The following is a 59867-nucleotide window of genomic DNA, read 5'->3' on the forward strand; positions in this document are numbered from 1 at the left end:
AAAAGCCGATTATATCCCAGGAGCATCAGCAAATTGACGTAATTTCAGTGGCTCTGTACACAGTATGTAAAACTGAAAGGAGTAAAGTTCAATTTTAATTGTGCAGCTGATACTGGGAAGTAAACAGGTTCTTTCTTCAGAGGATCTTTAAAAGAGACTTCTAAACTTTTAAGAGAGCTGCCATAAGAACCAAATCTTGCTTTGAGTTACATGGGTATAAGTCTGCAGTAACTGATAATCTCAAAGCCAGCACCAAACTCACGTTTTCTTCTTCATTGACACTTTGAGATTGTGCAACAGAGGAAATGGCAACAATGGACTACCTCCATACTTTGAACGCAGCTAGTGGAACTAGTGCTTTGGCTGTGTGAACTGCCTCTTCTCCTGCAAGCTAGTAATGCAGTTAATCAACTACGACACAGAAGAATCCCACACTTTTCAACAGGATCCAGAAGCAGCAACATTCTAAAGCTGGTGCTTTCCAAAGCATAGTCTGCACACCTGATCTCAAATCAGTAAAACTTCCTAATGGCCCACAGTTTCAGTCTGAAGCAAAACTTCACAGCAAAGTAAACCCAGAGACTTATAATGTGTACGTTAACTAGTTTTCAACTGCAGGAGCACCTTACAGTGTCACGTTGTGTTCTGTATATCACCCATTGTCCAACTTTGTAAGTGCAGCTTTGACAGGCTCTAAGTTTTTGGAGCACCACTTGCTATTTAAAGACTTTCTTCCATTCATAAACTGTTAAAACCCACACGTGTTTCAAGGAAGAGGGAGACTCAGATGGGATCCACAGTTACTTAGCCTGATTTCTGGCACTAGCCACATGAACACAAATTAAGAGTTTAAATGCTCTTCTCCCCCACACAGGGATTTCTCAAGCTTATCAACAAACAAGATTCTAAAACCCTGTCTGTGAACAGCAGGGCAACCTGAAAACTAGCTCTGTATCTATTACTGCAAAATAAGACATCAAAAGGAAGGATCCATCTCACCCAATTTTAGCCATCTAAACTGAACAGTTGGCACCTTCTCTCAGCAAATAGCTGGACCTTTCTCTACAGCCAATGGCACAAAACTCCTACTAATTTTAGAGTGAAGAAAGAAACAACAAAGAAGGCATTGATAGCACTGTTTGGAGAGTACAGACCATTAGTTTATGACAGATGCCAAGGTCTGGAAGAATTCCACCATGACATATCCAACCATATGCATGGGATATAGCAGATCATAGAATCACAGAATGGTTTGGGCTGGAAAGTACCTTAAGACCACCCAGTTCCAACCCCCTGACGTGGGCAGGGACACCTTCCACCAGACCATGTCACCCAAGGCCCCATCCAGCTTGGCCTTGAACACTGCCAGGGGTGGAGCAGCCACAGCTTCCTTGGGGTTGCCTGTATGGAAAGCTGCAGGCTTCATTTCCACAGCAAAAAGGGTCAGCCAGTTGCAACACAGCCCTAGACCTGCAGGGTCTGGTCAGGAGGGGGCTGGTCCCCGGCTCCATCAAATGGGTGACTGGGGAATAAAGGAACCTGAAAAACAGCAAAAGGAAATAACAGCTCATAATGCAATCTGCAACTAGGAATGTCCAATCTATTTTACTATTTAAGTATGAGAAACCTTTATGAAATTTCAAGCATGCTGTAATGTTAAGGGATAAGGCTTATCCCTGGCTTTTATCCATTTGCCTTCAGCACAGCTTGACTCAACTGATCCTTTTTTTTCTTTCCCCAACCCAAAAAGTTTTATGAATTTGCTTCCCCTGACAACAAATTCTCCTCAAATGTTGCCTTTTTATCTTCCGTAACCCAAATAAAGAATTGAAGCTTTAGCGTTAATTTCAGACACCTAGCCAAAGTAAATTTAGGGAAAACATACCAGCTTTGCTAGAGACCTGTGTGTCACAGGTTCTTTCTGACGCTTCTGATATTTTTGAAGGTACCCTGTGTTTCATAGATGGGGTGACTTCTTCTAATTTATCAGTCTTGCATAATGAAATGCTTAGTACATAAAAAAAGACTTTCTCAAGGTGAGTGGATCATTGATGGCTTGATTCTGAATATGATTCTGAAGAAAAAGTCCTGCTGAACTACACCTGAAAATAAAGTCATCTGGGAGGCATTCAAAGGCTTATCAGATATAAGCAGCTTGCTCCAGAAAAACTGTAGCATCTCAAATCACCTATTTAGCATGGCTTTTAAGTGCTGACCATGCCAGTGGATACACAATTAACATGAACAGTCCTGAGCATTTGTTTCCCAATTTCCTACGGAAATGAGGTGTAATTGCATTGCCAATCCCTCTCATAACACTGAATCTATCAGTCAGCTCTCAGCAAAGTTGACAGAGGGAGAAAACTTCTCAAAAGTAATTAAGCTCCCTTAAGCTACCTTACCAGCTAGGGTAACAGCAGAAAAGACCTAAATTGAAACCTTCACAAGGGCAAAGGGGGCAGTATAGCATACACCCTGCTTGGCAGCAGCTAACCAGCCCATCACCACCACTTACTAACCTGGCCAAGAGCATCCTTGTCACCCTCAGCCTGTGCATCCCCTTGTTGCCCCTTGGGTGGACTTGGTTTTAGGGGAAGGGCTGGGAAGGACAGGGAAATTTTCAAGGAATATCTCAAATTCATAGGACACGAGGCTGTATCAGCTCTTCTGCACACAGAATTATTTTCTTTTTCTGTTATTTACTGGCTTCCAAAAGTTGGATGAAAGACCTTCATGGGCAGATACCAAACAAATGGAAAGTGAATGCCCTTTAGTCTTTCTCAAAATTGAATGCTTTCACAAGTTGATATTCCAGGAAATTACCTATTATCATTTTCATCACTTTAGGATTAAATTCTAGGAGGTTTAACTAGGAGAGCAAGATAAGGAAACAAATCCAAAAAAAGCACGCTTTAAAGAAGATTTAAATGCTTCCAAAAATCTGTGCTTGGTAAGTTCAATGTATTCAACCAAACAAAGCGGAACCCCGTGCAACCCTTTCATGTATGTGAGATCTGTATCTTAGTCTTCATTTCAGACAGTCCCAAATCAGACTGCTACCATCTGTAGCATTTGAGGCAATTATTATAAAAGAGATTTATTACATTTCTAACTCTGAACATTCATCATTCTGCCAACAGCATAATGGGAGATGACCTATACCTTTAACTTACACATTTTACACTGGTCTTCCTTTAAAACTGTCTGCCAATCATAACACTTAAATCCTGCAATGTTTACTTCGTATTTTAGAATCACAGACCAGTTTGGGTTGGAAGAAACCTTAAATATCATTCAGTTCCAACCCCGTACCATGGACAGGGACACCTTCCACTAGACCAGGCTGCTCAAAGCCCCATCCAGCCTGATTTTGAACACTGCCAGGGATCGGGCAACCATAACTTCTCTGGGCAACCTGTGCTAGTGCCTCACTAGCAACACAGTAAGAAATTTCTTCCTAATATCTTATCCAAATCTATAGAAGAGTGTTTTCTATACATTTGGATTAGAAATCCACACTGTATTTTGTTAATACAAAATTCACAGCTGAGAGTTCACAGCTAAAGTACAGGAAATTTAGTATGGGAAAAGCTGCTACCACAGCATTGCATTTCTCATATGTCATTCCATTGAACAGTATCACCCAAACAGCTGGGTTTCTGTCATCACAGGAATGGATGTTATTTTCTTCTAAAAAAAAATAAAAATAAAAGTGTAAATTCTACCAATACTAACCACATAAACATTTGCATTTGCCACTGAGGTAAACGAGCTGTACACAGAAGGTCTGACAAGCACAACAGTTGTGAGGGAATGCAGTGTGCTTCTTGACAGAGCAGCAGTTCATTTTAGCTTCTTCAGCACTACAACAAGGTACCACAGATGAGTAATTAATTTCCTTTTTTTCAGGGCTTTTGAAAAAAAGATGGCCCAATTTCTGTTATGCCTGGCAGCCACAGACTGGCAGCCACAGACTGGGTCAACCTGCAGTTTGAGTGAATCTGAATGTGAATTTTGAAAGCAGAATCCATTTCATGCTACAGAATTTAAGTTTTCTTTTATTAAATAGAGAAGGTGAGAAATAACAACAGTGAAACTGGAACTCAGGATGCATTCTGACACAGAAGAGCTGTGAAAAAGCAACAAAGTTGAACCAAAAGGATTACTTACCACTACAATAAACTATGTATTATCAATAAAAGAAATTATTACTTTATTCCCTATATATAGCAAGTAGATAACATAACCTGGATCATTTCAGAAACTTGTTATCAGCAAAATCCTACTCAAAGAAATTAAGTCTGTCCCATCTCTAACAGATCACCTGAGATCGTATTTGGGCAGGCAAAATCCATTTTTTCCCAAATATTATTTTAGCTGGGCTACCTAATTTCTGAACAGGATTTTGTCAGAGGAACTTAGGCAGAGGCTTTTTTTCAGTCAAGCCTACCTCCAGCAACTCTTGCAGCATAAAAATACAGGAAAGACGTAAGCAGTTGATGTCATAGAGCTCTTCTATGCTTCATACTCAAGTATTTTAAGATCTTCAAGTAGTTCTTTCGCAAGTGCTTGCAGATCTGCATTGCGGCTCTTCGACAGTGCAATGATACGCTGAAATGGCAAAGTATCACGCATCTCAGAGGCTGACTTGGCCAATACTTCTGGCTCCAGAATCACAGACTGGAGGAGCCGCAGCACATGAAGACAAACTTCTGTATCCGGGTCTAAAAGCGGGGGAAGAAAAAAATCCAGTGCTTACTAGAAGCGAGTCCAGAAAAGTAGCATTAAAGCTCTACAATGCCATTCATTATGATCCACCAGACAGGGAATAACTGAAGTTTCATAATTCACAGCTGCCATGTGGTGCTGGCTGGCTCTAGAAGGAAACTTAAAACAACATCTTTGCCCTTCTCCAGCAGCTTGTGCTCAGCAGTGCTTGGGAGGGAGAGATAACCAGGAACCTTTCTCTTGCTTCTCAAATGTTGGAAATGCTACAAATCAGGTAATTTATCAACCTGGATTTATCCAGTCAGTAGCCAAGAGGTACTGTTGGATGCAATCTGATTTAAGAGCGGAACAAGCTATGTTCCATGACTATTCAGAGTTAAAAAACAGACCAACTGATCAAATCTGCAGTCAGTCACCAGGCTTTTCCTTAATTTCTTTTTCTACAAGCCTTCAGATTTCTTCAAAGCTCAATAAAATATTAATCTTTTTAAAACTTTCTGGTAACCATGTATAACCTGAGTGTTTATCTACACAAAACTGAAATGGGCACTGCTGCTTAGGAATGCACCAGAGAAATGTAGCAAAGACCTTTGACTGACTTAAGCTAGGAAGACATAACTCTACTGTTAAGAACACAGGATGCATTTTTAATTACTGAAACATTAGGAGCATTATATTTTAATTGCTCACAACAGCCCATTTGCATTTAGTTGTTTATAGCTTAATCAAAAGCATCTGGTAGAAAGCCCCAGTTTTGAACTTCTCTATTCTGCATATTCCAAATGAAAACGTGTAATATATTTTTATGGCTCAAGTAGTAATTTGTTCCACGTGCCATGCGTTTTTAATATGTTTGTCATTAGCATACCTAGTCTCCAGTAAGCTTTTGGTAAAGCCTTATGCAGAAATGTTGCAAAAAATTAATCTGGATCACTTTGTGCACAAAATCACCACAGAGACCAAAGTCTCGCTGAAGGAACATAAATGCAGTGCAGCAATAAACCACACTGTACTGAGTTTGAAGGAAGCCTTTGGTGGGATGAGGCAAATTCTTTCTTATCTTATTTAATACCTAACACTGGTGACCTGAAAAAGGACTGAGCAGAATTACTCATTAAAGCATAAGGAGAAATATTGAGAGCACCCAGGAGAGAAAGCAGAATATCACGGACAGTGAAGAAAACTATGGCTTTAGGCATGAAACTAACTGTTGAGATGGGAATTTTTAAGTAATTCCCACTAGCACATGGCTGAAGTACAATATCAAAGATTGCGACATCTGAGCTACACCCACAAGCCAGGCATTCACTCCCTCTTCCTCCATTTTCCATGACAAGTGACAGATGTGTGTCTTTTCTATCATACCTTCTTCCCTGTTTGAAGTATAAACCTCTGAAGAAAGGAATTCTACTTCCGCCTGGGAAACCAGCAGAGTGGGGTATAGTCTTAGGACACAGGAATTGTCCAAAACCAAACAATAACACGCATTTTCTGGGCAATGCGAATTGTAGCTATTTGGAATACTAGACAAGTTTAGACATTCAAATCAGTATTTCAAAAACCAAATGATTAGTGCTGCACACACTGCAGAAGCAACCATATCCATAGATCAGCGACTTTTGCCACCTGGGCTAAAGGCTCTAAGGGGTCTCTTTCCATCATCATCTCCAGCAATACCCGCAGGTGCCATTTTGCCTCACAGCAAGGCTTTACATCCAATGTCTTGGACAGCAACCCTTCAGTGAATCTTTCTGAAAAAAAAAACTGGGTGCAAGTTTTGATTTTCAGACTTGTTCTAACCTAATCAAAATACGACTAAAAGCCTTGAATTCATCCTCCCATTCCTTTAATTTGTGTCTTCATGTCTGCCAGAGGTTGCCTACTTTCTATTGACCTGAAATAGCAGCAACAAACAATAGCCCAAATAGGTAAGAAGAAATAAGATTTTGGGAGTGAAATCTATGTAGTTCATTACCACCTTCCTCTGTGTGACATTATTCCTCCATGAAATAAACCCATTAATACTTCTAATGACTTGCAGTACTGCTGGGAAGCTTCACGTATGCATGATGTTTTAAATCCCTGGATAAAAAGTGCTTTGTTATTAATACTGTTATAGGCATTTCTGTTACTATTATCAGCAAGAGTTTAAAGGCTGTAGAAAGTAAAGAATTGATCAGGGAAGAAGTGTTAGCAGGGGAACTAACAAAATTAGGATCTGTAGGAGATCAAGAAATGATTTCCAGCTTGACAAGCAGGAACATTTTCCAGTAAGAGCAAAGAGGTTCTAGGAAGACTCTCCAGCAGCAGCCAGGGCAGCTCAAAGGCTTGACTCACTCAAATGAAGAACAGATTAGGCACTCAGGCATGTAGCAAAGGAAGGAAATGATCCAGCAGCAGAAGATGACTTAATATGCATTTAACCTCTGGTTGCCATTGTTCTGCATGTATTCTGAGACGCTTCAAGTTAAATAAATACATATGCCTTAAAATATATTCCCTTAGGATTACATGTGGTTTTGAGAATACTACTTATTATGGATAATCATGTTTCCTAAGAGGATTAAAAAAAAACAACCCAACAACCTAGAAGTCTTTCTCTTGTCTCTCCAATCTCATTAGAGATTTTTGCTAAAACCCCTGTCTTAGGAACACTCAGAAGACACGTAAGGAATCTTCATTATTCAGCATTATATTTATTTCAGTAGCTTCCAGATTTAGTCATTTCTGCACTAGCTGAGTAACATTTTGTTTGAGCAAGATCAAACAAATCCTTTAGCTGTAATCAAATCACTGCATCATATCCTCCCAACAACTAGCACACACATCTCTTCAACTAAAATTTCAAAACCATAATCATTATTTCTGGAGAACAGGGGAAGAAATCAAGCTGCTTGCCTCAGTCAGTGATCACAAGCGTCGCATAAGCCTACCACCACCATAAAACGCTGATGCAATTTTAACAAGGTGTTGAAACTGCTGGAGTTTGCTGACGTTCTGCTAGCTGCCAGCATTACAGTTTGATGTCACTGACCTTCAGTCACTGACAAAAGCAAGTGATAGCATGGACAGATTTTAGTCACATCTGTCATTAGCACCATGCTCTCAGATGAACTGCTCCCTACAGCAGGGTTTAAGTAATTGCCTTACATCAATGCTAAACAGCTTATCTACAATTGTCTCCGAGTTGTGTGAACTCAATTTACACGTGGCCATACTATTCCCTGGCCACCTGAATGCAAGATTTATTACCACTAACCTGTTTACAGCTACTTTATGTACAGAAGCAGTATTCCAAAAGCTTCCCACCACTGTCATAAAGGTCATTCAATTCAATTACTGTCAGGTTCTAGCACAAAGGGGCAACCTTCCACTCTCCTTTTCCTTTGTATGGACTTGTCAGACTACCTATGCTCACAGCATGCTCAGCACAGATAGGGCCATGGCTTACCCCATGTAAGATCTCTCTGCATTGCCAAAGCTGGCAGAGCTGAGCCAGTATCTGCAGCAACAGAGAGTTTTCCAGACATTTTTGTAATGCTGACAGGTCTGAGGAGACAAGAAGTGTTGCATTAAAGATACTACGTGGGGAAGAAGCAGGGAGAACAAGGCAAAAGGAAAACAGAGCTTTGCCACTGCAATTCCTATGGACACAAATACCCTTTCTCTTTGCATCATATTTGCCCCAGCTCCTGTGTAACAGCTGGGTTTGCTTCAGACTCCTCTCACCTGGCCAGGTGGCTGCTCTCACATGTGGTTCGGCTAACCAGAATTCTTCACTCTCCTACAGACCCACACTTGTTACACTTTCATTTGGGAAATCCTTGAGAGAGACTGCCAGGGTCCAGACTAAAGCAGCAGGTTGGTCCCAATTTGCCCAACTGTTACTTAGGGGCTGTGAGTGAAAAGGAGCTTGCACAGACACTGCTTTGCAGCAGGCAGGCTTGTGGGTGAGCTATTAGATACGTCATCCAGCTCCTATCAGTTCTAGCTTGGGCTTTTGAGGATTCCCACAGAATGGGTAAGAATGTAAGAAAAAACCCCAGTGTTTTACAGCAACAGATGCATTTACTAGAGTTAAGTTTTTCTTACACTCATTCACAAAAGAAGAAACACTCTACTTCACAGAAGAACACCAGCTTACACATGTCTGCTGCTAAGTACGGTAAGGACCTAGCCAAGCTCCAGCTCAGATGGCAAGAACAGCCACACTGTACACAGCCAGAGATCCATGTGGGCAAGTACAAGCAGCTGCTTAGAAAGGAGTATGGAAAAGGGCAAGCATCCAGCGATACTTCCACGAGCCACTCTTCCAGCCTCTCAGCTAACTCTGCTTCAGGGATTTTGTGCGTCAGAGCTGACATCTTTGCATTTAAGAATATGGATGTGGCCTTAAAGGGCAAGAAGGGCAATCCTCTTTTTAAGATTAGTTTCATAGTCTCCAGAGCATGAAACTGCTGAGCACTTGAAAGACTGGTTGAGGTTTTTATTTACGAACCAAGATTTGTCTTAATACAGACATCAGTTTATAAATAGGGAGGTTCTGTTTGTACAGATGGTTTTTAAATAACACACTGCCACGCAGATAACCTGAATTTAAAAACCTCTCACTGCCATAAGCAAGTCAGAAAGTAAAGCAAGGCATTAGAAACCTTCAGGGTTAGTCACAAAACGCAAATATTGAAGGCTGCAGGCAGCATTAACAAAATGAGAATGTGCTTCATACAGGCATTTATAATAGAGACTGCCTTTTGCAGAGAATTTGGATAAACAAAGTTAGATTTCCGTATGGAACTGTGGTGGAGGAAACTGAAGGGCAAGATCTAAAATTAGTCATGCTTCTCTTGTTGTCTTTTGGTTAATGAAGTACCTGGAGCAGTTTCTCAGCTATAGATGTGAAATGTCATTGCCACAGTCTCTCTGAATTCTACACTTTCTCATGTATCCATGGAAAGCAATCTTTTTCAACTTCACAGACTTTACTCATAGAAAAGTGAGGAAAATCAAAATAAAGATACAGAATAGTAAAAAACAGAAACAACCAAAACCAACACAAAAAAAGAGCCTAGGCCCTTTTTCTCCAGCACCCATTTGTTAGTAGATGTTCTGTATGATCAAAAATCAAAAACATAAAGCTGGTCTTTGTTATTACTACCCGAGCTGACTGTCTTCTTATTCTTTAACAGGTCCTTGGCAGAAAAAAGTCCCAGTCTACTTCTTTGGGAATTACAGAATGAGTCTTATTACATCTGGAGATGTAAAGCATCCAAAAAAATAACTGAGAAAACTCAGGTGAATTTCTAACCAAAATTTATAACTTTTTTCTATTGCTGAGAACAGGATTTTTTAAATCTGAAAGTTACGTAAAACCCTTAGCCAAGACATCAACACAGGGACAGCAGCTGATGGAAAAAACTAAAGCTGCCTATTTTCTGCAAGATGGGAACAGCTGCTCTGCAAACAAATGGTGCTCCACAAGAAGAGAACTCTAGTGATCCCACAAGCTGCTCCGTGGACAGAAGTCTGAGTCATCATTCACGTGTTTTCTGCTGGCACCAGCCTATGAAGATACAGGTAGGCATAGCTGATACCTAAGCAAAAATACAACAGCTGCGTAAGTTAGCTGAGAATATTAGTGCTGCTTATTAAAGTGCCCATCTTGTAGACAGTGTTTAAAACAGCAGAAAAAAAAGAAAATAGCCCACCTCAAAGTGCTAGAACTACAGAGATCTGCATTACCTTCAAAAAATACGTCAAACATTTTTCTCCTATTATCAGTATAGCCTACAGCAGAAAGAGCTATTAAGAATTCTTGTTAGCAAGTATGAAGTCATACCAACTCATACAAACTTTCCAAAGACAGTAGGACAGATGAACCCAGTTTACTGTTAACATTCTTACTCAACTAGAAATCTTCATTAGATTTTTTCCTCCTTTCTCTTCCAATCCATATATTCAGTGTCAAGGCATATTCCTGTCTCTTTAAAAGCCTGCTAGACAACCTGAATCAAATACCTCTTTGCTTCAGATACTACAAAGGGGAATAAAGAAAATAAAGGTAATTGTTTGCTTTCTTCACGTAATGTGAAGGACATTCTTTTTCAGGGGCAAGACCGAGCAGAGACTGGAATTCAAAGAAGGAATTTGAGGGATTTATCAGCTGCATACAGGCCAGTGGGAGGAAAATGGCCTTGATGTATAGACTCAAGTCACAGACACTTGTAGACTGACGATGGAAAAGCAAACAGGATGATTCTCTGAAAATAAAAGTCAGAGGATGATTTCTGGGGCCTTTCTTAGGGGGAATGCTGATAAAAGCTTACAGGACTATGGAAAGCTGAATCATCTCATAAGCCTTAATCAAAACACTCTTTGAAGAAGCTTCCTGCAGGAAGGCAGCATGTACAGGATACCCTGCCAGCAGAGTACAGTGCTCTATTCTCTTGCATGGATAGAACTTTTAAGACCTTACACTGTAGCAGCTCCAGGTGTTTACAAGCTGAATCACAGCTATCAGAAGCTGAAGATGGTGGCTACAGAAACAGAAGAGGAGCAGGAGTGGAAGGAAGCTACTAAGTTTTACAAGTCAAAACATTTAGAAATAGATTATATGTAGAGAAAACTACAGAGATATACAAAATGATTGGAACAAGGTTGAGTCTTGGATCTGAGCTCTCACCTGATACACAGGCTAGTCAGCCCTCTCCCCTGACAGTAAGCAGACTTCCTCCAAAGTCAGAAATCTGAACCAACAGATGCAGTTTATCTGAGAATCTTCCTCATTTGCTGTAACTGGAGAACTTTATTATTAAAAAGTGAAGGAATTAGCCATGCCTGTCCTTCCTTCTACAACCCAGCCATGCACAATTAACGCTTTCAAAGTGCACAGTAGCCTTCTCATTTCTTATTTTCATTATCAGCTGTGAATTAATTGTAAGTGTGCCCCATCTGATCCTCTCATGTAATCCAGGAGCCTTCTTGAAAGACCAGACTGCATCAAACAATTAGCTTCTTTGCTTTTTTTGCAATATTTAGAAGGGCATACTTGGGATTTTTAGGGTGTTTGGGTTTTTGTTTGGTTTATTTTGGGGTTTGGTGAAGGGGTTTTGTGGATTTTTGCTTTGTCTTTTTATATATACGAGCCAAACATAAAGGAGAATCTGGACTAGCATGTTAAATTTCTAAGCACAGCATAACAAAGGACCATTATTCAATGTTCTCTCAGAATGTAACTTTTCTCAAACTATACCAAAAGAACAAAACTGGTGTTTTCCAACAGTTTTACAAGGGTTACTTAATCCTCTGAGATCCCAGAAAAGAGAGCCTTTGGCACTGCAAAGCAAGAAATTACTTAGTGAAAAGCACAAGTACCTATATTTTCTGTAAAACAGTTGAGGGAACTGTGAGCAATGTCGGTAGCTTCCAGTTTACCAGCCCAAATCAAAGCTTTTCCAAAACGTCAATATCAAATGAATTCCTTGAAAAAGCAGACCCAGCCTCTCTCACTTCAGCTGCTGTTTGTAATTACTAGTTGTATTTTAGAAAAGCTTTGCATAGCAGCAAAGGATGCTGGGATGACCAAGCTGCCCCAGTCCTATGACCTGCCCACCAAAATTTTCTCTCAGACAAGCCACAAAACCTTGACAAAACCAAGACAGACCAGCTCTAGGAGCCATCCATAGTCAGGACAGTGTCACGGCTCTATCTTTACTGCTGTCCTCACTGTCCCTTATGAGCTGTGCACACAGCTGCAGGCCAAGTCCAACGTACATGGGAAACGTCAGTCTCTGCTGGCTCCTACACAGGGATTCAAAGCCTCCAAAAGAGCAGAGCCTTGATGTCACTCATGTACCTGAGAGTGGAAACAGAAGCCCCGGACATCCCTGAAGTTCTGCACTAGCCAAAGCCAGGAACACTACTCAAGCCCTGCAAGCCGAAATCCTATTAGCGCACAAGGACTCTCTTCAGCTGTAGAAAAAGCCACTTTTGTCACAAGTGAGCATGGTTACAGAGATCAGTTTCTCCCCAAAATGTGTTAGAGCAGAATTATACTTTCTTTTGCTAAATGGCAGTGAATTGATACACAGTTTCCCCTTAGATTTTATTTTAAAGTTGGTATGTGAAAATACAGGTGGCTTTCTTTAATCCACTTCATCGAGTTTCTCCATTCCATGTTTCTACTACTCATAAATTTTTTATTAATGGAGTATCACGTACAGTGCCAAATATGTTGTGTGATATGCACATCATCTCCCTCTAGCTATTTGCCCTTTTTGTTTACTTTTAATCTGACAAAAGCTATACATAATCAGATTACAGATACAAACTTCTGTTTCGTCTTCTGCAACGCCTACTGCCAGTCTACAACCCCAGAAGTCACAATTCACAAGGCTCTTTGAGCAACTTACCATTCAATAGCCACCAAAGCAAAGGAATAAAACCTGGACTTTCACTGATGTACTTCAAGCCTTTCAAGTTAATACTCACATTGTAAAGGGACATTAGCATTAGCCTAGAATTGAAAGAAAGAAAAGATGTCATGTCCTTTAATTTCTTTATGGTTTAGCATCTTTTGCTATTTATGCCAAGCATGTACTGATGCAAAAGTCTGTTCTAGTAATTTATGTTTTCATAAGAGAGACAAATCTCAAATCGTATATAAGCAATGTTGTGCAAACCCTTGTTTTCTACTTTAAGTAACTTTAAGTCTACTTTAAGTAACATATTTCAAACTCGTGGAAAAGTACCCCATGAGTAAGAAAGTCTTGTCAAACTCCGTAAGATTCATTACGAGATGTGCAAAACCAGGAATTTGGCTTCACATGACCACACAACCTATACAATAGAGCTTTTGTGGTGATGATCCCCACTGAGCAGACATCATCTCAAATAAGCTGTTTGCCTTGACAAATGAAAGGGCAACTAGGAAACACAGAAAGCAAGACTATATACTGAGTATAAGAAATGCCAAAGGAAGTCTCTGCTCCATGGGTTGTGCAACTCTGGCCTTTCTGTACATCAATCCTCCAGTCAGCGGAAACGCAGACACGCAGCTTATGTCATCCTCTTTCATGTACCTTCCTGTTCCTCCTGCAAATGGGAGCAGATGCACTACACAGCATACAGCAACCACAAATGTAGTCTCTCTCCACTGACAGAAGTAGTTACTATGCCTACAGAAGCATTTGGAAGGAGGGAAGAGGCCTGAAGGAGAAAGAAGGTAGACCCAGTTCAGCTTAGCAAACCCTAAGCTAGACTCACCCCTTCTGCAATGGGTGCAGTGGGTCATCAAGCGAGACCCTGCTGTGAAATAAACAACTGCTGGTATTTTAAAATGTCACTGACTTTCCTATTTACTCTGCCTTCAGGAATCCAAACTGATTACGTTCAATGTACAATGGGATGGTTTTAATCTTTTTTTTTAAGTCAGTAACACTGGAATTGAATTTGACTGTAAACTGTTCTCTTGTCTTAGCACAGACCAACAGAAGGATAACACAAGGCCAGATGGCATCACCTACACCTCTTCAAAACTATTTTCCAAATAACATTTGGGCCAAATCAGAGCCATATTTTTTTCCCCAGAAGGTGATTTCTTTTTGTCATTTATTATGGTCACTGATGTTGAAGGACAGAAGCCATACCCCGTCCTCCCGGTAACAGAGAAGATCTGTGGCTTGGCAGCTAAGAAACATTTCCTTAATTGTACATTGAAAAAAACCTAAGCTGACATGTCTGACAAAGCAAAACCAAGACTGTCCCTTGCACATCAGTGCGTAGATGACAAAATAAAAATACACATAGTAAGTATATGTTCACTTTGGCCACATTTTCGAAAGCTTCTAAACCCAGGATTTCCTAATTTGTCAGCCTCCTAAAGTAAGAATTTCATCAGTCATTTTAGGGCTGCATACATCACCGATTACAAATTAAACCAAAGTCTCAACTTTTCTACAGAGAGAAAACAAGGTAGGCTGGAAAAGGTTCTGCATTTTACAAGGACCGCTCTAGCCCGCCTATCCCACTGGCTTCTCCCACAGCTGCTCATACTTCCTGTCATAGAAAGGCGGCTTGGCTACTGGTAGCCCTCAGCCTTAGTCACAACAGAGCTGAGGAAATGTTGTAAGCTACAGAAAGCTGCATACAGAAATGGCAGCTTTGACTGTTTATGCAGATAAAGCTCCTGGGTCAAAATTTACATTTACCTCATTTACCTGCTTTGACTGTCAGACAAGTACAGTAACTTAGGGCTCAAAATGAGTCTCCCTTTCCAGAGCTATCCAGAACAATTGCTAATACTTGATGTAAAGCATTTTGTTAAATTTTTTGCAGTTTCCACTAAACTAAATTCTGCTTTCAAACATTTCATCTTGATGCTGTTACACCATCTTCCACATGGTTTTTATTGTTTTGGTGGATAAAACCTTTTCCAGCTAAGCACAGTCTCAGTGGGCTTAATGCAAATTATTTCCCTCTAACTTCCAGCAGGAATAGGACCCAATACTCAAAAGCAGAAAGCATCAAGACAAAAACCCCTGCCAACATTAGCAAGCCAAACTAATGCTCAGCTTCTTTCCAAATCAGATCACTGCTATACCATGAACTTCATGACAAGAGGCCCCTGATGTTGCCAAAAAAAGAGCCATGCTCTGGAGTCAGAAGTTGTCTTTGAAATTCTTCCACTTTTTAGCCATGTCCTTCTGTCCTGCCTTTCATGCAGATCATCTTTACAGCTGTGCAGTTTAGCTGGGGGGACAGTGCATTAATGCACTTCATGACATGTCATGATGGACACTATTACTTTTTATCTTATCTCTTTTCAAAGATGGTAACACACAAGTCAATCTTCTGGATAATGAAAAGCACAGACAAATGAGCAAGGCTTCTATAACACTGATGTAATGTGTCATCATGCCCACTCACAGCAGGGCACCAGGTTGCATACAAAACAATTACAGAGGCACAAGAATGAGCTGGAATGTTCTCTGTTCTGGGGCCAGCTTGGCTGTTGCTATCTCTCATGACTGTGATAAACCTGCATGTCACCACACTGTCACCATTTCCAAACAAAAGGGAAATAATGTTATTCTCAGTAGACTTAACACCTCACGCCCCATTCTCAAATCTGAATCTGAACTTCTCAAGATTAAGCTACTATGCCACCAGCAGACTTGCGGATGTTCTCCATGCACATACCTTCAGAAAGCAGGAAAGAAAGTAACCCACTGCAGGATATGCTGAGCTGTAAGAGGCATAACTTACACTGTGTGCTGCATCCCTGCGAGTTTGATCACCTAGGCTCTTAAGCAGTAAGTGAAAAACCAGATTATTAAATCTACTGCATCAGTGCCCACAGACAAGCGGTGAGGGGTGCTGTGGAACTGAAACTGCAGCTTGTAAAGCCCATACTCCGCTTTTCATACAGCCCCTGTACCTCTTACTTGGCTTCCAGAAGCCAAGCCCTGATGAAGGCGCATAGCCATAATTACCTATAATCAGCCAGAATGAAAATTATCAGTAGGACAGTATCTCATAATAGAAAGCATTGTTTCTTCACAGTGTCTTTCATCCTTAATCTGTTTGACATTGGCAGTTAGAAATAAAGTGACATAAAATGATACCGCTACTTTGCTTTGTGTAGAAAAAAGGGATGGGTGGCAGTGATCCAAGGAACTGCCTCGGTTTTGGAGTGTCAAAGGAAGACATAATCCACCCCATAAGCCAATGTAGTAGCATATTGCTGCTAATTAAGCACTCTCACCTGAGCACAACACAGAATTATTTCCAGACCCTTTACACCACCTTCACCTCTAGTACTTGCACATTCTAGTAAGTATTTTTTGCAAGACTTATTGCGAAAGTGCTTACTGAAGCAAACGTGACACACATAATTATTGGATAAATGATACTTTCTGGGTTTTTTTGATGTGGAAGGCTTTTCGATTATGTACTTCATAGTCTTCCTATTTAGACAAGACAAATTTAATTAACTTTGTGTACTACTTTATCTGTCAATGCATTGTTTAAAATCTAGAACTAAAAGCACAGCTAAAGCTAAAGCCCCTTCTCCTCTACTTAATATATGGGATTAGTACATAATATGCACTAAGATGTACTAAATTACATAATTTCACTGGCTACATTCAAGTGCTACATAAGCCAAGCTGACTATTCTTAATAATTTAATTACAGCTTTGAACAACTGTGTAAATGTTTATTGACTGCCTAACAATCACAAATGCTGAACAAACCCTACATCAATGTGAAGAAAACCTAAAGTTTTTCAAACTACTGCTATTTCAGAATGGCAAAGGCACCCTTGGGAAGTTCAGTCCCAGCACTCACGTAGATGTCTTGAATAAATCTATTACATACTCGTGGACTGGAACGGACACTGCAGCAGTGCTGGAATACATGACAACTTTCCCCTGTACATTTTTTATTTATCTACTGGTACAAGTAAAACACAGCACTGCTAAAACTAGAAGAGGAAAGAGAACTTCTCTCTGTCAGCTTACTTTGTTTGACAGCTGCTGTGTGTAGAATTAGACTCAGTTTCCCTGCATTTGTCACACAGTAAAGAAAAGTATTTTTGAAAATGAAAGCTAGAAGAGATTTGTAAATCTCAAAACGGGGCAAAGGACAAACAGATCTCTGAAAATAACAAGCCAGTGTTTTTGTTTAACAGATTAAATTTTAAGTTGATGATGGCCTTCCATGTAATAGCATGGTGACGTTTAGAGAAAAACACTGCATTTCCAATACAATGCACAGGCATTTTCATCCATGAGGTATAGTTTTAAAAGTGCGTCTGTCTGTGTGTATATGTATATAAACAGTGTGTGTGTAAACATCATTTATGATGACTCCAGAGTCCATCTATACATAACTTTGAAATTTCACTACAGTTTATGTTACCTATCGTACCCTTATCTCTTAATTGTCCTTCATTTTGTACTGCCTTATGTTCCTTACAGTAGGGAGAAAAGGGAGTTCTTCTGACACACTCGGCTCTGAAAGAGTTATTTAAGATTAACAAGCAGCTAAAAAGCCTTACATGAAGAGAACTTAAAAACCATCCAACCAATCCCAAAACCAATTCCCAGAACCCTTCTTTGCTGGGCTGGGAGAGTGTAAAAGCCCCAGAAAGCACAGGAAAGAGATCTAGCATAAGTAACGGGTTTTAAGGACTGAACAGTTACAAGACACATAGGAAGCTCACAAACAAAAAGGAACCTGACCACAGATACAGAAGACAAACACAGGGGAAACATTTTGCACTAGAACATCTGAGCAAATTAAGATCCCTTGTTCCATGACAAGACCATGAAGAAATCTGCTTTCTGGCATTTGCACTAATGTCACAATACAGCAAATTTTTTTTAACCAAATGGCAAGTTTAGAGCAAGGGAAAGAAAAAAAAAAAAAGAAGAAAAAAAGCTGGCTCTGTGGACCACCAGAAAACACTGAATTCAACCCATTATAACAAATGTTTAATGCTTCTCACTTATCAAATACTTCTTGCAACCTTTTTTTTTTTGTTAAGTTTCACTAAATTTGTAAGCCTAAGAGGCTGGCCCCTGTTGAATCTCTAGCCACTTCATGGGATTCTTGTATGTATATTTTATCAGTATTGCTATACATCAGCCAAGTTGATATCACTATGTGTAATTCTTATGCCAAGCAGGCACATTTTGAACTATAATTAAAAACACACCCAAAACATCAATTCAGTTCAAAAGGAAGGCCCTCAAATCCAATCGCTTTGTCCAATTGTACATGATTGTACATTAATATATTACTTAATACATTAATACAAGTATACTGATGGTACATTAATACAATCTGCAATGATAAAAAAATAATTAATCTGCACCCACAGATACATATTTGCTTGAAATTCAGAGTATGTGTGTGTTTAGGAACGTTTTCACTTCTCTCAAAATAAATATCTCTTGATTTTTTTTTTCATGTGCAGATTTTGAAACAGTACCGGTCCTCTTTTCATGTTTTCTTTTTGTTTTCTTTGTACCCATGAAGGCATAAACTACCTTTTCTTTCTTAAGCTGAAATTCTCATACAGTTCTTCAGGTGGGGCTTTACAAAAAAAAAGCCCACCACTGCTGCAAGAGTTAACTACCCTGTTCTGACTACTGACCTTCAAGGCCAGCACTTGGGAAAGAGTAAATGGCTGATATCAAAATATCCACTCACTACCAACAGCACAGGCTATTCAGCTTACCCCTCACTACCCAGTGTGAAAAAAAACAAGCACCTTCAGAGGGCAACTCATTCTCCCTAACACAGGTTGAGCAAGCAATCATCTGACAGCACCATCTCCTTCTATTGACTGTGGAAAGGAGCCCAGACAGTTAGCAGATACATGACATCTAGCTTTCTGATAGCTGAGGCTAGGCAAGGTAAATTCTATCCGAAGTTAAGATCAAGCCTGATTTCATGCCTATCACAAAACCTGCTTAAATGGGTGCACAGGCACAGTCCATTTTGGCTGACAGGGTTGCTGTTTGTCAGATGAACTGTGACAGCTGGCTTGGGTATGAATTCTTAGTGTGCGTTTGCCCCATTTATAAAAAAAAACAAACAAACAAACCCAAAACAAAAAAAAACACCACACTGGCTTAAGCCATCTTCATGAATAAACTAACCTGGTGTATGGGGCAAGTGCCCACTGCTTACAGATGAGCAAGAACTGATTTAGGCACGATAATCTGCTTGGTTCATGTATCGCCAGCTTGTAACAGCTCTGAGAAAAAGGCAAAGACAATAGTTCATTTAATCTCTCCATCAGCTGGAAAGTACAACTCTTCCAGCATCTGAATTGTGCAACATGGCCTTTTCTTTGCAATGCTGTATCATAATGTTCCTTTATATGCTTTGTTTTTTTGCAAACCTAAATACATGGTGCTGCCAGCTACTAAGTAGCATAAATTGATTTAATCGTTGCTCTTAGCGGATATATAAATCACTTTCCACACTAAGCACATGTAGCCTTTTATAACCTTCATATTGAAAGGGAATAAATTTCCAGCATCCTCTGTGTTTTATAACTTGACCTCACACCTTCCTTATCTGACCCTCAAATCATGAGCTTCTCCTAAGGTAGAACAGTACATCCCTGCTCATCTCTATAAACGATGGCGCTCAAGAGACTTCTGAAGAGACAAAAACCTGGCTGAAGCTAGCATTATAGCCAAGCCTAGTATAGCTGCAAGGAATGCTACTGTGAAAAGTTTCCAAAAATTATGTTTTCTCCCCAGGAAAGAAAATAATGGGAAAGTGGGAAAACTACTGTCATCACTGTGCCTTACACTCCGAAACAACGCATTTCATTTGAAAGGGACAAAAAGAAAAAAATCATCATACACTTTAAATTTAGTACAGAGTCCAGGCTTCATGTCTCCCAGGAGGTGCATCATTGTGTCCAGTAAGTCACGACTTGAATTAACCAAGAACTCACGGCCACATGCCAGCGCAGCCACATCTGTGAGAGAACATAAAACATCTCCATAAAAATCATGTTTCAAGCAAAGGTTTATGCTAATTACAGGGCCACTAAAAAGATCTGCCATCTGATGAATGAACTATCGTTTCAATATAAAATTCAAACGATATTCATCTTCATAGCAAATACTGAAGCAACAAATCATGCTGGTCAAATGCCTGCACATAATTCCACTTTGGTAATTAAAAATATTTTTTTCAGAACGGCCAATACTTTAATAGTAATGCTTTCCCAAATAACAGAGACAAAGAAACAAAGCTTGGTAATACCAAATTCACTGACAAAATTTATAGCATAATTTGTATATATTTCATAGATATTAATTTATATACCATTTACATATATATAATTTTTATTGCTTCACCAAAGCAAGATTTTATTCCACCATCCTGCTTCCTCCTCAGGCAGGACCCGACACTCTCCTTTCCCTGCCCCCAGCATCTAAACATTGTATTTGTTCAGACTTTATTTCTGCTTTTTTGAGTTTTGGGTTGGGTTTTTTTTTCAATGAAGCAATTAAAGAAAACTATTCTGCCTTGGTGAAATGACATAATGCTCCACATACTGGGTTTCATTACAATCTTTAATGGCACCACAATACCTAAAATCACACATTCAAATAAGCTGTTAATGCAAGAATCACTTATTTGTATCAATAGCCACTGCTTCATCTATCTTGCATCGTACCATTAGCGTCACTTTGACGGCTGCAGTTTCACAAAAATGCCATGACTTATCAACCCCATTTCTCAGTCTTTCAAGCCAGTGGCAGACATATTAAGGTAGATCTATGGGTTTCTACTTATTTCCTGACCCTGAAAAGAAACATTTAGTATGGAAGACAGGTTTATTACCTTTCACTTCTCTTAGCACTACAGACTCAAGACAGTGAAGGCGCAGTCCATCTGACAGCAACAAAATTCTTAAGCAGTTTCAGAATGCTGAGCACATACCTTAAGAAGAGGTTTATCTACTCACATCATCTGCAATTCATACATCTTGAAGATGTTAGTGCTATTGAGGATTCAGAAAGTAAATTACTTGACATTTACAAAGTAAAGTGATCATACTAGACTAGTAGAACAATCTTTGTTTTACTCCAGATTGAAGAGATGTGTTAGGGAATTTCAAAACTCAATGGGTCTTAGCCATCTAATCCTTAACTGTGTCACAGACTGTACAAGGCCCCACAGAAGTGTCAATGAGAAAATCTGCTAGAACTTTTAGGAAGTCATCCAAAATATCAACATGAACTAAATATCTGACTCTGAAAAGCCGTATTTACAACAGCATATACAAGGCAATACAGTACATGCGGAATGGTATTCTGAGAGATAATATTAACTTACTTGTTACAATCCCTGCCAAAGCTAACACAAACTGATTTTCATCAGAATCCAAATCCTGCTGTTTCATGTCTTCACCTAATGACTTGACAAAGCTTTCCATGGTCTGTGCAGTGATTGTGAAAAACTTCACTGCTTTACTCTGCAAGCACGGAACAGAAAAAATGATTATACACACTACAGCAACTATGATTATAAGATGCTGCAGTAGAACTGGACAATCTTCAAACTTACTAAAACATCCAGTTACTTAAAAGAACACCAACATAAAATAGCAGTATGCACTAAGTGACATGTTTGATCCCACAATACTTGAAACATTTACCTCAGAAGAAAATGGAAAAATATTCAGTTACATTTATTTATAAAACTAAACCATTGTGCATTTATCTCCTAAATCCACAATAACATACATGAACCATCAGAACTAAAGCTTATTTCAAAAGTCAGGATATTATATCTTTGCTTTGCAATAGCTGCATCAGGTGTTTCACATGTACCTGGGCTACTACGTCAGCTTTTGTCAAAATCCTATCCAGCTGGAGAGCAGCCTCACATAGTGACTTGAGACGAATTCCCCAAGAAACCCAGAAAGGAAAAAAAAGAAAAAGGAAAAAAAAAAAAAGTGGCAGAACTCCATCAGATCCTAACAATATCCATTAATCGCTCTATACAGGATGGAGAACAACAGGCTAGGTAGAAGTTCTTTAGAAAAGGAAATGGAAGTCTCTCCTGGGTCACAGGTTGAACTAAAGTCAGCAATGTCATGTGAGAAAGATGATCATCATACCAGAGTTTACAAACAGGAATTCAGCCCACGATTATGTTATGCTTCTTTTCCCCCCAGCTGTAATACTGCTCTATTTTGAGGCATCTCAGTTGAGGAAGGAACCACCTGGTACAAAGCTCAGGAAAGCTCAAAAAGCCTGGTCAGAGATCCAGGCAGAGCCCACAAAGAAGGATGGAAAGAACAGTTTGTTAATCATTCTGACCTGTAAAACATTGCTAGAACACTATTTAACACAGAGGATGCTGGGTTTCATAACAAAAATAGCATAGCAGAGAGCCTGCAATGGCAGGTTTCCCATTGTCTTTAATAATTTTGCCAGTTGTTTCACAAAACAGCTGAAATTCTCAGTCATTCCCAGAAGCAACTCAGTAGGACAGCCCAAGAAATGCCTTAACCTTTATGCATTTTGCAAAATGACTGAAAAATTCCATACTTCGTCAAAACTCCTGCTTTCACAGTATGCACAAAGCTACTGGTAACATTTATTATTCCTCCACCACTGTTCATTCACCAGCTAAAAAAAAATAAAAAAAAGATAAAATAAAAGGAGTTTCTGTGCAGTGACACCAGCAATGGGGCACCGAAACTCAGTATCTTCACAAATGATATTATGGTCCCAGAATACTGGGAATGAAAGGATCATGGGGAAAGAGAATGGACAAAAGTGCACTTCTGCATGTGCTGATGTACCTTTTACAGTTACACAGACACTGCACTTCAAAGGTGGCAATCTTAACATAAGCAGTGACTATTGTTCAAGAGGGCATGAGAGAAAATGGAGAGTCTACTACAGCAGACTAGCATAAGCTATTATTGTGAAAACCTGTATTCACGTGGAAACGTAACAGAGTACTAAGGACACCAAGTATGTTGCACAGAGAACAAGCAAAACCTTCTGTTTGCCAGTCTTTTGAGGTGTTGCTGATGTCCTTTCTGCTCAACCTTCTTTCTAAATAGCCATTAACTAGCACTCGGGTCTGAGGAGCTGAAGCAGAGACCAATCAGGTTTATAAATAGCAAACATTACATACTCTGTAGTCTCTTATTAGCCTGATGGTACTTTCATGGGACTGAAGAATGTCTCACCCACAGAGATAAGGACAATTCTGAGAGCAGCCATTAAAGTGCCTGAATTCAGATAGTGCCAACAGCCCTTTGCTATCCAAGTAACTCATGTGTTAAAACATCAACCAATGTGCAAAATTGCTGTCATAAAATATAATGCTATTCACCACCACAGCAGACAACTGAAGTAGCAGACCACCTTGTAGGATCCAAAATTTCTCAAGTTGAAGCAAGCCTTCATGTTGTTCTAAAATAAACCTGGAGTTCCTATGCGAGAGCCCCGTCACATGGGTGTCTGGCTGAAGTTTTCTGAATGACACCTAAAACAATCTCATGGAAATTAATTTACTTCTTTTTGTGGCACAAGCAGATAGGCATCCTTGAAAACTCTCTCTCATGCTTCTTCTCTGTATATTTCTTCAAGTTCTCTCTATAAATGTTAAACACTGGCAGAAACAGTAGGCATCTGTCCCCCACTGCCTTGACAACTATTTGTGTTACATTTCAAATTTTCTACTTGAGTTTTGACTTTTCTAACCTATATGGACACCAATAGTACACTGGTCCCAAACATTATTTCAGTATAGAACCGTCTGAAAACCCTATTCTGTATGTGTGCAAAGACTGAAGAAAGCTTCAGCATTGTTCCCCAAGGCATGAAATAATTTTGAATTGATGCCACCTTCCCCACATGCTTAAAATATGAGCAATTTTTGAAGCACTTTTGATGCTCTTACACATTTCTGTAGTTCATAGCACCTTCTCAGCGGAGGGGGTGGAATGCTACAAGCTGTACAACTTGTCCAAAAATAACCCAAAGCAAAAAAACCTTGTATGACCAATCTCCATCATCTTCTAATAACCTGACTCATTGCCAGCTGTAATGTGTGATTGATGAAACACCATACAACCCATTTATGTTTTTTCTAGTAGTCTTGTTGAAAACCACAACACGTTTCTTACTGTATTATGCATGCCATCACAAGAAAATTATGGCCAAAAATGTTGCTATGACCTTCACCAGAAGTCTAGCAGTTTAATGGACTCTAATGATTGCTGGGAATGACTATAATAGAAGCATTTTGCATTTCAAACAAACCCAGAAACAAAAGTATTCCATCCTCACAGTTAGGTTTTCATCCTTATACAAATCATGAGTTTTGGTTTTACCTAATCCTATTTAATTTACAAGTCTTGCTGAAAGCAAGTATCAACTAATTTTACTCTCATCTTTTATAAATACAGTAATTTTCATCACTGCTAGCATTTTGTTTGTAGAAAACATACAATTTCATACTGTTTCACAGTCAGATAAGGACTAGTCAGTAAATATTGTTAACTCTTACAGTTATAAACTGTTCAGAAAATACAGAATGTTATTTTACCCTGGTTTTGTTGCTATGTGGGGGCTCTGTAGTAGCCACCTGCCTTTCTTTCCCCTCTCACCCCTCTCTTTTTAACTGCTTTATACAGTTATACAGAACTTAGCTGAACTTAGCCTTTCAAAGGAGAACTTAGTGTTTTTACAGTGTTTTAGTGTTTTGTACAACATTTTGTACAGTTTTGTACAGTGTTTTACAGAACTTAAGTATTTTAGTCTGTTTTTACAGACTTTTTTTCCTTAGTTACTGCTGCTGCTTGGATCTTGAATCATCAGAAGTTACCAAAGGCATCACGGTACAGCTTTCTGATATCCAATTATAAAGTTGTAATTTTATTTTGTGGCACCCAAACTGGAAAACCTTACAAATACACCAGTTTACCACTTACTATAATGAACTAATCCTATTCACTCATCTGTTCATCATGATGCTGAAAAAAAAAAAAAGAAATCAAGCCAGAAAAAACTATGGCATCAGTTCACTTGGATTAAATACAATTCCTTTTCATGTTGGCTGCAACAACACTGAACATCAGATTTTTATCAGGCCCGTTCCTCTGATCCCTAATTCCATCGGCTGCACTTGGCAGTGAAACTGTGTTAACTGAAATATTACTGTCATTAACTGTTGTTTTGTGGTTTGGTGGTGGCTGTTGTTTGTTTTTAATAAGCTACCTGTCAACATTTAACACTGAAGTCTTAATAAGATTCACTAACAGCTAGACTCTCTAAATTTCCAAGAGTCACACAACTATTAAGGCAGCACAGAGATTTAAAGAAGTTGAGAACTGATGGATCTGCCACCTTTCCATGGCAATAGCTCCTCCAAGCTCCCTGCAAGCATAACTGCTGCATGTGCCCAAGAATCATTTTCTTCTTCTGTTAGCTGGCAAAAAATATTTATACTGTGCTAGCTGTAGACACAGTTTAGCTGTGTGTGGTGGAAAACAGATAATCCTTGTTTGGTAACATAAGAATTACTGCATTTATTTCCAGCCTGCTTCATAACACTTTATAGTTCCAACACCTCTTAAATGAGAATGGACGGTTCCCAAAGAATATATAATTCAGAAAATATTTTTGCTGTCCAATTAGTTTCTGAAATATATCCTTATATTACAGTGTATTATAGAGCAAACTCCTTACTTTAAAGGCCTAACAGCATTACCACCAGTAAGTATTCACCTGCCATACTTACTCCTCCTAGAATGGTTTTAACAGCTTCCTCATTGCTAGATACACCCCACAAGAGCGTGCACACCGCTGCACCCATTTCTGTGCAATACTCCGCTTGCTGCAGGAGCTGCTGCTTGGCCTCATTCAGCTGCTGGCGAAGGTCTAGTTTCTCCTGAAATAGTGTAAGGAAATTTTTGTTGCACTTCATATCAGCCAAAAGAAGTTTCTAGGCTAAGGGACAGAAGAAGAAACATCATCATGGCCATATATGAAACAGAGGGAAGGGAGGGTGTGGAGTGGCAAACTCACAGCAGCTGCAGATACATGCCTTCTCTCCTGAGCTATATCTAAGTAGTAACTGCATCGTGGAGGCTGACAGTAACCAGAAGCCTGTCCACAAGGTCAGACCAAATGACCCACTGAGACTGAGTGGCACCTAGAGAAGTCTGATAGGAGAGTCTACTCCTCCTAAGAAAACAGCTACTTGTCTGAGAGAGAAGGGGCTTCAGCATCAGAGGTCAACCTTTCCAGACACCTTACAAAAGACACTGGCAACAACTTATAGGAAGGGAGAGTTGTTTCATTTTTCAAAACAGACTTCTGCTTTAGCCAACGTGGCAGAGTTGATGTATATCTAACATAAATACTACTGTCTCTTCAAACTTTTTATTATTGGGATATTCCTGATCAGCAGTGGCACAGCAAGACAGAAGCCCTGGAAAAAACACAGCTATGGTTTGAAGCTTGGAGAGCACTTCATACCAAGAAAGCTCAGCACCATTATGCATCCATCACCTAACTAAGCTGCTCAATGGTCCTTGCCAAAAGGCTGAAGACAGAACAGAGCAATCCAACATGACCAGGACACAATTTCAGTTTGGCAGTACTTCTTTCCAATCACATGGGAAGTTGGCCAGAAAAGTATCATGAGATTAGGCACGATCCTAGGTCTCACTGGCTCCCTACCAATTGCCACAGGGGTAGCAAAGCTCCTGCACTTCTCAGTTTAGAGCCAACATTTCTGTTAATCATTTTGCATAGTGTTTTTCATTAGGTCGCTGTTCTGCTATAGGCATCCTTATGTGCAGTTTCCAAATTATTGTCTACATGTTCATCTTCTGAAGGAAAAGGGAATGATTTGCTCAGTGTGAATCAAGGCAGAGATACCACAGTCTGGTCTCTCAGGTTGGGTAGGGGCTCTCCACTAACTCTGACACGGGTGGTGCAAGACAGTGCTGCAGGGAAAGATAAAGGCCAGACAAGAAAAATAATGCTAACTCAAGTATTAACAGAGAGAGAGAGAGAGAGAGAGAGAGAAATCACAGATCACACAATGTAAAAAGAACAGAAGGATCTTGCTCTCCCCATTTTGTGGGCATGGGATTTTCAGATTCACCACAGAAAAGCACCCTCCTCAGCCCAGCCTCCCCCATGAGTTTATCAATCAGGACAAAGGATGGGAAAACAGGAAAGAATCCTTTATATGTCAATTCTGAAAGCAAGTAAACAGAACAAACATTTCAGCCATGTATTGCCATCTAGGTTTTAAAATACATATATTGTCATTTCATGGGTTCACCTCAATGCTTTGTGTTGAGGGTGTGGAAAGAACAGAAACAAACTCATTTGAGAATCTACACAACATGGTATCAGTCAGTACAAAGCTGCTTGTACTTCACTTGTCCATCAGTTACCCAGCTAGCCTCCGGTGTCACACCTGACAGCCTGATTTGCATTGCTTTATCATGCTGCTAATGGAACACACAGGCTACAATTTGTAAAGTTCAAATTAAATTTATCAAGCAGATCTCTGTGCATATTTACTCCCTGGAGTCTCTTTTACATTACAGTCCAATATATGCAAAAGACTGACGCTGCTGATGCCCTAGGCATAGAAGTCTCAGGAAAAGTCTCTTATTTCTAAATACCTTCACCATTTTTAAGCAAGTTAGCCAAATTTTATCTTTTACATTAACTCACTGCCAGACCTATCAGCTTTTCTGCCATGTATCAACAAAATGTCCAAAGGCATCTTCCTGTCTAATCCCTATATTGTCCCTGTATTTCTTTCCTTGACTTATGAAAACATATTTTTATCACATTTTATTTGCATTTTGCATTTAGATGCCAATACTGAACAGGAAGACCTAAAACTCTTAACACCAAAGCTAGGTCCCCCAACAAGAACGCAAAGCCAGTACAAGAAATGCCAGACTTTTTAACAGATCAAAAGCAACAACAGAACAAAGATATGAAGCAAGGCAAATAAAATAGTACACTCAAGAGCCAGGAAAATAAACAGCTCGCAAAAGCAAACAATCTAGCTGGAAGCAAAACTCCTGAGAGTTCATATCATGAAGCAACCACTGTGCTATGCAACACCACCATCTTGAGGAACAGGTCAAGGCACAAGAATACAGCAGTGCTTGACACAGACAAAGAAGGCATTAGCCAAGAATAACATGAGCACTTCTAGTTTTGCTCAAGTTCAGAAAGCACAACAATTCCCTAATCAGTGAAGCAGTGCTGCACAGAAATTTTGGAATGCAAAATATTGATTAATGATCCTCTAAGAAAAAGACACTTCTCAACTAGAAAATGCATTTATTTTATTTTTGAGTGAATCGTTCCCTTTTCTTTCAGAAGAGAAATATGTAGAAAATAATTCAGAAACTGCACACAAAGATGCCTATAGCAGAACAGCAACCTAATTAAAACCACCATACAAAGTGATTAACAGGAACAAAAATCACACATATATATACACCATCTTCTACCAGCCTGAAGAGCTAAAGACTTTCACAACACACATAAGCACAATCCACTCAAATACACCTTTGTGACACATAACAGAAGCCATTTAGACAACCACTGTATACTGCATGAGCAAATATAGGAAAATAAGAGCTTTGATCAGGAACATGAAGATAACTACGCCTAGTAAAACATCCACGCTTTAAGTAAAACTTTCACCCAAAAGAAATCACAAACCTAAACCAGCCACCATTTACTTTGTAATATTAACAAGAGTAAAGGGTAGAGCTGCTTCATTAATATCTAAAGCAGTAGCATTAAATCTTACTGGATGCTTATACAACTAAAGACCTGGGTGCACAGCAAAACTAACCATGTACATACAGCCAAACTGCAATAGCTATCCCAAAAGATACTTATTTTGAACTAAGAGACATCCAGATGGACAACTACTCCATCATGCTTTACATTAATACCAAACTTCAGTCCTGAATATCTTTCCTAAGCAGATATCCCCTAAAACCACATGCCTGAACTCTTCATTAATTTCAAAAACTGCATAGAAGAGGCTCTTAGTGATATGGTTTAGTGGTGGACTTGGCAGTCCTGGGGTAATGGTTGGACTTGATGCTCTTAAAGGTCTTTTCCAACACAAATGATTATATAATTCTATGACTACCTCTCAAAAATGAAATTGTTTCTGTAGATTCATCTTTGTGCAACCCCAAGGCAGGCAGATGCTAATTCTAGAGCCCAAAGTAAGCTGCTGCTGACTACTGAAGATACCATCAACTCCAAGAAAATGAGCTTTTGCAGCAAATAATAAAAATTGATTCTCACACCTCTTACAAATTAAGCCATCTGTGTAGCCCTACATGAAACCCAATGGCTTCACAGAAGACCCACAGTCTGAGATGTCACAGTCTCCACTATTCCTTCATTGTTCAGAATCTCCCCTCTCATAATCACTAACTACAATATTGACAGAGCAAAAGAAGACCTGTAATTGTTCTTAAACTCACAGCTATACATGACAATTGGATCAACAGGTACATTGGGAAAGACTATTAAAACTAAACAAAGCTACACTGCTTATAGCAAGCCAAAAGAGAGACTGTTTTCATTTTGTATATTGCATTGCTTACATTATCTTCTATTGTCTGCTTTGAAAATGTTATAGTGACATTTAATTCAAAACATGTGATTCTGCAAAGGACCTTCTGATGCAAGCTACACCATAATCTTCCTGAACACTCAATGGTTTACTCCAACATGCTAATATAAGCATACCACTAGCAGATGATTTTTAACTTTACATACACCAAAATGAACCCTGCCAAGAATGATGTAATGCAACCCCATACAACTGCACCTCACACAGTACGTAAGTTCAAGTGCAAGAATTATGTACCTAAGTGGGAGATAGACTGCCAGTACATACCTCTATTTGTACACACTGACTACTTTTTGGTACTCATCATACCATATTTTGCCTAGTTATAACATTGACCCCTTTGCTCTAGAAATATCAAGGGGAAAAAAACACCAGTTACAAACTGATCAGTAATTTACTCACCACCTGACTATCTGAATAGAAGGTCCAGATTGTTTTTCATACTGAGGATGTATTTTGTTACATGAACATGAAAAAGTGATCATTAGTCCTTTTGCTATTAAAACTCAAGCATACAAATACCAATATTCTGATAACAAATCTACCTTCTTTTCTTTCATGCAATCTGCCTGGGCTGCTTCCAGACGGGCTCTGAAGTGTTCACAATCCATTTTCAGCTCCTGTATTTCCTCCTCCTTTTTCTCCATGTCTATGACAGGATAAATTAGATACACGAAGTAGTAAGTTATGACCAATGGGCTTACACTAAGGAAAAAAGAATCCACAAGCTGCAACTTTAACGAGGTGCTTTAATTATTTGCTTGTGTTAGATCACCTCCTCGTGGCTAAATTGGTATATCTCAACTTACAACATTTCAACAGTTCTGACAAGGAACTGAAGGAACGTGGTGGCTCTGATTTAAAGCAAGGGAAGACTGAGAGAATCACATCTAGCTGTTAAACACTGTGTGCCGATAAGAAACCATTCTGGAACTGAGCTTCAGCTCCCCTGGGATTTTAAAAAAATTAACTCAATTTTCTACTTATTTTGTTGTTGTAGGTTTTCATGCTTGACATTGTTGAAATTCAATTGAGTTACCTCACTCAGCAAGGATATAACTAGCTGAGAATCTTGAACATATAATACAACTGGAAACAATCCCTGATGCGTTGCAACAGCATAAATGGAACACTTACAGATCCTACACTACTTCTTTTGATGCAAATGACATCTTGACTGGCAGCAGAAAAAGCAGTACAGTCTTCATTTCTGTTAGGATATGATGGCATGGAAGAATCTCCCCAAAGAGCGGTCAACTGAGGCAGCTGGAACCTCTGCCTTAATTACTTGGTACCACAGAAAGGCCTTGAGGCTCTGTCTTGCTCTTTTCTTAGCTAGCAGCTGCAAATTAATTTTCAACTAACCACACTCTAGAAGAGATGCACTCTTTAAAATTCTCAGTTGTGTCTCAGTGCTTGTCCCATGTCTTTTCAGTCAAAACCAGTTCCTAGGACAAGTCAATTGTACTGCTGCATGTACGCTACAGACTAGGGATGGAGCTTGACTCAGATTTGGTCTTGGTGGCATATTGGAAGCAGAGAAGTTGTTGAAAAAATGACGCACAGAGAATCAGAACACTGGAATACTGGGCTTTGGAGGCAGCACTAAAAAGACCTTTGCAACAGAGCATCTCCAACTTCTTTTATTATTAATATTTATAGCAACAGAAGCATACATGCAAAAAAAAAAAAACCCAACACAAAAAAACCCCCACAACCACATCCAACAGGTTAAATACAATATTATTTCTTCCTTTAAACTTAACTTTTTTATCCACAGCTGTTTACCACATTATTTTGCTAATGTGCATCTAAAAAACATTAGATTTCAAAGACATTTTGAAAACAGAATGCTTTCACCTTTTCTCAAAGAGGAATCACTTTTTTCTTCTTACAGCTTCCCTTAGTGCCTGAACTAAGTAATAATGCTTTTATCCACAGTTTAAAAGATTAATTTGACATTTCTAATGCGGTTTGTAGTTTTCTTCATTACAAATACTTAGTCATTGCACATAACACTTCAATCTGGAATACTTCCCTCAAACTCTACAACTATTTGTGAGGCATGAGAGTTTCTTGCAAACAGTTTTAGTAGAAACTGTAAGAGTTTGTAACATGGTACTACTCACTTGATTCAATAGCATCCAGTTTCTGGAATGTCCCCAGGATATCCCCGTTTATTATTTTGGGTAAGAAATCCCGCAATTGCATAACCTCAGTTGTCAGCCTTTCCAAATCCCTCCTTCTAATTTTAACAAATTCATCCTTGGTCTCAACCTTCTGAAATAAAAACAAAAAACAAAACACAGCAACAACAAAAAAAATACCACTCACACACAAACTCCACCACAACCACCAACCAAAGACACCGCTACAGCCTTGCGGTGTTCTTCTCCTTGAATCTCTTCTCTTGGGCAAAAACACTGCTATTACATCATTCCAGAAATTCATAACCTTTTAAGAGAAGACAGCTATCCAATAATAACTAAACCCAGAAGTCTCAGAGATGGACTCTTTGTAAGCTAATTTATTTTTTTTTCCACACTCTGGCCTAAAGCACATCGTATCACCTCTCTGTATTTGTTTCTTCAGCTAAAATGTGTACAGTGTACCTCAGAATGCTGTAAAAATTAGCATCCACATTTTTAAATGCATATGCCAAGCTACTGTTTCGAGACTGTTGTAAAGGATACAATAACTCAGTTTTTTAATTAACTCAAATATTTGCAAGATCTTCAATCACCTTACTAAATTACAACAGCTCTTTTAGAGGAAACTGTATTTTTTCAATAGTCATCTTTTGTGAAGAACAAAAAATATCTGCAACTATTTGCAAGCAATTCCATGTAAAAATAATTTAATCCTGAGTTAAAACAAAAAATATTTTACCAGTTTCCTCTTCTACCAAGCTATTGTTATAAAATAACTTTAATTCCATAGTCTAAGAGAACGTACATTAATTTTAAAATTATAAAGAAATTTCTGAACCAAAAACCTCCTAAACTCCAATTTCTAATGTATATGCACATGCACACTGCTGTGCCTTAATAAGGCTATCACATACATACAGACATAAAAAAAGGTTTCACATCCTTTGCCTAAAAAAACTTTAATCATCTGATATGCTTTCACAAAGCAAAATTGTAATATATCTTGGTACTGGTTTGCTCTGCACTGAGAAAAGTGCAGATAAAAATTAGATCCTTTATGTTTCCCACCTTATTCCAAATGGAAAAAGTACTACAGAACACAAGAAACTATCTCCTACAGGTAGAAAACATGCCATCCCCACATCCTTCTCACATTCAGCTGCACAAGACAAATAGAGGTCATTATCACTGGTGCAGACAACGCTACCCTTGTATTTCTGTCCTTTCCAATCATTTCCTGTGATTCTCTCTTCTTCCTTACTTCCTCAGGTTAAACATTTCTTTCTGAGTTTTGCTTTCTGCTCTGTTTTTCCCTAGCTGTCTTTCAAACCCAGTTTCAGCTTTCCTGGTTCAGAGGCATCAGAGCTGCAATAAAGGTGTGGACAAAAGATCTTGCTTTTAGCTTTGTTTGTTTGTACTTACCTGCATTTACGAAGTGCTTATGGCAAAGCTAGTACAGCCAAGTACCAGCACATTACATGATTCAAGAAAATAAAACTGATGTAGGTCTCATGGAAGTCTGCAATAAGCACATGGCAAGAGGACTCCTACACAGGAATACCGTGTGCATGTCAGCAAACTGGAAGGACAGAGACACAGTTCAATATGTGCTCAAACTCATGGAGCACAATTTAGTATGGGCATAAAAATAGCTCTGTTCACTAGTAGAAGCTAAATTCAAATAAAACACACTGCTGAAATACTGGGATTGAGACATAAAATATACAGTAAGGAGAAAATTCCCATTTATGGTTCCACTGTAAATGCAGATCTTTGCAACACTGCAGTTCCAGCAGCCAAGTTTCATTTTCCCTGCTTAAGCAGATACTCAACATCCCTCCCCACTATAATAGTATGTGAAAAGCAAATGCAGACCATGGAGAACAGTAGTTTTCTGTCTAGCTCCTTACAGTAACGGCATGTTGTAGGATCTCCTACACGTAGTAAATCTGACTTCAGTCCTCCTAGACCCCTTGCAGGTCAGGTTATGTACCTTAGCTCACAACCTGCATCATCTGCATCCCCCTGCCCTGCCTGGCAGGGGGCTGAACAGGGCAGAGGAGGGGACCTTAAAGCTCGTCTAGTTTCAACACCCCTGCCATGGGGGACACCTTCTGCTACACCAGGTTCCTCAAAGCCCCGTCCAACCTGGCCTTGAACACTGCCAGTGATGGGGCATCCACGACTGCCTGAGACAACCTGGGCCAGGGGTCTCACCACCTTCACAGTAAGGAATTTCATTATATTTAATCTAAATCTCCTTTCTTTCAACCTGAATTTTTTACTTCTTCTCCTGTCACTACATGCCCTTCTAAGAAGTCCTTCTCCAGGTTTCTTGTTGTCCCTTTTAGTTTTGGAAAACTGCTCTAAGGTCTTCCCAGCGCCATCTCTTCTCGAGGCTGTACCCCAAGTCTTTCAACACCCAGCAGAGAATCACAACCAGCCCAGGGTATCTCTGTCACTCTTCTACACAGTCCCATCACATTCCCCCCTTATTACAACGAGGGGAAGGTATTACAAGCCAACGCTGTGAGCAGGAGCCCACCCAAGCACCCACCGCAGCTCTCGACGGTGATTCCCAGAGACCGAGCTACTGCCTGCCTCGCAACACCAGCTCCACAGCACTGGCTCTGCCGGCCAGTGCACGTTCCCCTTCAGAACTCCACTGCGCAGTTCCCGCCGTCGTCCCGCACGGTCCACCAGGCCAGGCCGACCTCCGAGACAGGGCCTCCCCGCAACCCAACCCAACCCAACCCAACCCAACCCGACCCGACCCGACCCGACCCGACCCGACCCGACCCGACCCGACCCGACCCGACCCGACCCGACCCGACCCTGGGGCGGAACCAGGGAGGGATCCCTGCGGGAGCTACGCGCTCTACCTGCGCATCGCTCGCAAAGGCAGTGTAACGCCACATCCCGCCAACAGCTACCGGCTGCCTGGTGCGAAGAATGAAGGCGGGAAGGGCGCGGCCCTGACGGCACGCCGCGCCGCTGACCCCGCCCCTCGTCTTAGCCCCGCCCGCCCTCCCCGGTGTGAGAGGGGCGGGACCTGGGGTACGGTCCATCCTAACCCCGGGCACCGGGATCATTGGGGCAGTTTGTTGGAGATTGACCTGGCAGCATTGGTGGGTGACAAGTTGACTATGAGCCGGCAGTGTGCCCCTGCAGCCAGGAGGGACAATAGTATCCTTGGGTGCATCGGTAGGAGTGTTGCCAGGAGGTCGAGGGGGGTGATCCTCTGCCTTTACTCGACCCTGCTGAGGCCACATCTGGAGAACTGCGTTCAGTGCTGGGCTCCTCAGTACTGCTGCTGGAGCTACTGGTGAGGGTCCAGCGGAGGCCACAAGGATGATCAGGGGGCATCTGTCTTGTGAGGAGAGACTGTGGGAGCCTGGCCTGTTTAGTCTAGAGAAGAATAGACTAAGAGGGGATCTTATCTCAAAGGTGGGCGCCACGAGAATCGTGACAGACTCGTTTCAGTGGTGCCCAGTGACAGGACAAGGAGCAATGGACATAAACTAAAACAGAAGAAGTTTCACCTCAACACGAGGAAGAACTTATTTATGTTGAGGGTGGCAGAGCACTGGGACAGGTGCCAGGGAGTCGTGGAGTCTCCCTCTCTGGAGACATTCAGGGCCACCTGGACACGTTCCTGTGTCACCTGCTCTGGGTGGCCCTGCCTTGGCAGGGGGTGGACCAGATGATCTCCAGAGGTCCCTTACAACACTAGCCGTTCTGATTGGCGCCTGTGAGCCTGTCACGCCTCAGCTACGCGATGAAGCCGCCCCCGACAGCCGCGCGATGACGGCGCAAACGGGCGACGGGGGTATGGGTGACGCCATCAGACGGCTCCCTGCGCGGTTCTGCGCGGCGCGGACGGGACCGCCCGACTGGGACGGGGAGAGGGATTGGCCATGGCTCCCGCCGCCGTGCAGCCGCCCGAGATCCAGTTCGCTCAGCGGCTGGCAGCAAACGAGAAGCGCATCCGGGACCGCGCCCTGAAGAAGCTGCGGGGCTACATCAGCGTCCGGACCCAGCGCGCAGCCGGTAGGGCCCGGCGGGGTCGAGCGGCGCGGTTCGGCATGGCCCGGCCTGGGGGCGATGGGGCAGATGAGGGCCTCAGTGGCGGGGCCCGGGCGGGGCTGTGCCGGTGCCGTCAGGGGAGCGGCACGCGTGGAGCGGCTGCCCCGCAGGTTGGCGGGGGTGGGGAAGCACGTGGAGCGGAGAGCCGGTTTCCGCCGACTGTATCGCGACCTGAGCTCTCATTGACGGGCCGCCACCTGTGGGGTCTTCAGAGGATTTTTAGGGTTTGGTTTTGGTTTCGGGAACGGTAATTTTTAGGGATTTTTCATTAGAGGAAATATTTGTCTCAGTGACACCGCAGGCGCCGCGCGCTGCCAGCAGCCGTTAGGGCATCCAAGGGCTTTAAGGATACACACCCATAAAGTTTTCCCTTGGTGGCCGCGGACAGGCCGGGGCTCAACACCGGTTCAAGGGGCTGGAGGACTCGGGATGGGGTGGGTTTTGCTGGCAGCATTAACGTTGCCGGAAATCGATGCAGTTTAGCTCATGCATTCTGCTTCCCAGGAACAGAACCTAAATACACTGAGCTGATACAGACTGAACCCAGCCCAGTACATAGAGCATAGAGTGTTATTTTCTGCGATGCTTCTTGGTGAGGCGACGACTGCCTATTTCTGTGACTGATACTCAGGAGCATTGAAGGGAATTGAGAAAAGCCCAGGAGTGTTTCAGCATTTGCACGATTGCAGTTTGCTGTTACCTGTTCTGATTATCTGGGTAACCCATTACTTCCACATTCATGGTATGAAAAGGTTTTCTCTAACAAGGTTTATCCTACTTGGAGCTGTGTATTGTCACCTTAGAACCAAGAGTCCAGTGCATGGAGACTTCAGTGGTATACCTGGAGATAGCTAGTGTCTAGCTAGGCCTCTCTGAAGCTACCTGCACCAGAAGGTGCCTTGTGTGCACCCTCTCCTTATGGACGCTGGTTGTAGGAGACTTATGAATTGTAGCAATGTGTGAATGCATGGATCCAGTTCAGTAAACCTTCCTGTTGGAGTGATAAGGAGCACAGTACAGAGATGTCCAAGCGATTCTGTGATGTTTCTGGACTGCTTTTTGAGCATGCTATATTGCAAGCTGGACACAACAGGGGAGGAGAAACTGGTCATGAGCATTTGCAGGGCACTGTGACTGACCCAAGTAGACATTCCTGCAACATTTGAGAAATGTATGGAGGTTTATGCATACACACTCCTTTGGGATTGAAGAAGCCAGTCTAAACTTGGCGCCCCAAGAGCTAAACTGAAACTGGAATGCTGGTCAAGCCCGAGTTAATTCCTTGAAAAGATGCTGGGAAATAGATGTCTCTTCCCTTTACCCTCTTCCCTTTCCAAATAGTATTTAATCCATTAGCCACATCTGGCAGAAGGAAGAGCACACAAGAACAGGGTCAAGCCAGAGAGCCAAATAACCCATTACCCCATTTCTGACAGTCACTATAGAACTAAGGGTTATTTGGGGACTAATAAGAGCAAGTGAGTGCATGCTGTATTCTTCCCAGAATTTTCTGAGCCTCCAGCTACTTTTAGCTCTGGAGACTTCCTAAGCTGCATATGGCTTCTGTGTGTTCAGTAGTGCTCTGTGCTTCTCTCATTGCAAAGTGCAGATTCCTTTAGATTTGTGGAAGTAACCTACCAGATGGACAGGAGTGCGCTAACTGAGGGAAAGGGTTGCAGGTTAATCTGATGCCTTGAGTTAATAGAAAATAACCACAGGGAAATTGTCAGTTGGGATGTGAACCTTTTGCGTGTTGCATTCAGCCCACTATGAAGCACAAGTGAGTAGGAAAAAAAGGTGACTAATTTCCAGAGCTCTTAGATTTACTTACTGTTACATACTAGTCAAGCTAATAATATTAAAACAAAGGTTACCTTCTCTGGACTTGGAGAAAAAGCTGCATGAAAATACTTTGGTGGAAATGTGGGTTTGGTTTTGGTTTTCTTTTTAGTTTTCATTCTGACTTCTTTACTGTAGGTGGCTTCAGTCAGGAAGAACTGCTAAAAATATGGAAGGGCCTGTTCTATTGTATGTGGATGCAGGATAAACCTCTGCTACAGGTATAGTAACTGGTTTTATATTTACTTGAGCAGGCCTTTTCTAAAATACACATTGGGCAAATACTAATTGAGAATAGTGAAAATTACCTTAGTGAGTTTTACTCATATTTTTTTCCCTGCTGCCCTTAATTGGCATGTGCAGGAGAGGTGACTGTACATGCGTGATCCCCACCACACGGGCAGAATGAATGGCATCATGTTTGGAGTCACCCTCTGAATGGCTGGTGTAGTTTACCTTCCAAAACGAGAACTGAAATGTGTACCATTGTCAAGTACATTGATCTGGTGGAAATAAAATAGTGATGGCAGGTTGCCCTTATTTGCAACTACCGTGTATGTGCAACCTTTGGTTAGCCTAGTTTGGAAGTGTCATACGTCCTTTTCTTTGTTAGTTTGGTAGCACTTTCTCTCCACTATTCCAACTTTGTCTCCAAGACTGACTTTAGTCAACTACCAGCAGTTTTTCTCCCTGCTTTAAAAAATACCACTTTTGGAGTCCCAGACCTTAGTGACCTCACTTCACCAGTTTTCAAATCACTTGTCTGTTTGCATGAATGTGGTTTCTCTCACACACAGCACAAAGACCTCCACCTAGAATTATGCTATATAAAAAGAGTACCCTTGAAGTTTTACATTATTTGCTAATTCAAGCACATGGAGTTTTTCTCCTTCTAATTTAATTTTGTCTGCTGTCGAAAAGATGATTTATGCAGAGATGTGGCGAAATAAACAGGGTTTGGTACCCCTGAATCTTCACTTACAACTGACCTAATCTATGTGGGAGGATAGCTGCAGTACTAAAGTAGCCGTTAGGAGAATATTTTTCATTTTGAAGGATGTTTCATGATATTCATACCTCTTGATGGTTTCTGGTTGCATGTTTAGTGAGGCCAAGCTCTGAAATGTGCTACACTAAATGTATTTATTTACTTTAGGAGGAACTTGCAAACAATATCTCACAGCTTATCCACACAATTGAGAATACAGAGACTCGTAAGTACTATTTCATTATCTAATGCTTTTTAAAGAATTTTCATATTGGATGATTTTGAGGCTATTATCACAGTACCAGACTAGAGACAGAGAGATACAGGTGCCACTTTGGGGTTTTTTTCTTTGCTTTTTGTCCAGCTGGTGTGTGATTGCATTAAGAGAAGCATGAGATGCAATTTGTTTGTGGCTGTTGCAGGAGAAGAGTTATATCTCCAGGGTGATAAAGATGAGACTTTGCAGGGTGCGTAGCAAAGCAAACTTGTCCCCTTACTTTGACATTCTGCATAGACTTACTTGTTGTGCGTATTGTCTACTCAAACCCAACCATGTTTCGTGAGCTATTATGCACCTAGTGCGCAAAATGCACTTGAAATAGAGTGTTCAGTCAATACCAAAACTTGCATGGGTAGAAATGAGTGCAGAATGTATTTTTTTACTTGTGCATATATAACACAAAATAGATACAAAGCTAGCCCTGTGATTACGTATCTTTAAAAGTAGCTGTGTGCCTTTCCTTATGTGCTGAAGTTTGACTGACATGTCCTTGTACCTGTCTCAAGCATGGCTTTCCAGAACAATATCCTTGTCACTAGTCAGATCCCTTGGGAAATGCATCCCTTTCTCACATTGAAGTAATTTCTTGAGATTCTTTTAGGTTAGCAAAATAAACCATTGTGCCTGACATGCAGGGATTTTTTCTTACTCTCTCACAGGACGCCTGTTCATTCAGACATTTTGGCAAACTATGAACCGTGAATGGAATGGGATAGACAGTCTGCGTCTTGATAAGTACTATATGGTAATTCTCTCTTGTAGCTGTTTTCTGCTAGAAAAGGTGTAGCCGTGGTGTGCTGAAAGGCTGCTTTATGCACATGCATTTATGTATATTGGAAGAGAAGAAAAGTGATCATCTTCTTTATGCATTGCAAGAGATACTTGTTTTAAGGCTTTCACTCACCCCTGCATATCTAAAGCTGATAATGGTATATGTCATGCTGCAAGTGCTTTTATAGAATAACTTGTTTGCCTTTCTTTATAATATAGTGATGTTTCTCATTTATTTCTATACGGAATATCAGTACTGTCTCAGAGGATGATGCAGCCACATCAGCTATTTAGATCAGACTTTTTTATTACTGTTTATAAATTAGTTATCACTAGAACCCAAACTTTCTACCACCAAAGTATCCATTGTCGTACAGTCAGCTATCAGAATTCTTTCTATAGGAAACACTGTATTAAAAAAAAATACAGTAAAATCAGTGAGAGAAGAATCCTAAAATACCTACTTTTGTAAAGTAAAAAATCACATTAATTTCTTTGAAATAAGTTAACTGCAGGCACATTCACTGCTGGATTTTGTTTCTCAGTGGATTATTTTTGGCCCGGTGGGCCCATGACACTTCAGGCCATCGGGGCAGAAATGCAACATACAGATGGGCTTATGATCAAGGGGTGAACTTAACAATGGACACTATTGCCCAGGTTATTCATGACTGTGAAACATGTGCTGCAGTTAAGCAAGCCAAACAGTTAGAGCCTCTTTGGTATGGAGGACGATGGCTGAAGTATAAATATGGGGAGGCCTGCCAGCTTGATTATATTGCACTCCCACCAACCTGCCAAGGCAAGCCCCATGTGCTTACCACGGTGGAAGCAACCACCAGACGGCTAGAAACACGCTGTGCCCCACGCCACTGCCGGGAACACTATCCTGGGCCTTGAGAAACAGATTTTGTGGCAACACAGCACCCCAGAGAGAACTGACTCAGACCATGGGACTCATTTCCAGAACGGCTTTATAGACACTTGGGCTAAAGAGCATGGCATTGACTGGGTAATTGCATCCCCTACCATGTGTGGAAATCAGGTCTTTCAGTAAGTGAAGTGTTCTGAGCCAGTTCAATGTAGCTGTTCTCCATATGGCTATCTCTTAGTGCAAGTTTCAAGTAAATAAAATTATTCTTATCACCTGTCCCATATTATTATCTCCAGTTTAAGCTGTGGGGTTTTTTTTAGGTTTGGCAGCCCTTAATGAAGAAATCAGGGTGATGGTGCAAGAGAAAGCTGTATAGCAGAAAAGGTCATGAATTTTTCTGGACTTAGGGTATGAAAATAGTTTAATGTCTTTTGAGCTTCACAGCATTCTTCTGTTGCTTGACACGATAGACAAGCCTCTCAAAATGTTCATATCAGGAAGTTTTCCATCTTGTGCTACAAACAGGTTTACTAAGTAGTCTATTCGTGTTAGAGTAACTCCTTAATTTTCATGAACATACAACATATTTTGTACTTTGCAGCTAATGCGTAAGATTTTGAGGCAGTCCTTTGAAGTGCTGAAAAGAAATGAATGGGATGAAAGGTAAGCAGATTTCTGAATCTAGTTGTATCATAAATAAGTTGCCCAATTTACCTTTATCAAATATATTTTCATTTAATAGATCCTTTTTCTCCATAGATGGCATTGTTGTGAAGTCTTAGACTGAAGGCTTATTTGTTCTCCAGATAGTTATGATAGGTAGTTCAGAAACAAAATTAGGTGTTCTTCTTCATTAAGTTACGACAACTTCCTTCTACAAGTAATAGAGGAGCCAACAAGGAGAGGTGCCATACTTGACCTCATGCTCACCAACAGGAAAGGGCTGGTTAGAAATGTGATGCTCCAGGGCCGCCTTGGATGCAGCGATCATGAGATGGTCGAATTTGAGATCCGCAGGACAGTGAGAAGAGCGTGCAGCAAGCTCACTGCCCTAGACTTCAAAAAAGCAGACTTTGGCCTCTTCAGGAACCTGCTTAGCAAGATTCCATGGGATATACCCCGAGAGGGCAGGGGGTCCCAAGACTTTTGGTTGATCTTCAAGGATCACCTGCTACAAGCTCAGGAGTGTTGCATCCCAACTAGAAGGAAGTGCAGCAGGAGGGCCAGGAGACCTCCTTAGATGGATAAGGAGCTGCTGAGGAAACTTCAAATGAAAAAAGAGGCTTACAGAAAGTGGAAGCAAGGCCAGGCGGCCTGGGAAGAGTACAGGGATGTTGTCCAGGAAGCTAGGGACCAGCTTAGGAAAGCTAAGGCCCAGTTAGAATTCAACTTTGCTAAGGATATTAAGGATAACAGGAAGGGATTCTACAGGTACACAGCAAATAAAAAACAGACTAGGGAGAATGTAGGCCCCCTCAGGAAGCTCTTGGGAGAACTAGCTACACAGGATTTGGAGAAGGCTGAGGTTCTGAATGACTTCTTTACCTCGGTCTTCACTGGCAAAGTCTGCACAGTTAAAATGAGTTTGAGAAGGATCAGTGTTAAATTTAATCCTTAGGTGAGCATCAAAATGAATATCGTCTTCAAGAATGGAAGGTTACAAGATATAGCCCATTAGGGACGGATGAACTTGACAGCTGTCTCTTCAGAACACCATGCTCAAATAGCAGAATTCCATCCTCCTACCTATCAATCATACAGCATTTACACCTCAGTCCAAATTGGGTGTGAATTTTAAAACTGATTTTCACCAAACTGTGTTGAGTGGATTGTCTGATGCTACAAAATCATCTAGACTGTAAAGAGCTTTATTATGGATGGATTGTTTTTAAAAGTTTGCTTTAAGCTGTGAAAATTTGCCACTGGATTTCTTTTTTAAGAGTGTTGGATAATCATCCTAGAACTGATAAAACTAACTGAAGTTTGTTTTCAAAGCAAATAGGACGTGAGCAATTGAATATGAATATCATGTTCTTTTTCACTCTTTTTTATTTTTGCCCTTTTTTTCCCCTAGTCTAATTGAACTATTCCTGCAGCTACAAATGAAAGAAGTTATGGATCCTGACAGCAATGCTCCCACTGGGATAAAGTTACATTTCATTGATATCTATCTGGATGAATTGGCTAAAGTTGGTGCAAAGGAGGTTAGAAAATACATTGTCATTTCCTTTTTGATTAATGTTGACTATGGCATGCAACATTTTAGAAGAAACACAATTTTTAGATTCCATAGGTTTTTAAGTTTTAAATGTATCAAAGCAACGTTGAATAAGCGTGAAGAAGTGACTTATTACAATTTATGCATTTACTTTTATTCATAGTGTACAGTGTGAATATAGTTGTTTCTCGCAAGTTCCTGAGAACTCTCCTGAGTTCCTGTTACAGTGCTCCAAATTAAGGTCAGAAATAGCAATACAAAAGTCAGACCATTTTCATTTGTTTCAAGAGAAAGGATTTAACATTTTTTCCCTTATGTGACCATGTTTGGCAGTCTTTGCTTTTGCAAAAACTGACGTAAGGCCTGCTCTTGGCTGATTATGTAACACCTAATAGTGGAAAAAAGTGTGCTTTCAAAGTTGTCTAGTAATTTGCATATTGTCAGCTTCAAATCTTGTTGGCTGTGCATTGAGCAATTTGCCCTCTGTATCCAGTTGTTCATTTTGCTAATGACGACTGTCTTTCTCTGCTGTATACTGCAGTTTCAGTTGCCCTTAATTTTGATTGACGGTACTGTGATGCAGGGTTTTGCAGCAACTGAAAGCCTGTTAACGGCAGCTGTCGCTGCTGAGCTTCCTCCAGTTTCTCCTGTTACTCCACTAGGGCGAGCTACTGCTGCCCCACACTTCATTCCAGGCTTCTGCTCATTTACCTCCTCTTGTTTCTGGCATCTGATGCATCTCCTTGCAGTGGACGAAGCAGTTTGCAATTTTCCATGTGTATCCCTTGCAGTTAGTATTGAAAGAAGACCTGCCTGCAGCTTTTGTGGTTCTGGATTGTGGAGTGTGAGGGAGAAGATGTCTGCACAAGAGAAGTGCTTGCACTTGCAGCCCAAATAATGTATGCAGCTCCACAGGCACAAAATTGGGGTTGAGTCTGTCACGGAATGCATGGGGAATTAGTCCCTTGACTATTTGAAATCACAGCTAGTACTCATGAATTGAATTTAGGGAAGGACTTTTGTCTTTAGTGCTGCTGTAGCTGACAGTATTGTGGTGCACGCAGTCCAGTTAAGAGAAACCCAGATCTTATTCATGTCTGCTACAGGCATTCTTTGTGATAGCTCACAAAATTACTTAAGTTTTCTCTGCCTCATATTTCCATATCTAAAATAAGAAGCTTTGTTGTATTTCTGTGCTGAGTAGATTAAAGCCTGCAAAGAAGTCAACATTTTTATAATGGTTCCAGGGAATATCTGGAAGTTAGTGGTAGCAGTGTTAACAAGAACTTTCACTGGATACTTTTGTCAGTTGGAAGTAGATAGTATGCTGAAAGACTTTGACTTAACTTCTTAAAGAAGATCCCCCTACACCAAACATTCAAGGGATTTGGGTGTACACATACAATATTTACTATACTCTTTTTTTTTCTTTTGAATCATACAGCTCACAGCAGAGCAGAATCTCAAGTTCATTGAACCTTTCTGCAAAATTGCTGCCAAATCAAAGGAGTAAGTTTCATGAAAACATAAATATTTTTCTTAAGAATTGAGAAATTCTGTGTGTACACATGGTAATAAGTGGTAATCAAAAAGGAGTCATAGTATAACTTCAGAATGTGGAGAAAGAATTATATTTTAGTAACGTGCATAGTCATTTGAAGATAACTTGCGTTTAACAAAGCTATAAATAATCTTCATGGATTTATAAGAACTATATCGATCTGTCTTGGTTGGTTTTGTCTGGTAATTTTTATTAAACATGTATAAATCAGCAGAGCTGGTTAGATTCTTTGTTGTTGCAGTGTAATATAGCGCAGCATGTAGACACAGTGAAATTTGAGGGGGAAGCATCAGCAGGACACTGTTTGGATTAAAGGACTTATATTTAGGAAGTCACAGGCTCACTTTACTCATCTGGAGAGCTATATGCTCTTCCACTTTTTTTACCCATTTTCCCTGTGTCCCTCAAATTTCCTTTTCTTCATGTGAGATGGGAGGTTGTTTTGCCTTTCAACTCTCATTGCTGCTCTCTCGTAACGCAGTCGATGTGTGCTGCATGCTGTAGCCACTGGTATCTTTGAGATCATTGTGGATCAGTCCCCCTATGCCATCGAGGACCTGATGAAAGAACTGGCTAACAACAGTGGTGAGGAGGATGTGTCTGAAGAAGACAAAGAGGAAAATGAAGAGGTGCTTAAAACCAAAGGTGAGATGGATGTTCTAAATTGCCTTAGTAACACTTGCTAGGATTTAAATATCTGTTTCTTAAAAATACATTTATGCTCTGAACCAGTCAAGCACATTCAGAGTATTGGAGGAATAATTGTGTTTTCCATTCATATGTGCTTAAACAAAGTGGCTCCAAAAGAACATGGAATCATAGAATGGTTTAGTTAGAAGGGGCCTTAAAGATCATCCAGCTCCAACCCCCTGCCATGGGCACGGACACGTTCCACTAAACCAGGTGGAACATCTCACAAAAATCAGTGTTCTCTGTATTTCTGCAACAGTGCTAGATGATAACATAGTCTGACTTTTGGCTCTTGGTTATCCATAACATTTTTGAAGAAAATGAGATTTTGGTGCTCTGTGAAAGTTTTAAGTAAAAAAAAAAAAAAAATAATAAAAGAAGCTGAGCAGGAAGATTTTCAATTCAGATACACTCTGGTACAAAGGGAATTTTTTAAAAGGCGCTTAGATAATGCCACAGTTGTGTATTGCATAATGGTGACATAGAATAGTTGAATCAGTCCAGACTTCATAAGATCACATGAAGAAAAATGCACGTGCTATTCTGTCTGTTAGTGTATGCTGTCTTGGTTTGACAAAGTGATAATGAGTTCAACTGTTCTGTTAATGAAGCAGCCACCTCAAGCTATCTCAAACCACTAATACTCAATTTTGCTTTTTTTATAATAGCAGACAGATGTTTGTCAAGAAAATCAGCACAGAGCTCTGAAAAAACAGAGGATATTAATGAAAATACAGGTGGTGGTATTGGGACTGTTCTTCAGGTTTGTGGCTTATTTGCTCTGTTATGGATACTCCCCCTCTGTTTTCTTTTTTCCCACCCCTTTCAAGAGGTACAGAAGTAAAGGGTGTTAATCAGATAAACATGTTACAAAATTTTAATCTTCTTCTGCTTTAATGTAAGGTGGTGTTTATGTAACAGGTGTACTCTTGAATAGTTTATAAGAAAAAAAACCCATGTCTAAATTCTGAATTCTTCTTTCCTCTCTCCCACACCTTCTTCTTTCCAATTCTCCCATCCTGTTTCAAGAGTTCAGAAATGTATGGTAAAATCCAAGTCACTGTGGGTGTTGAAGGAGTCTACATAAATTTCATTGACTATAAGAGAGAGGGTAACATGGTGCAGTCGTGTTTTTTTTAGACCCATTTCCAGTGCAGTGTAATGTTTTTGACAGACCCACCCATCAAATACACATGCAGGTAGATACACTTCGTGCATCTGTGTCTTTCAAGCAAGATGACACATTTTAATTCTGATGTTTACCTAAATATTTGATGGAGTTCTGAAGTTGGTTGGCTTGTCTCATGTAAAAATGTAGGTTAGGATCATTGGAGAAAGTGACACACTGAGTTCAGCTGCTCTGTTAATGAAGCAACCATCTGTAAAAGTCAGTATACATGTGTGAAAGGGGTGTAAATATCAACAGAGAAAAAGTATTTGGGGTTTAAAGGAAGTGGCTGTTTAAAGGATGGGTAACACTACTTGAAGTGTTGATGAGTTGCCGTGGGTTGTCTTGCATGAGTAAGATACGAAAAGCTGTATCACACTTTCCTCCAACAGTTTGATTACAGAGCTGTTGCTGACAAACTCTTTGAATTGGCGAGCAAGAAAAATACACCTTCCCTTAACAGAAAGCGTCTTTACAAGCTGGTCAAAAAGTGAGTTCTGTTGAAATACAACTTGCATGTGCCACCTTGTCTTAAACAACTTTTACTTTGCTTTCTCTCCACCCTCACTTGTGTCTGTGACAGTATCACTAGAGCAGCCTTGTCTCACAGCCCTGAATAACATGTGTAAGGTGCCTGAAGCCTGTGCTGCTGTTACTCCATGGTACTAGACAGCTGCAGCTACCTGAGGTGTATCTACATTGGGTGGATTTGGACTGCAGGATTGTTTGTGATGGGAGAAGTATTACAGATAAGGGAGAAGTTACACTGCTGTTTTCTCAGTCCTTTCAGTGGTTTGGTTTAAGTTTGCAGATTTCTGAGGCGTATCTCTTCTGGGATGAGCTCTTTGTAACTTCCTGTGAAAAATATGTTGTTCCTCTTCTGACAAAACCATAATAAGTACAGTGACACTATGTTGCTTGTGTTGTTATTGGTACTAAACCAATAATGCTGATTTGATTTTCTTTCTCTCCTTTCCTCCCCACCTCCAGGTTCCAGGACTTAGCAGAAGGTAAGGACTTGAGCAGCATACAGAGACAGTAGTCTCTTTCCATTAAAGGATATATAATGAATCCTTTTTTTTTTCCTTTTTTTTTTTTTTTTTAATTTGTATTTCAAGAATATTGATTTTGGAGGCTTTGTGGATTTTTGAAATCTCATGAAGACACATTACATGGTTTTGCTGAGATGGCTAAATCCCATTCACAATTTGAGCAATACTTTACTTTGTCCTTAAAACAAAGATTATTGTTTTCACTTAAACAAATAGGAATCACTCATTATTTTCTTTTGGGTTGAGGGGGAACAAGCAGTTGATTTTCTTTCATTGGAAGTTATGCTGTATATGAACAGCGTAAGTGTACACAGAAATACAGCTACTGGTTTTCAGATACCTTAACCTTCCTCCTCAACAGGAATCTTCCCTCAAGATTTTCCTGAAGATGTTTCTACAGATGAAGATGATGATGAATTCAGCAGAAGAAGGCGAAAGAAAAAAGCTGTCAAGCCTTGGAAGGAAAACAAGATGGAAAAAGTAAAAGGTAAGGCAAGATCAACCTTTAGAAGAGACACAGCCTGCATTCACTCGTGTCATTTGGTCAAGTATCAGATACAAGCTGTTCTGAAGAAGGCAAACCTGTTGTTCAGGATGTACTGATTTGTGTCATGTTATGATGAAGGTTAAATATGAAATGAAGGTCTGTTTGAAAGTAGTGGGAGTTTGGTAACAATTTTGATGTAAGCATTACCTCAATTTTAATCAAAAGCAGAACTGGAAGCAGTTGTTTGTATTGCTCCGTTGAGCAGTTCCATTTACTGCTGGAGAACAGAAACACATCCATCTTCTTAAAATAGGATGATTTGTTAGAGTGTAGGAATTTGGGGCTGTTTCTGGAAAGGTGAAGAGTTACTAAGAACCAAGTGCAAGTATCTCTAGCATTAGGGCTTGTATTGACGTGTCACAAGCCAAATCATACCCAAATATATCTCACCAAACTACTGAACCTCTGAGCTGCCTTTCTGATGGTCTTAACAGATGGTCTTAGCAACTTTTTTCTAGCAATATGGCTATACAAAATAGGGTTACCTCAAGAAATAGCTTATATGTTAGCTGTGCTAAAGCAAGATTGGCAAAATATTAATTAGACCGGATGTCAGAGGACTGCAGTGTCCAGAACAGCTGTAATAGTAAAACACTGGAACACTTGTGCTGGCTGGTAGGAGGAAACTGGTGCGCCTGTTTTAGAAGAAAAGAAAAATGTTTTAAAAGGGGAAAAAATAGAATGAAATTCAGTTGTTGTATCTTTGTGTTTCACATCTGTCTCATATGGCATTCTTTTTGGGATGGATTTAGAGGATGAACAAGAGATATCAAGTGTGAAGGAGGCACCAGTACCCCAGAAGAAGAGGAAAAAAAGGAAGAAGAAGGACAGCCTAAGTGCTGATTCTGTAATAGCTGATGGAAATTGTGAGGAGGGAACAGCTGAAGCATCTGGAACTAATGTTTGTAGCCAGGGAAAAGTGCCAGAAAATAATAAGGAAAGAAAGAAAAAGAAACTGCTAGTAAATGAGGCAAATGAGACCACAAATGTAGCAACTGACACCAGAGAAAATCACAGTATCTCTGTGCAAAACAGCTTGACTGACTCAGAACAGAGTAAAAAGAGTCAGTTGAAGAAAATGAATCCAAACGTGCAAAATGTTCCTGTAAAACCAGCATGCCAGGACAGACCAGCTAATGCCAGTGAGGCAGAGGACGTCAGCCCATCTATCACACTGTTAATTCCTAAGATTGTGAAAAAGAAACAGAAAGGTGAGGCTGTCTTGCTGAATAGGGATACCCTTTTGCAACAAAACAACATGAAATCCAACAAAGAGAGCTTGCTAGGGACCCTCTCTGGAGATGCAGACTCCGAATTTGTACCAGCCAGAAAGGTCAAATTGAAGACGAAGACAAAGGTAGTTGGTTTGGAAGGGACGAAAGTTTCCAGCCAGAAAGCAGCAACCTTGAAAAAGAAGAGAAGAGTAAAAGAGGTCCTAAACTCTGTCGAAGCCAATGGAGTTCTGGAGACTGCATGTAAGAAAAGCAGGCAGGGGGTATGTATATCTCACTCTTTTCTCTGCTGTTCTTTTGTTCATGAACTGTCAGGCTCGTTTTCCGATTTGGCTTTAGCTTTTTGAGTGTGGGGCTTCACGGGCAGGCTGCATGTTGATGTCACCATGCGTTGTCACCAAAAGAACTCAATTCTCCAGAAATCCTCCTCCACTGCCTTGGTCTTATGCTCTCCAGTGCAATGGCACTAAAGCGTATGCCCGCTACACAGCTGAAATAACTTGTCTGCACTCTGATGAGCCAGGGAAATGTGTTACAAATTCTTCCTTTGCTTTGCAGTGACTTTTTTATTTCTGTGTAGAGCTTGCCTTAAACTTCTGTTTTCAGTCATGCTAATTGCAAAATTAACTCCTGAGAGTTAACCATGATGATCAGCTTCTGTGAGTACCAACTAGGTCTCTCTCAGTTGTGGCAATATTTACTGAAGCCACGTATGGTAAGCTCTGAGCACTGATCGCTGTACTAGGTATAGTTAACTACAGTACTTGTGTACTGACAGCATTTTTTCCTTTCCCTCCTTTACAGGAAAGCAGTGTTGCTCTCTCATCATTAAAGAAAAAGAAAGCAAAACTAGGAAGTGATTTTGTAAAATTTGAAAAAACAACATTGCCAAAGGCAGTATTCCTCAGGAAAGCAAGAATCGCCATCTCTTCCACGAGGGCACCCATGCAGGTAATGTGATCACACAGATGGCAGCTGAGTCTGGCACAGGTCTCTTCCCAAGCCACCAGTCCCAGCAAACGGCATGACCTCCTTTTTACTGTCTTTTCCACTCTATTAGTTTCCTAACATGGGCAGATAAAACGGGAAAGGCTGTTGCATTTCCTTGTAGACAGAGTCACACATAGCTCCAGAGTTTCAGAAAATGAGGGGAAGGCATTTTTAAATCTCTGCTTCCTTCCCCTGTTTGCAAAAATGCCTTCTTGCTGGAAGGACCCCATTCTGAACCTGCTCATCTCACAGGAAGCAAAAGCAAAAACTGACTTTCAGTCTTGCTAAGGGACTTTGAGCCACAAGGGACTTTCATCCCATTTTTGGAGGCTGGCAACAGTATAGAGCTTCAAAATAATGCCCTCTTTTCTAAACCTTTTAAACACATAGTATCTTTTCAGTCCCTCTTTGCACTTGTGCAGTGGGGCCAGTGTATTTAATACACATGTATCTTCATGTTGTTGAATCATGTAATGACATTAAGGAGAGTATGTGATTTCGCTATAAATTGAATATGTTTGCTTTTGGCTAGAAAAGCAGCACTGTCTTAGCAGGGTCAGTGCTAGATGAGTGGGGGAGTTTTAAATAAAATGAAGGAATTGTAGGCTGCTTTGCATTGGTTTTGTTAGGGTGCAGGTAATCAGCTTCTTTAATGTCTGTATTTTGCTTTACAGCTGAACAAGCTGCAGTCGTCCAGCTCCAAAAGAGTCACGTTTGGATTGAATAAGAATATGACTGCTGGTGAGTCTAACTCATCTGTGTGTCTCCATAATCTCTCTTATAGCCAATGAAGGGAGAAGCTGTATGCACTCATACACAGCTCTATTCCTCACCTCTCTAGAACAGGATGATTCTGATCCTTTTTTGTCTCAATATTTGTATACAGTTTATAAATCATCCTTCAGTTCCTGTCCAGAGGAGATGGTAAAGTGAGGACGTTTGGCCCAACAACTAGACTGGGCATGATTCCAGGGTGCTGCATTACAGACCTGTAGAAAACAGGGATAGAAAACAGTGCAGCAGAGCAATAGACTCATCTACTTGAGCTGCCTGTTCTGCAGGGTTTCTCTTAGGGGAACACATGCACTTCACAGTCTTAATTGCTTACTTCTGTTTCCCAAGAAAAAGGTTCTGATATGCTGATAAGCTCAGAATGTGTAATAGTAAAGTTTAAGTTTTGTCTTGGCTGCCTGTGCTTTATTAAAGGCAACGAGTAGATAAAGTCACTTCTTGTCTGAATCCCACATGTAAGCAGAAGTGTCTTCCCTGTTAAATAAATGTCTTGCTCAATAGCATAGAAGTTGATGCCATGTATTCATTTAGCTGTTTTTCTTTCAACTTTCTAAGGTGTGCTATAGGCCAAGTTCAAATGGAGAGCAGTGTGTTTAGATATATGTCTTATATTAATATAACATAGCTGCAAGAATTAAAACCTGCCTGTCTGCCACCAGAAAGGGGATAACCAAGAATCTGTAGAGCAGTGCTGTTAGCAGTCAGAGAGGAGATACTTCTTAATCCATTGTCATCTTTTAAACTCAAGTGCAGTGTTCTTCACGATAGCTGTAACACTTGTTTCTGAAGAGTAGGCCCAGACTCTCCAGTGGTCTGAAACCATGGGGAATGGTTCACAGCCTCTTTGTGGATTGCAGCAGACCCCGTTCTCAAAGGCAGTCTGCTAAGAGGTGTACTTCACCACCATCTCTCCATTTTTTTTTGGCTGTCTTAGGCTTCTGATCCTTATTGATGGACTTAAGGATCTCAGGCAGACTTCCAGGGTTGGGCAGTTCCACCTTGATTGATGGGCCCAGTTATTCCAGGAGTTGTATTTCTTTTAACTTGTTGCTTGTTTTTCAACAGAATTTAAAAAGACTGACAAAAGCATATTAGTGAGCCCAGAAGGACCCTCCCGTGTGGCTTTCAATCCTGAACAGAAACCCCGTCATGGGGTGCTGAAGTCACCCGCAGGCACTCCAGCAGGAGAGCCTCAAGTGAAGAAACCATTTACTGTATCAGCTAAGAAAAGACCAACTGCTATGGACATATTTTAGACCAACAGATGTGGCCTACTTTTGTACAGGGCATTTTGCTAACCTAGAATGTTCTCTGGAAGTATTTTGAACTTCTTTATTTTTTTAAGTTAATACAGGTTGTATATACAAAATTCTGATTGTGACCTGGGTCATTGCTATTTTGACATCACTTCAGCTGTATTTTGGAATACTTGTTTTGTCTATTTACAGAAAAGAAACAAAACCCAGTCTCTGGTCAGGTTTGGTCTACAAAAAAATGTGGTCTCTGCCCATATAATTTCCAAGAGACTTGTTCATTTAATTAAGGAAAGTTCGGGGTTTTATTGTTCCAGTGACGGGGTTTTTTTCAGCCAGTCTAAGAAAACTTGCACTTCATGCTATTAAATTGTCTTTCATTGGATGGGGTTGAAAAGGGAAAAAGACAATGTAATTTTACTCCTACTCATGTATTTTAAAATTCTGCCCCACCGTTTTCCATGTGTTGCCCTTGGCATCCTGTTAATTCTTCTTCTGGAAATAATGATTACCTCAAGTCTCTGTTCAATAACAGTTGGATTTGGGAGCTTTACAGATAGTAAGCAAGCTCTCCCTTCCCTAGGATAAGAAATGTCTCGCTGCTCAAGTGGTCACTGTTGTAAATAAACCTTCACAGCTGGTTGCCTGCTGCGTAGGGAACAGTCACCACATTATTTTCAGTAACACAAGTGCCAAAGCTGGTTTACACTTGACATATTGTAAGCTGGCTCCTTTTTACTGTAACTGAAGTAAAACTTTCACACAGGAGAAATTTTTTTATTTCCAGGTCTTCCCACACCCCCACTGCTGTCTTTCCTGAAGGTCTGACAAGACTCCTAGTTTTCTACTTTAGCAGCTGTTGTTACCACGTTACCAAAACTCAGATCTCATTCACTGAAGGAACCTCTGATTGTACCAAGTCAGCTAGACTGGTGTAGTGTGCCTTTTGTTCAGACACACATCTCTAAAAGTTTCGGTGTCTCTCAGTACAGGGTAGAACTTTACAGCCTTGGCAGCTTGGTTTTGGTTTTGATGTAGAACCAGAATATTTCTTTCTGCAGCATTTCCTTGTGTTAGTTTTTTGTTTGGATATTTTATTACTACAGTGCATGTTTTGTTTTTTCTTTTCTTCTTTGATAAAGAATGAGGTATGTTTCTGTGAGAGACCGTTAATGTATTCTGAGGGGGAACTGTGAGGATGGAGAAAGTAAATGCAACTAAAACCATTTTTGATACTACTGGACAATTTGAAATCTTTATTTGGAAGTTTTGCTTATGTGAATGAGGCAGAGGCTTTGCAGCAGATCTCGGCATTACAGCTCAGCTTCAAAGCACAACCTGGTGCCACAGCAAAGCTATTCGTGAAGCTTCCCACCAGATATTTCTGTGACCCTGTAAGAGACAGGGTAGGCCTGCTTTGTTATCATATCTTCCAGTAACTGGTGAACATATAGCTGCTTCAGCCAGCAGAAGCAAATTTCTTGACATAATATATTTGCATACTTTGGCACTACTTTTTACCAGTCTTTGACGCTAACTGTCCTCTGCCAGATTACTCCTCATAAACAACTGGATTAAAACTGCTCTTTCGAAGCTCATCTAGACTTTCTTAAAAACACCCATGTACTTGCAGATTGCAAGTTGGTCTCAGTTGCTCAGTTGTAATCTGTGCCAGTTCTTGCACTACTTTTGCAATGGTCCATGGTTTGTGATACCACCAGAAAGTCATTTTGCTCTTGTCTTTTCTCATTTAAAGTTAAGGACTGAATTTCATTTGGTTTTGTTTTAGTTTGTATTGGTTTGATTGATCAGTAAAGAGTTCTGGAGAATACGTCTGATAAAATTAATAATGCTACTTGCTGTTTGAACAATTATTGTCATCTATGTTTTTAAAACATATCATTGTATATTAGCATAACGGATTTCTTTAACAAGGCAATGGTAAGTAGGATTTAACAGACTGTTCAATATGTTGTAATGTTTATCTTGTACTGTGGGTGAGAATTCTGTTGTGGAATATGTGTAAAAGCATTTGTATATGCATAGTTGTTAATGCCATAGGTTGAAGATGCCACGGTATTCCAAGGGTATAGTTGCAATCAGAAGGTGCATCTGGGGTGCGCATTAAAATCCAGGATCGGGATGCATTGAGGTTTGGTTTTGGTTTTAATACATATAACTTACTATAAAAATGTGTTTAAATGGTTGTCTGAATCTTTTTCTATTGGTTGTGGATGCATTGAAACTCTTGCGTGTCCAATTATTTTGTTGCCCACAGTGCTAAATGGAGAGGGGAGAAACAGCAGTCAGGTTTTTATCTCAAATTTTTGTGATGTGATTGCTTCTTGGGATTCATTAATAATCCATCTGTGCCGTGAAACTGGTGGAATGTTTTGTAATTATACATATGTAGTACGTATTGTCTTCAGTGGTGTCAGAAATTTCATTTAGGACAGCTTTACAAACAAAACCCAAGCAGTGTCAATGCATTTTAATAGTTGTTGGGTTAATCAGTTATTGGGTTAAATATCATACATTACCCAAAATATTTGGTAGTGACAATTCCAATAAACATTGAAGACAAAAAGTCAAAAAAAGGAGAAAGGAATGTAACATCCAGGATATCCACTGCACAGACACGTTGGTACTGTAAGGAAAGAATGTATTGATAGGAAATGAGAAAAGAAAAACTGATCTGACCTGTTTGATGTCGCTTCATAGGTTTTTTCATAGTGTTATTCCAACTCTAGAGCTGCCAGTCATGGTCTGAGTCAAAGTCAGTGTGCATAGCTTTTAAAAAACAGTATTTGGTAATGATTGTCTCTACGTTTTTGTTATGAATCTGATCAACTTTGTACTTAACCATCTCTAATAGTTTATAATCCTTTATAGCTTCAAGAGACCACAAAAGCACAAAAGGAATACAGCAAGGCAAAAAGTTGACATTATATTTAAATTATTGGGTATGCAGGATCTTTATAGTCTGTCAAAGCTGTGTCACTTGGAAAGCAACAAATACCCTTTTTGTCATTTATTTCCTGTGCTTAGACTTACAGGCAGAAAAAAAATAATTCCATGTGTCATTTTATGTACCTCTGCACCGGCGTTGTTAGTACAAACACAGTGTAATGCTGTGAAGCATTACACCATTTAGTGTAGTCCAATAAACCATCTCTTTTTTTGTGGGCACTGTATTTTTGGTAAATCCATAAATTTTGGTAAGTTTAGGGGGTGGGAGATGGGAGGGTACCATTGTGGAGGGCCACCTGAAAGTACAAAGGAAGTTGTTCTTGTATGCATGCATGTGCTCTCTTTTTTATTTTATTTTTGTTGTATAAAGAACTAAAACTGATGGAGACTCAGACACATCAGAATTGAGTAAGGCTGAGGTAGGTTCATACAAGGTTCATACACCTTGAGCTTCTGACTTCTGTAATTAGCCCATAGATAGAAAGAGTGCTCAGGTGAAACAAGTAGATCACATGCTGTCATTCCTTGACAATTAAAATTGGTAATTGAAGTGATAATGTGGCAAGATGTCTACTTCAAAGGTATAATTTTGCAGATGCCAAAGTAGGTAAGAGGTAGACACTGAAAGCTGTTTGCTCATTTGTTAGCAGCAGCACGCCATATGGAGTTACATATGTACAGGAATCTTGCATGGAGTGCTGCATCTCCATCTCAGGTACTGACAGGCCCTGAAACTGCACAGGATCAATCAAAAAATTAATCATGTTTTCTTGACAGGCACAGAATTTTCAGAAATACAAAAAAACCCCAACTTTATTCAGACAAAGATAAGTGACCTATCCACAACAGTGGCACTAGTAAAATTGAACCTAAATCCTCAGGTAAAATGAAAACAGATTTCCTTCATAACAGAATTCTGTAAAAGTGACGTTCTTGTTACATCTTTAAAATAATTCACACATCTAAGTCCCTGCCTGTGGCAGGGGGGTTGAAACTAAATGGTCTTTAAGGTTCCTTCCAACCCAAACCATTCTGAGACTTACTCTGTTTCTAGGTGGTAGTATATGTTGACAACATTGAAGGACATAGTGAAAGCATACTAAATTAAATTAAACTAAGTGCTGCATGTGCTTTTATTATACATGCTGTCAGGTAGAAATCGCCATTTGTAGTTCAGCCAGAGGAGCAAGATACTGCTTCCTGCCATGCTTTAAGCCACCTTCATGCCACCTTAGGACCTTATTCACTCTGGTGAAATACTGCACAGAAAAACCTGTAGTGCTGCCCTCAACTCAGATCACTAAGATTTGGTGCCCCTTGAGCTTCTTCGTGGACTCCAGGCAAGCAGGTTGGGCCTGGATGGCCTTTTCAGTGATCCATACTGGCTGGTGTTTCCAAGAAAGCAGAAAATATCTGTCTACACAACAGTCTGCAAGGTAGCACAAGCTCATTTTACATTTTATTTTCAACTTACAAATCAAGGAGAAATGTAGTGCCTCTTTCACGATTAATATGATCTGTTGCAGAACTGAAAGTTGAACCATAGAAACCCTTTCTGGGAAAAAAAAACAAAGTATAGGGATTTACTTTTAAAAATATATTTTTGACAGATAAAATTATTAACATGACCATTCTGTGATCTCTAAAGTGACTTCAGCATATTGGACCAGTCTGCTGTAATCAGGCATCTTTAATGACTGCATACAAAATCATATAAATTCCCACTCAGGTAAGAGAAGGGTTTCTGTAGTCATGCCAGCCAGAAAATGAGCTTTAAGTCCTTGCTAGAGTTAGTTGTGTATTGGCTCCTTTTCGAGAGTTAACAAATAAGAACACTTACTAATAACATTCCTTTAGTATTTGTATGCCGTTCTTCTGAAATACCGCATTGTTTTGGATTCAACAGCAGCAGGCACTTGTCAAGTTCAGAGCTGTTTCAAAACAACTCCAATGGCTTCAGCACAAGGCTCCACATAGAATGTGTAACCTAGGGCTGTTACACAGTTCCTAGGCTAAACTGGTCCTTATTTACATTTCTCTTTCAGATATTTGTCTTGCATAATCGAAGTAAAGCCCTGGGAGGTCTGAATTCTGCTCACTATGTGATGTTGGCTGTGGGTACAAGTTCTGCAGTCTTGGAAACTCTACTGTTTGCATGCCTGCAATATTTGTTGCTGAAAAGCTGCCGTCACTGTTTCTATGGTCCACCTTCCCTGAAGACTAACAAGACTAACATGATGGTGAATGTAATACTCAGCACAAAAATATGCATACAAGGTCAGAAAGACAAAAAACAAGAGGGAAAAAAACTGAAACTGGAGTTCAAGATCTTAATGGCAAAAAGGCCAGACCCTTCCCTGAAATCCAGTGAGATTTCTGGGTGTATGATTTCTTAGAATCTCCTTCTGCTGTTGAAAGCTTTAGTTTAATGAAGGCTTGGTCAGGCTTCAGCCTGGACCCTTCTCTGTGATCTTGCTCAGAGGAGGTTACAATACTAAAATATCTGAGAGGAAATTTTGCTCTTTACAAACTAAGGGGGAATGTGGAGAGAGACCTTGATTAAATCCTACTTCTCTGAGTCATATTTGTGAAATACATGAAAGTGCCAGAGTTAGGCTCTTCAGGGAAGTGAATTCCACAGTCAGTTGAGGGAGCAGATCTTACTCCAGTTTTGACCCGTGTTTTTGTAGGCTTTGTAGTATGGTAAACATCTGGGAGACATCTGCTATAAAATGAAGGCTGAAACTGTAAACACTTGCATAATCCAATAATGGGTACTTGCTGCAGCAGAGTATTGCCACGGCATAATTTTGTTTCTGAAAAGAAACCCTCAAGTCTTTCCCTGTCATTAATCCCTTTGAAAGGAAGAACAGGAATCATTCGTGAGGTCTGCACTGCCTTCAGATGGAGTTACAGCAGAAAATGACCACTGTTTCTTCCTTAGAAATCCACTCAGGAGCCCTTTATGGCCAGAGGGGAAGAGATTACTGTTCGATGTTCACAGAGTTGCAAAATGGCCACTGAGGGCCTGAACTCCCAACACAGTTGCTTATCAAGAGTAGGAAGTATTGTACTGCATTGTAACATAAGGCACAGAAGTTTGCAGTTGACGCTGTTTAGGACTTGCATATGATGCTGACATTTTTACTGATTATTTCTAACCAGCTGTGGTTAGAAATGGTGTTAACTGGCTAAGGAACTTACTGTTCCTACTGATAGTAACAGGCAGCTCACTTATCTGCCAGGACCAGATGGCAACTTTTAGATTTTTCCTATTTACCTCATGCAGTCTTCATACCCTTTATGTTATCAGTTTAGCTTATTTAAAGGTTGTTGGTTGTCCTGGAGAAAAATCTTTGCTATAAAACCTACCAGTATTTTGCTGGATGTTTTTCACTATGTTGTGATGGTAAGTTTTATGTATAAAGTTCTCTCTTTTCTCCTTCAGTCTCAAAATACTGATTTTTGGAATATGAAAGATCCTCATAAGAAATTGTATGAAGCATCTTGTTTTCACTTAGGTGCGAGACTGAAATGAGTCCAAAACAACATTCTGTTTTCTGGCTCTCACTTTTCAGAAGCCCAAATCCAGATTCTGTGGCTTGCACACAATTGCATTACTGATGTTATGCTAACAGTCTGTAGCCATAGGCTCTCATTTTATGCCTTTTACATCTGGTAGAGTTTTGGGGGGCTGCCTATTAATTGCTTGTATTTGCTGAGAAGATCTTGAGCTGGGTTCCAGAAAAGAATTGTTCATCATTCATGTTCCAAGATAGGAAGCTAATGATTAATGTATTTTTGTAATAAGAAGGAAAGACCAGAAGACCTTCAGAACCTCATAGCTTAGCTGTTGCTACTAGTCCCAGTGGTCAAAGCTACAAACAGTGGGAAGAACTGTCCCCTAATAACACAGACAAAAGCAGGAACAAATCAGAAAGGAATTTCCAGCCTTGAACAGAACTAACATCTTTCAGACTCCTGAAATCTGTCCTCCATTATCACTATTTTGCTAACTGCTGAAATCATGGTAACTGGAAAAATGACATAGCTTGTGCCTAACTTGTTGTATGTCATGCAGATGTTTAAAGGTTAATTTAAAGTAGAAAATCTTTTTGTAACCACTGAAGGAAAAGCACAACACAAAATTACCATTACCCAGGTAACAGGACTAGAAATAGATGTGGTATTAGTCAACTTAGCATGTACACCCTGCAGCTTGAACTCAGATGCAAATCTGTTCTGTTCTGAGCACAGCAGTGGCCTGACTTCCCACTGCTTTGTGTGCACATTTCCTCAGGGAATAAGCTGTGTCGGTTTGCCAAGCTATATCCCTCAGCAGTGGGAGCTGAAGCAAGTGACTCATGACTGCAAGATGACAGCATGTGATGCAAGACATGCACAGGACAAATTGCTGAGAGATGCAGTTCATGACTGAGAGGTTTATTCCCACTACCAGGAAAGTCCTT

The 59867-nt window shown here is 40.3% G+C and overlaps 2 protein-coding genes across 2 annotated transcripts; one reads left to right on the forward strand and one right to left on the reverse strand.

Annotated features, from left to right (window-relative positions):
* Positions 1 to 4030: 4030 nt before the first annotated feature.
* Positions 4031 to 35932, reverse strand: HSF2BP (heat shock transcription factor 2 binding protein). The gene is made up of 9 exons (XM_061359356.1): positions 35863 to 35932; positions 34699 to 34922; positions 32067 to 32217; positions 30483 to 30586; positions 26032 to 26181; positions 21601 to 21739; positions 20113 to 20230; positions 13137 to 13240; positions 4031 to 4724 (listed from the first exon to the last, which is right to left on the reverse strand). The coding sequence occupies exons 1-9, from the start codon at positions 35930 to 35932 to the stop codon at positions 4516 to 4518; spliced, it is 1269 nt and encodes a 422-aa protein (XP_061215340.1). The 3' UTR covers positions 4031 to 4515.
* Positions 35933 to 35963: 31 nt separating this feature from the next.
* On the forward strand, positions 35964 to 55611 carry RRP1B (ribosomal RNA processing 1B). Its single transcript, XM_061359223.1, has 16 exons — positions 35964 to 36137; positions 38151 to 38233; positions 39169 to 39226; positions 39940 to 40025; positions 41527 to 41588; positions 43000 to 43129; positions 44588 to 44652; positions 45186 to 45349; positions 46063 to 46157; positions 46955 to 47052; positions 47553 to 47572; positions 47976 to 48101; positions 48914 to 49656; positions 50198 to 50344; positions 51058 to 51124; positions 52241 to 55611. The coding sequence occupies exons 1-16, from the start codon at positions 36005 to 36007 to the stop codon at positions 52429 to 52431; spliced, it is 2268 nt and encodes a 755-aa protein (XP_061215207.1). The 5' UTR covers positions 35964 to 36004; the 3' UTR covers positions 52432 to 55611.
* Positions 55612 to 59867: the final 4256 nt, after the last annotated feature.

Source organism: Neopsephotus bourkii, unplaced genomic scaffold, assembly GCF_033783945.1.
Source record: "Neopsephotus bourkii isolate Nb327-2 ecotype Australia unplaced genomic scaffold, CSIRO-AGI_Nbou_v1 NB_962, whole genome shotgun sequence".
Classification (NCBI taxonomy): Eukaryota; Metazoa; Chordata; class Aves; order Psittaciformes; family Psittacidae; genus Neopsephotus; species Neopsephotus bourkii.

What these genes read in the sequence shown, in the direction of transcription:
- RRP1B (XM_061359223.1), top strand. Translation starts at nt 36,005, where the DNA reads ATGGCTCCCGCCGCCGTGCAGCCGCCCGAGATCCAGTTCGCTCAGCGG. An exon ending in CCGGACCCAGCGCGCAGCCG is followed by an intron (nt 36,138 to 38,150) that starts GTAGGGCCCGGC and finishes TCTTTACTGTAG; the next exon opens with GTGGCTTCAGTCAGGAAGAA. An exon ending in AATTGAGAATACAGAGACTC is followed by an intron (nt 39,227 to 39,939) that starts GTAAGTACTATT and finishes ACTCTCTCACAG; the next exon opens with GACGCCTGTTCATTCAGACA.
- HSF2BP (XM_061359356.1), bottom strand. Translation starts at nt 35,932, where the DNA reads ATGGCGTCACCCATACCCCCGTCGCCCGTTTGCGCCGTCATCGCGCGG. An exon ending in GAGCCAGTGCTGTGGAGCTG is followed by an intron (nt 32,218 to 34,698) that starts GTGTTGCGAGGC and finishes TTTTTATTTCAG; the next exon opens with AAGGTTGAGACCAAGGATGA. An exon ending in TTTGGCAGGGATTGTAACAA is followed by an intron (nt 20,231 to 21,600) that starts GTAAGTTAATAT and finishes GTTCTCTCACAG; the next exon opens with ATGTGGCTGCGCTGGCATGT.